Here is a 56,969-nt window from a genome sequence, read left to right as displayed (position 1 = left end):
ATTAGGTATAATTGCATTGGGTAAAATGGCAGGTTGTGTAAAATGGAATTATTTATTAGCCGATGCTTGGATGATTTTCTCCGCCATTCATTGATCTGCCAAATTAATTATTACAAAGTTAACTAGGAAAGAATCTGTTTCTTTGACCAGTAAGCTATAAAGTTGCGTCTTTCAACATTTCAGCTGGTTACTCCTATTTTAATCTCCTGACCCTTAGTTTTACTACACAGCCATTCATTCCAAGTGCTCATAATGCTGTTGGTGTTTTAAAATATTGTGATTTGTGAACCTCGAAGCATAGTTTCTTTAATCTGACTTTTATTTGATCTCAATTTGTACCAAATTGTTAAAATTTATCAACTGATGAATAAATTATTCCAAGAAATATTATTTTTGATTCGTAGAATACTTTAAATATGAAAAGTTAATCACGCCAGCTGTCAAAATTTTTGACCGTGTCCAAAAATCTACAGCAACTCATCGAAAGAGATTGAATGAAAATGTCTCTAAACTGTTTTTTCCAATAGGTATTGAAATGGATTGTCCCAATTTTGTGGGGTATTTGTATTAAAAAGTTAACTGACAGTTGAAATGAAAGGCTGAACATTTAAGGTTTAGCATGTATGTCATCACAACATGAAATTGTCAGCCATGTCATCACAACCCTTTGAGTGAACTTTCCGGCCACCAGCATTACAAACTGGATAGTCATTGTTTCACCTCTGGTCATGGGAAGGTGCTCTCACATTTGGAGGAACTCGGGTCTGGGTAAATACTTGTTGGGAAAGTGGTATTGCTTGCCGCCTCTTTCCCTGCTGCTGCTCTCCTATTTCAGTATCATCAACTACATCTTTAACAACTGCCACAACTTGCCAGTCACAGAGAATCACAACGAATTCTATAGGCACTGATGAAAAATTTAATATGATAGGAGTATAGATAAAACTTAGAGGGACAGCATTTTCCATGTCATTGTAGCTCATAAATGCATTGACTGAATTTTTTCACCCACTTACATGTACCACTCCATGTCTGTCTCTCGCGCTCTCGCTCTAATTACTTATACTTCTTACTGCTGAAACTCTTTGCGCGCATTAACCTTTTAATTCTGGGCTTTATTCATTGCTCTGAATCGATTTTTGTAACGATTATTCGTGTCGGGTCACGTTGATTGTTTAGCCAATCGTTTTTTGTGTACCAATTGGACTTTTTAAGCGGATTTTCTTGCTTTCAGGGTGATCTAATTTTCTATTAATCAGAACATGAAGCAGCTGAACAGCCAAAGTGGTTTTTGTTTTTCTTTTAAGATCTGAAAATGGTTTAATATATGCTCTTTCAAGTACCTGAATGAAGGTATTTCTCATGTTACAGTCGGTGTCCTACCTGCCGTTTGAGAGCTATTCGTCTGACGTTAGTGCGTACTTTTTGCGAACCATGTTTGCTTAACTTTTTCTGTCGGCTGTTTTTTTGTTCTAAGGTTCCTTTGTTCTTGTGGTTTCCACTAAGGAGTTATCTGGCCATTTCCAGTCCTTAAGGAGGAGATATGCAATTGCCGTTGAATTGATGAATATATAATTGTTTCAAATTTTCATAAAAGTAGAGTAATTTGAGATCCACTTTTGTTTTGGATCAGATCACCTTCGATTTTTTGGGGATGTCAATTTCCGAGATGTGTGTCATTTTCAGAAAGTTCTCTGCGTTCAATTCAAACGCGCTAGATTCAATTTTTCTAAGTGAAGCCGTTTTGCTAATGCTGATTCAATTTCAGGAAAAAATAATTGTGAAAATTGTTATTTTGATTTGATATTTCAAATGAAACCAATTTTTTGTAATTTTTCCAACTCAAGATGGTGCTTGCTGGAGGTCGGTCGACGAAATATTTCACATTAATAGATAGTTTCTCTCTCTGATCATTGTCTTGCGGCTTTTGATTGCAAAATGGTAGATAAGAGATATGAAAATGGTAGAACAGCCAGAGTGGTTTGTTTTTCTTTTAAGATCTGAAAATGGTTTAATATATGCTCTTTCAAGTACCTGAATGAAGGTATTTCTCTTGTTACAGTCGGTGTCCTACCTGCCGTTTGAGAGCTATTCGTCTGACGTTAGTGCGTACTTTTTGCGAACCATGTTTGCTTAACTTTTTCTGTCGGCTGTTTTTTTTTTGTTCTAAGGTTCCTTTGTTCTTGTGGTTTCCACTAAGGAGTTATCTGACCATTTCCAGTCCTTAAAGAGAAGATACGCAATTGCCGTTGAATTGATCAATATATAATTGTTTCAAATTTTCATAAAAGTAGAGTAATTTGAGATCCACTTTTGTTTTGGATCAGATCACCTTCGATTTTTTGGGGATGTCAATTTCCGAGATGTGTGTCATTTTAAGAAAGTTCTCTGCGTGCAATTCAAACGCGCTAGATTCAATTTTTCTAAGTGAAGCCGTTTTGCTAATGCTGATTCAGTTTCAGGAAAAAATAATTGTGAAAATTGTTATTTTGAATTGATATTTCAATTGAAACCAATTTTTTGTAATTTTTCCAATTCAAGATGGTGCTTGCTGGAGGTCGGTCGACGAAATATTTCACATTAATAGATAATTTCTCTCTCTGATCATTGTCTTGCGGCTTGTGATAGCAAAATGGTAGATAAGAGATATGAAAATGGTAGAACAGCGAAAGTGGTTTTTGTTTTTCTTTTAAGATCTGAAAATGGTTTAATATATGCTCTTTCAAGTACCTGAATGAAGGTATTTCTCATGTTACAGTCGGTATCCTACCTGCCGTTTGAGAGCTATTCGTCTGACGTTAGTGCGTACTTTTTGCGAACCATGTTTGCTTAACTTTTTCTGTCGGCTGTTTTTGTTCTAAGGTTCCTTTGTTCTTGTGGTTTCCACTAAGGAGTTATCTGATCATTTCCAGTCCTTCAAGAGGAGATACGCAATTGCCGTTGAATTGGTGAATATATAATTGTTTCAAATTTTTATAAAAGTGGAGTAATTTGAGATCCACTTTTGTTTTGGATCAGATCACCTTCGATTTTTTGGGGATGTCAATTTCCGAGATGTGTGTCATTTTCAGAAAGTTCTCTGCGTGCAATTCAAACGCGCTAGATTCAATTTTTCTAAGTGAAGCCGTTTTGCTAATGCTGATTCAATTTCAGGAAAAAATAATTGTGAAAATTGTTATTTTGAATTGATATTTCAAATGAAACCAATTTTTTGTATTTTTTCCAACTCAAGATGGTGCTTGCTGGAGGTCGCTCGACGAAATATTTCACATTAATAGATAGTTTCTCTCTCTCTCTCTCTGATCATTGTCTTGCGGCTTTTGATAGCAAAATGGTAGATAAGAGGCTGTAGAGAAGGATTTATAGCAAACCTTCTACGCGAATGTCGCTATCTTAAATGTTTGCGAAAGTAATAAAAACTGGGAAATCTGATTACTTTCGGCAGAATTCGACCTTGTATTGAACTTTTTTGGGGCGATCCAGTTTTATGAGCTTCATATTTTTGTAATGTACTAAGTTTAGATATTAGGAGATTCAGAGGGATTGGATTGAAGATTGGGCATAATGCAGCTGCGATAGAACATCAGTGCCTAGAATAGATTTTTTAACCACAACCACTCAGAAGCTGCGGCCTTCTCTCGTAGATACATATTTATTACTGGATTCAGAGGAAGTGGAGTGCAGTTGATGCGAACTCTTTTGAATACTCACTCACAATTGAATTGCCCCGATACGGAATATGCCTTACAAATTGTCAGGTTGGTTCGGTTTGAATGATTTTCACAATGATGCATGCTCAGTTGACATCATTGAAATGTTAACGTTGACATCATCGGAAAAAGTTCGTTTGAGTGCAGGCTCATGGTGAACGCCATTCTATTTGACTAAAAGTAATCATAGTGGCGCATTTCTTTGGAATGAGTGAAGGAACTCATTCAATGCTACCCTCAATTATTTGTTTGGTCAATTTAAACCGCTCTTATTCTTCATGAGAGAAACACATGAGTTGTAAACCCTTGCGTATAAATATTTATCCAAATGTATTTTTGTTCCGACCCACTTGGGCGGGGGGGGAAGCTATATACTAAAATTGGTTTTTCTGTTGTTCAGTCAATTTTGGCCGATCGGGATATTCATTGTAGAGAATTGAGACTGGTATCATTAGAAAGCCCGTCCAGCGTAGAATATGGAATTAAAAAGATTTTTTTATTTTCGTTTTTACAGGGAGTTATCCAGGCTTAAATTTTTGTGAATAGGAGACGGAATTCACATTATCCGTATTTCTTCACCAAATTTTTGTCAATTTTACTTAAAGTTTTCTTAAATTGTTAACCACAATGTTATTTTTTTTTACTTTTAGGAATAGAGGAGGCTTAACGACTAGTTTTGTCCTTTGGTGCTATTTTTTGCTAAATTTGTCGAAGTTCAGTCTCTTTTAAACAAAAATGGTTCCAAATAGGCTTTTTATACCATTTTGTTTAGAAGTACCGGAAGTACAGACTAAACATCTGCTATCTTTGAAAACTCTTCAGTAAAGCTAGTTGCACTTTCACTACTTATAGGAGTCTGCTGGTGATAAGGTTTCGCAGTTTTTTTTTCGAAAAAAGTAACCCAATAATTCTACGAAATGCATCAATTATTTTTTGTTTATTGAAATCTTTACTTCGCTATTTGATCTAAATTGCAAACATTTGGAATATTAAATTGCTTTTTTGGACGCATTGCAAATCAGGGCTAGGTTTGGACGCAGCCTGAATTTTAATAGTTTTTCGGATTTTATTGGGGCGCTGTCTTCAAATAAATGAATGACAGATCCTATTTACAAATAAACATTGTCTTCAGAGAAAAGCTGGTAGTTCTTATGGCTCTTAAATTGTTTTCGAAAACTGTAATTGATTTCTTTTGTTTTGTTTTTATTTGTTATTTTTTTGCAGCCGCATGACTTTTCATAGTAATCAAAGTCCAAGTGGGTGAACATATACAATGTTTTTAGTTGTTATCTAACGCCTCCTATGACTTGTAATATATTTGTTTTTAAAAAATTTTTAGTTAATTATTGAAGTTCGTCATTTTTTTCCGCAATTTTCGTCCACATGTAGCTTAGTCTAAATACATGCAGAGCAAAATTTGTTCCAACTGAAGTAATAATATTAGTTTTATATTTAACTAATGGTTTCCTGGCTTTCTTACTACTAATTTTCAGAACAGTTTTTTGAATTTTAGATTTACCTATGTTACAGCTCGTCTTTTGTTCCCTTTTCAATCTATCACATTAAGGTAAGCTCCAATTGGCATTGAAAAAAATGTTGGCGCCAAAGAATTTTTTTAAGATTGGAGCCAAAGAACTTTTTGCTCCAATTGGCGCCAAAGAACTTTTCGTAAGTTTTCATTGAAAAGCTGATAATTTTAACGGCTCCGAAACCGTCCTCTTTCAAAAATTGGAGTTCGTTGTTTTTGCTTCTAATTGTCGTACTTTTGGTTATCATATGCATATTCTTGACAATCAAAGGCCTTAATAATTGATTATATGAGTATTTAATTGAATCTAATTACTGATTTCAGTCTATAGCTAAAGTTCTTAATGACTTTCAATTAAATTTTTTTTGTGAAATTGTTTTTAATTTCCCAATTTTTGATCTATTGTCGTCAGCAAGTATTTTGGCCTCATTATTGTCAGGGCTCATCAACTTCCTGTTGCTCAACCCAATTTTTCTGGTGTTATTTTTCTTTTTCAGTCGATGTCTTTGGAGCTTAAAAATGTGTTTTCATAAGAGTTTTCGATACTTTTAAAGAGTTTGTTCTTTTTGTTGTCCTCTTTACAAAGATCCTTTACAAAGAAGAACCATTTGAAATACAGGAGAGCTATGGAAATATTCAAATCCTTTTTTGTCAAAAAAAAGTTTTTAATTGTTTTCAATGTCTTATTGTTTTAATGCCTTCAACAATGGTATCGATAAGTTTCTTTTAAAATTCTGAGTTCTGTCTCTATTTAATGTTTTCTTTTGTCGTCTTATGATTCAGTCTCAATAATAACAGGCACAACTGGTTTCCTGATCCTTTGCAAATTTATCTGGCTCTTTTTCAAAGCTGAAAGATTATTTTTCGTTTGAGTTTTTGAAAATATTTGTTTTGAGAAATCAGTGGATTTTTCAAGTTTGTCACTTTTATCTTTTTTTTTCTGTGATATTTGTAGTTTGGTCTCTGTATTGACTGGTCGCATCCTCTTTCTAGTGAATCATGATTGCGTCCTCTTTTTCTTCATCTACGCTTTTTAATGGTTTTAAAATATATGGTTTCTTGCCTTTGGTACTACCCAGCTTCATAAGAAAGGTTGGATTTTTGGGTGTCTTTTTTTTTCGAAAAAATTAACTCAATAATTATGTTATCTCCATGTTCAAATTTTGCTTTTTCAAGGGGTTTCCTAAAAATCTCGGGTTTTATAATTGATTCTTTACTTTCAAGCGATTAAGATTTTGATTTGGAGCATAATTTGAACTTTAAGAAAAGTTTCCTGAATTTGGTTCTTGCAGAGATATAGGATGTTTTGAAAATGTATGCCTTTTTAACAATTCAGGGATAAGTTAAACAAAACCATGTGAGTACTTAATTTTTCACATTATTGGAGCAATTCATTCATTTTGAAAGAAAATAATATCTCATTTGTTTACAAAGACATTCAAAATCTCTTGTTGGAATAAACATTGGAAAAAAATTTATTTCTGTTCCAAAAACTAATCTATAGCTTTAAAACCTATCTACACCTGTATCTGTCCACCTTCAGCACATCCCACACACAAATTTATTGCATGAAAGTATTCATTGAGTGATCTATAAGCGAGACGTAGCTTGTCCTAATTTAATTTTTTTTTAACAGACGTGAGCACGAAAACAAAATGGCCTTTTTGGTTGAAGTTTGAGGATGCAAATTTTTTTAGGTGCTCAAAGCTCAAAACTAAAATTGCTTTGAATAGATTAATTGAACTGGTTTCGAATAAGAAATCAACGTTGGACTCATATTGCTTCAGAAGAAAAAATTTTTATCATATAATTTTTGATTTTAGGCCATTTTAATCAGCTCTAGTTATGCGAATAAATAGGCTAAGTAACGAAAATTCTTTCAATCCATGCTTTCATTAGATACTCTGCTAATGCATAGAAATGTCAATTGAAGGTCAGGACGGGAAAGTTTCTGACTGATCTAAAGTTAAAAAGTTTATGCCCATGTTTTGTGTCGTAAACTATTCCTCATCGGAGAATAGGCAATGTAATTATATGATGGAACGTTTTAATTGCTCTTGAACGAAGTTCATAGCAATTATTGTAAACGTCGGTGTCTTTTTTATGCAAAATTTTTGCTTGACGGTTTTGACGTTTCGAGTGACTTTTTCGCCCTTGACTTCTTGCGTTTCGCGTGATCTAAAATTCTCTCTCAATCACAAATGCAGAGATCATCACAAATGGATAGAAGTTTTTTTTGTTCTATCTGGTTTTGTCGCATTTTGTCGTATCCAAATGGCTGTTAAAACAGAATTGAATATTCTAACGAGTTTGACAAAAACAACTTTTTATGTTAACCATTCCTGAACTTTGTCCATTTTTCATCCGTGGACGCAAGGACAATTTTTTAGTTTGTTTGATGGTCAGCTATTTCCGATTTTCACGCCGGGTGTTTTTAATGAAATCAATTAGTGGTCATGAACGGAGGCTGCATTATGTATTTATTACAACTCGTAGTTAAAAAATAAACAAAATTGGACCAAATTTTGTTTGAACTGCTTTTGTCGAATCTGCGTTTTGCAGTTTATTTTCATTATTTAACCTTGACTGCTAAACTCGCCCTCAAAACATGAATCGTGCTCAATTTTGTCGCGCTTAAAGTGCTAGATGTGTAGAAAATCACTGACAGATCAATAGAGCAAAGTCTTTTTAAAGCTCAACTTCGAGAAAAAAATATCTGATTATTCGTTATTTGTGGGAATAATATTACGATATGGGGTCCGGTTTCCTGTGATGAGGCAACGAGTTTAAGATGGAAATAGGCTAGGGTTTCCGAAACACAGTTGGTTTCAGGAAATTCGAGCGCACAGCCTATCGTCCTGTGGAACTGAAACGATTAGAAATGGGTGGCTACACTGGTGACGTCATTGGTGCTGCGTTTGGTGCGTTACGTCGGAATCTGATAATGGGATCGGCAGATGACTTGAAGCCCAATTTTTTCAACTGCTGGACTGACCCCGAATTTATGTCATCGTACGAACATACCATAGCTGGTCTTAGTAATATTAGAGTTGTGTTGGTTGTACGTGACGGGAGGGCTTTAGCGTTCAGTAGTGCAGTACGAGGGTCTCTGAATGGTGATTGGCAAAATGAGAGGTCAAAAGACAACTTCACTGGCACACTCGCGGAATGGAACTTAGAAGTGGAGGAACAGGCAAGTGTAGCGTATGCTTAATCAGCCAGGGTTGGCTATAGATGCTAGTCCTGCAGACTGTCTAACGTAGGTTTTCTTGCCTCCAATTCATTGGTCCGTTTATTCTCGATCATAGTTCTACGACGAACAAAACTCATGAAAAAATATTAACATAGTGAGTTAGCCTAAAGAATTGGTATTTTGAAGTTGTTGACGCCATCTCAGCTATTTATGCGACTAGGTTTTGAAACTAAAAATTTATTAAAATTTTGAATGAATTTCTATTGAAAAAAATGAAATTGCGTAACAAACAAACATGTTTTTCAATTTTTACATTAACTTAATAATACATTGTCAGTCGAAGGAAAATCCATTTTAGGCATATTAGGCTTCAGAATCAGTGCAATAAATGTTGTTTCTAAAATTTGGTGAGATGTTTTTTCAGGTGAACGCTTGTGATACTTTGGGCGAGAAAAGATGTCTTATCATTCATTACGAACACTTGGTATCTCAGCCGGGAAGGACTTTGAGAGAGTTGTCAAAATTTTTGCAAGTTGATTGGGAGGACAGTTGGTTAAAGCATCACCAAAGCATCGCCTCTGCTTCCGCCTCCTCTGCAAGGAGTCATATACTTAATCTTTATTCGTAAGTTCCAAGTCCCTTGTCTTTAATTAGGACTGGATGAGTTGTTATTTGAAGGGACAGCTTGCAAAGGAAGCTGATTGGAAACCTGTGTTTTGACTGGATTTCATTTCAAATAAGTAAAGGAATAATAGATTTCTAAGAAACTGGGCTCTCAAAATGAAAATAAATTTATAAAAAGAACCTTGTGACATTTTAATTTCTGTCTTTTTAATTGCACTCGATTAGAAGCAATTATTGTAAACGTGTCTAACGTGTCTTTTTTATGCAAAATTTTCGCCTGACCGTTTGTGACTTTTCGACTGACTTTTGCGCCCTTGACTTTGCATTTTGCGTGATCTATAATTCTCTCTCAGTCACAATTTCAAGCAGCTGAACTCAATGTGCGGCAATTTAATACTAAAAGTCAAATGAAAAGTGCGCCGAAGCTGGTGCCATTTTTCACTTTGAATATTAAAAGTGGTATATATTGACCTCTAATGTGGTTATTTGAAGCCCTCTTCTAAGTCCTCTTTAAGCCCCCCCCCCCCCCCTGAAGCAGGCTGCAATTGATTAGAGCTCCCACTAGTCGTTCGAGAGCAATTCTTCTGACGTTTAGTCGGTTGTTTCCTATATGTCATAGAGAATTTAGGCTACCGTCTCCTCTATCTTTATACTTTTTAGTGCTGGAAATTCTAATATCAGGAAGCCACTCAATATGGACTCGTACAGAATGTGGAATCAGTTCATCCGGAACGATTCCTATGCTGTTTCTGAGATGGTACACTCTTTACAATACGGACTGATGCTGAAACAACTTAATTACATGGACAATGCCTTTCTTAGTTTAGAACCAGACGAGACTATCAGGGCTAACGAAAAAGAACTCTTGAAAAGGAAGTCAAGCTATTTTAGTTTATTTACGGGCTAATCGAAAATCCTGTTTAATCACGCTTATATTGGTGCTCCTATAGAATAGAAAAAGTCATCTTTTTGTAACAATCAATCTAGGTTTAGTCTCCTAGTAGATAAGGTTCGAATAGTGGCTTAGGGTAAGGTGAGTGCTGCATAGCAATTACGACAACTATCCGTCTCCACTTATAAAGTCAAGTAGTAAGAAAACGTCAATGAGCAAGACTATCTAGCTGGTTTCTTCGAAACCGAAAGAAAGGCGAAAGTGGCACTAAGCGCTACAAAATTGAATGTTTTACGTAAAATTCGCTACCACGATACTCTAGACAGTTTTTAGTTTTCCGGCTGAAAAGAACGGAACAAAAAGTTTTGCTGACAGTGATACAAATTTGGATATAAGGAACTCTTCATTTGAGAGCATACGAAAGTTGGTATCGTTGTTCTATTTAATTTTCAAAGGCTGGGGAAAGAAATAGTTTAATTGAGAGCAGTAAGTTCTTACTTTGAAAATGTAACCTTCCAGTCTTTGTTCCTCTGAGTGTGCTGTTGTGGCTGGTGAATATGGGTTTTGCGGTTACACAGTTTTACAATTACAAGCACAAAAGATCTTTGTCAACCGTGATTTTGAAATGCACGAAAAGCTCATAAACTACTAAATGCTCACAGTGTCACTCTTTTGTAGATGCTAGCAATGCTCCTAGCAGCACTATCAATGGTCGAGCTAAAACAGGTTCCCACAGCAACCTAAGAAATTTCGGCGATAATTTCCCACAGCTGCACTTGGATGTAGGTAACTCTCAATCAGTAGCAACTATTAACACCATTGCTCCAAGCAGTGAGTCACTGGAATTGCACACTCTTTAAGTACTCCCACACTAACATGAAAAATGTGAGCGTCGTTTCCCAAAGCATGATTATTAATGTAAACAATCTTGCCACTCAATGCCTTATCCTTGATGTTTCAGGCGTCTTCTCAGAAATTGTTCATAGCAGTACTTTAATTCTCTTAGATTTTTTAACTTAGCTCAGCGCAGTTCTGCATAATCAAAAGTGCCTGAAAATAAATTCTAAAATTCAAAAGTTTGACCTCTGAGTTCTGAAATAAGGGTCGCTCTACTAAGGTCATTGAGCTCTTAACGCTGCCGGTCGCATAGTCTTGCGTGGACTACACGTGGCCTAAAATTTTGTGCAATTCGGAAAAGTGATTGGGCGTAGCAAATTGTCAATATACACTATGGTACCAAAAAGTTACTTTGTTATCTTTTCTTTAGTCTGATCCGCTTTCAGAGACAACGACTGATTTTCAAGAGTTTATTTTGCCGCGTGTTCTTGTATAAGCTTGTATGATTGTTTAATGATAGCTTACAAAGGTGTGGTTTATACCCCCATTTATGATCAAAGCTAAGTGTGGCACGATGAAACTCATGTATGATAATGAATGAAAAGTTTTGGCATTAAAAGTCATGAAAAATCAAAGTTAGTGATATGACTTTTACAGCGATTATGAATATGAACTCAGTAAATTTGAACTAAATAACAAGAGGAAGGATTGGGGGGGGGCTAAACGGTTACGGACCGTTTTCACTCCGGCAAGCATCAAGAAAACTTAGCAATTAAATTTATCAGAAAAGAACAAAATAATCGACATCAGAAATTCAAATTTACTGCTTCAAAAGTTTCCGCTTGTGTGAGTTTTATGCATCAGTTTGACATGATTCAAGGAGTATTCATTCACCCTCCTTGGCCAACGAAGATGAAGAATCATTGTCAGTTTCAAACACTTTCGCACTGCGGGACGTTGCACCATGCCAGTACTGGTCTTGATGTCGAAGCTTCTTGCCACTCCATCTCTACTCAGATGTGCTTTTACGATCCGACCAGAGGGCCAAATTCCTGAGGGTGTAAAATCTTTAGTGCCAAACAACATCATTTTTCTTGAGCTCAGCGTTGGCTTGCTGCCATTTTGTCCGCCTTTTAAGTTCCGGTTCAAACTCTGTGAGAAGACGAGACCAAGAATGGTGCAATAGGGTCTGTAACTCCTTGAATTCTTTCATTGAAAATTGAGTTCTGCTGTTTGCCAGAGGTTTTAGGCAGAAGTGGCGTCTTCTCATCAGGAAATGATTCGGTGTTAATGGTTCCTCGTCGATCAAAGTGCTCCCAGCATGCGTCAGTGGGCGTGAATTAAGAATTCCTTCTACCTCCGCTACAACTGTATGGCAGACTGAAAATCATGCTTTAGAAGCTGAAATTATGCTGTTTGTACCATATTTTAAAACGTTGTCGGATGGAATCCAATACACAAGATCGCAAAAAGGTAGCTATTTTGAAAAACCGCTGAGCAATTAAAAACAAATAGTAAGTATCCAAGCCAACTGATATAGTGTTTACTTCATAGACGAGTATTTTTCGTTGTTGACGGCCCATTTTATTGGGGAGGAACTAGATGCTCAATTAGTTTTTGTTCAGTCATTTTTTGCGGATCGATGTTTATCGTAGATATTTATCATTAGAAAACTTGTGAAGTGTAGAATATTCAATTAAGAAGATTTTTAATTTTGAGGAGTTACTGGCGTTCAAAATACAATGGCTCACCTCCGTTGTTTTGTTCATTTTTTTGCTAATTAGTGCTGGAATTTTGATCACTTTTGCCAAAAATGGTTAACAATAATATGTTATCAGTTTAAAGATAATAGAGTGTTGCTGTGTTGTTTGAATTGACTCTTTTTGTAAAATGTTGGCTAAATTGTTGACGATTTGGCGTTTTTCAGTTTTCATTGAATAATGACACCAAATATGCTTCTTTAGCCAAGTTTATCGAACTTGACCGGTAGCGCAAATATGAAAACTGCTGACACACTCATCGTTTACTCAAAAGAGGGCTTTTACGTCTTGTTCCAAAGAAAGTGTTCGGGGACTCAATTTTGCGGCCGTTCGCTAATTTATATCAATATTTATCCAGAATGAACCATTTTAAATGTAAATTTTTGTTTGCCAAAATATCTATTACGCAACTTCTTGCAACAATCAAGTTTTTATCAGCGGCACAGCGCTAGCAAGGCCAGTTTCGGTTTCATTGTTCATTTTAGCAACGAAAAAAAAATTTATTCTGGCTCCGTCCTTTTTAAAATCTTTGTTTAAATGAGGCGCAAAAGATAAATATTTTGTAAAGCTCATGGTTTTTGTGGCTCCGACAAAATGTTTTTGTATCGAATGAGTTCTCGAGTTTTCCCAGCATTTGTTATGTTTGCAGTCTTGTGACTGCGTTTAATTAACCAAAGGTCTGATTCGTTATCTATAGAGCTATTAGTAAAATAATTAGTGCTTTCAGTTGATATCTAAGGGGAACAATTAGAACAGTTATTTGTTTTAATGGACAAGAAGAACTAGTATTGGTCTAGTCGTGGAATTCTTCAATCTACTTTTTTTTGGATTGTAATGGGGCGCTGTCCTTTTTTTTAAAATTGTATTGACTTTTTGTTTTACTTTAATTTGAGACCAAAATGATCTCAAATCAAATCTAAATGTTTGAGTGATCAAATTTAAGTGAAAATGAAGGTCAATGAACCCCAGTTTTTTAGTGAAAAGCTTAATTTTTTTGGTTTCTACACTGTTTGCGTAAGTACTTCGAAATTTTGAGTTCTCCTTTTATCCATTATTTTGCTGTCTTGTGACTTAGTCTCAATAAGGAGGTGTGCAATTGGCTTCCTAAGTAGTTCCAATATATTTAGTATTTTTTGATGCGTTCAGAAGGGTTAATTTTTATGTCTCTACTCTTCATCATGTAAATCAACAACCTTAAAAATTTAAAATGTTCTGGCCTCAGACCAATTTAAGAGACATCACAGAACAGATGATCACGATAATCTTGATTTATACATGAAAACGTAAATTAAGAGAATAGAAAGATGGCTGACTGCTAACAGACGACTATGTTTAAATACTGGTGAAACGCAAGCAATGTCTTACGTTCGAGAACAACGAAAAAATCAGAACAATTAATCAAATACTTTAGAACAGGTTTTTCTTAAAGGCCTACTTTTAAGGGTGTCATATCTAACTTATAAATTATCAAAGGTTTTAATTATGGTATCGAATCTTAAAATTGTATTTCAAGAAATGTGATTGACTTTATCTATCTATAGAAACTATTATTAAGGGACATCAGCAAGACGCCAAAACAAACAGAACTCACCCCAAATTTGCTGCATTTTGAAATCAACCATTTACTTCAAAAGTTAACACAAGAGCGCCTGAGATGATGACTTTTAAATCGTGATTTCGTTTAACTTTGACTTGGATGTTACTTATTGCAATTGATATTTTGTGTTGTTAAGATATAAATTTGCTTATAATCTACTTTACTTAAGTTACTTGAAATATTTAATATCTTAATTTGAAACAAAGCGAGAATTGTAGCGGTGAAAAATTCTCGCTCAGCGAGCGAAACTTTTTTTGTTCACATACGACAAGCAGTTTTATCTAGTGTTTTTTTGTTGTCTAAAGGTTATCGTTAACTAATGGAAAATTATTCGGGCTGTTTTAATTTGAAGCTTTCTGGATGTTTAAGGGAGCTCCTGGTAATTTGGAGTCTCAACTATTTTGCCAATTTGTAGGCTATTTCAGCGTATATAACTCGATCTAATTAAATGTTAATTAAGGGTAGGTATCAAAAACAAACAAAAAACAACACATTGAATTCCCATTTTGTTATTAACAGCAAACAACTAAATGGGCAGTGTAGGTCAAAGTATAAATGAAATAAACTAAATATATTACGGTTTAAATTGAGACAGTGGTACTATGAAAACTTAAAACTTTTCCATGATGCTTCGCCGTACGACGCATTATTCGAGTTTTTCTTATATAATTGAAAGAAAAACATTTTCAGATGCTTCTTTAGAGCTATTGGTCTTGCATCCATTTCAATTAATTTTTTAAAAAAAGTCACGTTAAGAAATTTATTATGAAGGGTTGAGCCGATATTCGGGATAGAGTTTTCTAGTGCAGTTTATTTTGTGATTGAAGCAGTATTTTTTGGTTCGCTGGCTGTAGCGTAGATTTGATGTTGGTAAGTGTAGTTTTTTTGAAAATCGGAAGCTAGTTAATGGTAAATTTCATAAAATAATTTAGTACTTTGTATTCCAAGAAAAATTTTGTTGGCAGAACGTGATGTTTTAGTTTCAGATCAGAAGAACTGTCGTGATTTTTGCGATTGAAGCACGTCTTTACAGCCCAGCTTAATTGTTTCTCCAAAGTAATAAAGCTATTTTTTTATTTGGCCAGTAAAAGGCCTCAGTAGTGTGAGTGACTTATCACTAAGGCGTTCAGAATTAGTAGTCTTGTCTGCTCAGGGAACGGGCGTGATATACGTTTTAATGTTTGCATCCCTGTAGCCATTTTGCGTAATACGTGTTTTAGTTCATCAAGATATATTCCGAGGTATTTTACGCAATTGACGTTTGGTATTTTGTAATTAGCAATTAACAGATTGTTCCTTTTCGTTTTTCTAGTTTTGATTTTTTGGAGAATGTAATAAATTTAGTTTTTGAGTGATTGAGCATTAGACGGTGTTGTTCGTAATATTCAGATATATTTCTTAAGGATTGTGCAAGATTATATGTTGCTAATTTTAGGTCCGTATTGTATGTAAGAACAATAGTATCATCGGCGTATTGAATTGTTTCTGTATTAGCAGATATTTGTTTGTTCAAGTCATTAATGTACAGGTTAAAAATAAGGGGACCTAAAATTGTTCCCTGTGGGACACCTTGATATAACCCAATCCAATCGGATTCCACCTGATTCACTATGGTTTTTTGTAGCCTGTGTGATAGATAACTTTCTATTAGGTTTAAGGCATTTCGGAAAATCCTAGTTCATGCAGTTTATGAAGAAGGATCTTGTGATTTATCGAATCGAACGCTTTAGACAGATATAGTAGAGCTGCAGTGATAAAATTTTTATTTATATGGTGCCTTATAGTTTCAGTACAGTAAACGAGGTCGTCAATCGTTGAGACTTTGTTACGGAAGCCAAATTGAGTATTGGAAAGCAGCCCAAACTTTTCAAGATTTTCTTAAGTTTGCTCACGAAGCAAACGCTCAAAAATATTTGCTAGTTAGCTTGTAATTGATATTGGTCTGTAGTTCTCAGGCAGAGTTTTCTTCTTAAGAAAATTTTTCTTTAGCTAAAATTTGGTGAAAAAGCAATTTAATTGGATCAGCTAAAAAGAGAAAACCATCTTTAAGAGCCCATTATGGGATATCTGAAGGACCTGATGGCTTGTTTGAGTTTAAAATTTTTTAGAGTCAGTAGTACTTCTTTTGTCGTTACGAATCTAAAATCGAAACTGTTTTTAGATGTTCTATGGTTGGTGGGAAAACAGTTGCAAGCGCTTCCAATGTAATCACCCAATTTAGAAAGTTTATAATTGAGCAATTGGGCCATTTTGTACTTATCAGTAATAACATCATCAGAACACTTTTTGAGGTAGAAGATATTTTGGGAGAACTAATCTATTTGCAATGCTAATTCTTCGAGAAAGATGTCAGTTTCAGATTTTTCTAGATTATATGAAACATTCACAAGAGGTGAAGGAAATTTTTTGAAGGGTAGAGTGAGCTCAACTCAAAGTGTTTCAAGTCTTTGCTCTTTTTTGGAAAATCATTACGGTTTTTTAGATTGAAAATTTTAGGGATTAGCAGAATTACGCCACCCCCCTTTGACTTTTCAGATATTCGGTCACATCTGAAGCAAGAATAGTAATTGCTGTTTTATGCACCATAGATTAATATCATCTTCATTAGTCAACCACGTTTCCTTAAAAGCAAATACATTATTGTTTGAGCATTCTTCTAACATCTTTTTCAGTTGTTCTGTTTTATTGACTAAACTCCGGCAATTTAATTGAAAGAAGCATAATGGATTCTTAAGTTTTGTATTTTCGGAGAAAAAATTTTCATAGGTTAGCGGTGGCCCAGGATTACATTTAATATCACGACAATTTAACAGGTAAATGAATAATCCAAATATAAATGAATAATCCAAAACTTAAATCTGTATGAAGTTGAGACATACTGTTTTTTCTTATAAATTGCTCTTGAACTACGTTTTAAGCAATTATTGTAAATTGTGTCTGCTATCCAAAACTTTCGCTTAACTGTTTTTTGCGTTTCTAGAACATTCTTCAAATTTCACTCGATTAACTTTTTCACGCCTTGCTGCTTCATTTTTACGTGATCTAAGTTACGCTTATTCAGAAATTAATTCTGAAACAAGGCAGTTGTAATTTTCGAGGCTTGATAGACGAGTGATTAATGTGTTTGTCTAGCATTAAGCGGATCGTGGGTTCGAAGCTCTCCGTAGTTCGAATTTTTGCACCCAGAAAGATTTATCTAGGCTACACCAGTTTCTCCGCCTGTTGTTCGAGTTGAATCTGTCCGACGTTGCATGTTTTTAGTCGGTTCATATTTTTTTTATATTTTCTGCTCTATGGTGACTTTTTGTCTTTATTTTTTTTACGTCTGTCCAACTGACTTTTCGTCCTCAAAATGGTTAAACAGGTGAATCTTGGAGGGTATTAAGTCGCTGAGCAGTTCTCTTAGAGCTTTTCTGGTCTCTGGAGTGTACAACCGGCGCTGGTGCTGGGAAGACATAAAATATTGTGAGGGGGCAGTTTTTTTACAGATTGAATCCACTCCCCTCCCTATTTTATCCGACCTCTAACCGCAGACGCATGAACCGCTCACTCCGCTAACCCCTCCCTCCCGTCATCTGGCGAGAGGTTGCGTTCGCCTTCTTCTCAGTTAAGCGTAAGTTAGGCTCCCGACTTCCCAGCTAGCTACTGATGAAGACAATTCAGTCGTTAGAGGTCAATTCGCCCGAAGTTACTCGTTTGCTTGAGTTTTAGGCGCTGTGTCAGAATAAATTTTGTGTCGATGAATTCGCAGTTTTAGAATGGCGCAAAATATTCAAAAACTGTAACTTCAGCTCAGTTGGATCAGTTAACATGTAATTGCGCTGGGTCTTTGACACCAGATATTGAATTTGCAAAAATGCGGGTTTTGCTAGAAACTATTATTAAGAGACATCAGCAAGACGCCATAACAAACAGAACTTACCCTCAATTTGCTGCATTTTGAAATCAACCATTTACTTTAAAAGTAAATACAAGGGCGCCTGAGATGACTTTTAAATCGACTTGATTGTAACGTTTAATTTGATTTCGTTAACTTTGATTTGGATGTAGTTTATTGCAATTGATATTTTGTGTTGTTAAAAAATAATTTTATTTATAATCTATGTGATTTGAAATGTTAAATGCTGATTTTAAAGGGAATGAATGTTGATAAGTGTGTTCAATGATCAAAGATACTTGAGTTATTGTTTCATCAGAGCTCATTTTGAAGTTTTTTTAGTTGGGTTTTCATTTTTGTCTCTATAACTTGATCCCGGTTAAATGGCACCAGCATCAATTAACACCGGTCTTTTTTAGCACCAACAATGTTGCATCCTGATTTTAAGATTTACCCAATGAGTTATTAAGTCTCCATTTATCACCTAAGACTTAATTTATAGATTGAAAAGGTTGTATTTAAATGGATTTGAAATGGATTTATAGATGGAAAAGGTAACTTGAAGCATTACTTAAAATAGTCACCACCCTTAAATGATTCTCGCTCAGAGTTTGAAAATCGTCAGGGTATAGAAAGTTTTAACACAATGTTGGGGGTTGGCACTTTGGGATAAAAGCATTGGTCAATGTGCCCCACCCCGGAATTTGGAATCCTGAAAATAGTGATGATTAATGCCAGTGTTTATCTCGGATGATCTGTCGCCCTCTAATTAATGAGTGGCGATGAAACTTGTTTACTTTGGAATGCTCGAAAGGATCTATGTGAAAGCACATTTGCATTATAGCCACATACTGTAGCATTTTTAAATCACAGGCCGGGGGTAGTTCGGTGGCAATAAGTGTGACACCAATCGGTTTATTGAGTTTCAGAAAACAGCGATCGGTAAGGTTAGCCAAGATCAGCCGAAAATCGGAAAGCTAAAATTGCACATAGAGAACCGTCTCAAGGGTTAAATCGGGAGTTATACAGAATTGTCCCTTAATTGCTTTAGTGATATAAGGCGCGGAATTCCCGTCGTAATAAGTGAGACGATTAATCTGTTTCATTTTATGGTAATATTTTCATATTGGGATCATAAAGGCAAACAAAGGAGAATCCTTTTTCAAATGCTCTTACAATTTAGTACAATTAGTACAATTGCATTATTCTGTTTCAGATGTGAATGAATTTAACTTAAGAGAGGGCTGCTTCTGCAAGAGAAGTCGTGACCGTGACTGCCTCCATTTACATTCTACTTTTTGTCACAAATATACCTTAACGCATCCTGCATATATGGAATGCATTCATTAGTATCATAGGAAGTGACAGAAGGGTTCCCGGATATAAGTAATGGACTCTCTGACAGCAGTGAAGGATATCAAAGAACTAGCTCAGAACGCAAAACACCGACAATCTGTTGTAAATGTAAGGAAGTTACAACTGAGAACATGAGTTTAATGCAGTGTAAATGATGAGATCTGAGTGAAATGATCAGATAAAACTTATGGCTGATAATTTACGGTGTCACCGGGGTAGAAATTTAGGGATACAATTTACTTAGAATAAAAATGTTTGCTTTTACATGATGTTGATTTTAAAAGGTCGCAATTAATCTTTGCCGTTGTCTTATTTGATAATCTATTCCGCTTCCATAGTCCATTCGGTTTAAAAATGAGCAGCAGATAGTCGTTCATGAACAAGTATTTGAATGAAAGCTCTGACGTTATGCAATGTATTTGATTGAGTTCCTTCAGCTTTGTTCTTAATTAGTGCGTGCATTTAGGACAAGGCAAGTGTGGATAGTCTGCTGTTGTTCCTGGAGCACAGTGATCCGATGGTTGTTCAGGAAACCTTGTTGACCTTTGTGCACCTCACCCAAACACTAGATGACAGAAAAACTCTTCGAGGATACCCGGTTTGGCATTTCTTTATTTTACCAATATCGTTTGCATGTTCTGGCAAAAGTAATTCAGTGAAATTTTATACCTTTTCAAAAAGCGAACCTGAACAGCGTACCACAGATTACTTGATGCCTTAGAAACGTTTGCTCCACATTGTAAGCCCGATGTTTGCATGACGTTGAACTTGCCTCAATGAATGACTTCTGAAAACACCATCCAGATTCGTAGTTGTCGGGATGATATTTTCATTTAATCTAAAATTTTGAAGAAAAATTGGAGAATTTGTATTGCAAAGGCTGGCGTCCCATGAAGTAGCCTTGGCTCTCAAAATGATCCCTGCTCTAGTTTTCAAAAAGCAAGAGTAAATAGAAAAGTGCTTTGAAGTTTTTGCCGAGGAAATAGATATGTGACAGATTAGCAGTTTTTCGATAACTTTGTTAATGATAAAGTACACAAGATTTGTTTAAATCAATTAAATTCTATCAAGTTTGTGCTATTGAAACGTCCTCCTATTATCCCCCAAACATCTGGAATCAAAGATATGCAGCCATAGAGGGAATTGCAAAATCAACTGATACTGTTGAGGGTTGGCATTATGGGATACAGGTTTTTACCAAGGCATCCCATCCCGAAGTTTGGAAACTTTTAGCTAACTTTTGCAAAAAGACGCTGCCGTGCAAAAGTTAAACTTCTTAAATGCTTCAGTGGGACTCTACGATGAAAAACTATGAGAGCATGAAATGATGGGCTCAGAACTTGGAGATTTACTGGGACGAAAATGATGTTTTTTAGGGCTATGGCGAGTTCTTCTTGTTTGTGTATTTGAATTAATTTTGTGTTTATTTTTGTTTTGGTGTTAATTCAAATTTGAATTTGAATTATTAGTTTTGATTTGACGTCCTCTTATTAGTTTTAAGTTGACGTCCTCTTTATATCAGCACGGAGTTAGGTCGAAGCCTCCTATCGTTACTTATTATGAATTTTGATCCCGAGTGTTTACCCTATGATGTCAGCCCTAATAGGAAAAACATTTTTGCAATATTTAGATATGAAACTTGCACGTAAACACTCGGGTGTTGCACGTAAACACTCGGGTCCCGATTGTTGTTTTGCTAGCGAAAACAACAATCGGGATTCCAATTATTTTTCTGTTGAACACACGATTAATTTTTGCTTTGATTCGGTTCTTTATGCCTCCTCTAAAAGCGGGTTTAAAATGTAGCTTAGATCGTTTTTTTTTTTGGAAAGTACCAGCTTTCCGTCTTCTAGACTAAAACAGCTTTCGGACTTCTTCGATTCAAATCAAAGTTCAACATAAAAGAGGTCAGAGTGGTCAAGCGTTTTGGATCAAAGGCATTAGGCTAAAAAGCTGGCTCGTCATTAATTTTCGATTTCAAACAAATAGCTTAACGATTTTGGTGTTAAACCGACTTCACTATGAATATATTGTGGGATTTATTCGTAGGGGGTTAAATCTGGGTGTAAAGAAGCAGAACCATAGGGGGTTGCTGACTACTATGTACCAGGGGAGTATGCACCGAAAAAAATGGGAATCCTTTCTTATCAACAATCCTCCCCCCAAGAAAGGATTATCATTTTTTCGGTAGACTTGAGGTATTTTATATTGAGGATAGCAGTAAACTATCAGTTTGTTGCTTTTAATTAGTACTTCCTTTTTAATATCATCGTTTAATGTTCCGACCCCTCTTGAGGGGGGGAACTATATACTCAGTGTTTTTTTGTTCAGACAATTTTGACCGATCGATATATTCATCGCAGACAGTTGTGAGTGGTATCATTAAAGAGCCCGTTCAGCGTGGAATATAAAATGAAAATGTTTTTTTTGAATTTCGTTTTCTAGAGCGAGTTATCGTGGTTTAAATTTTGTGAATATATGAAAAATTTGCGTTATTTCCAAATTTCCCGGAACTTTTGCTTAAAATTTCATCAATTTTGCTAATAAATGTAAAAATTGTAAACAATCACACTGTTGATTTTATTTTTTGAGACAAAAAGCCTTGTTGAGTATTTTGATTTAATTTTTTTGGCTCAAAATTTTGGCTAAATATTTAAAAATTCAGCCTTTTTCATCAAAAATTGCACGAAATAAGCTTCTTTAGTCCACTTTGATTAAATTTGCCGTAAGTACAAACCCAAAAACAACTAACACAATCTTTGTAAACTAAAAGGGAACTAATCCTAACCTCACTTCCATTGAGAGTTGTCGGGAATTAGAATTCTGCCGTTTTTTTTGCAAACTTTACTATATGATTATCAAAAACACAGCATTTGTTTTTGATCTTTTAACTAAAAAGTTATCTAGATCTAAAACATTCGATACAATCGAGTGTTCCACATGGACGAACAGCAATAGCAAGGTTGGTTTTGGTCCAATCTTGGACTGTTACAATCAAAAACTGATTCAGATTTTTATCAGTCGGTCTTTTTTTTAGAACAAAATTCGATCTTTTTTATGTAGATTAAAGTACAGAACAATTCCAATCAAAGCGCACTGTTGATAGGTCCAATTGGTTTCCTCAGCAGTATCTAGTTTCTTTACTCGAAAGATTATGGTCCTTTTGACTTTTAAAATGTTTGATTTTTAAATAAACATGGCTTATTGGACCTCGCCACTATTTTTCTTTTAATTTGGTCAACTTATAGCTTAGTGTCTGCAAGAAAGAATTCTTCTTCTTCCTGATGATTTAATAATTAATCCTTATTGCGGTCTTACGTGTTAAGTTATGGTTTTCTAGCTTTGATACTACTAGCTCCCACATTTTTTTTAAATTTTTAGGCATTGGCCATTTTTCAAGTTTTTTTCTCGTTTTGTCACATTATCACACTATTGACAGTTCACATAATACGTTATTGCTGTTCAAGATAAGACAAAATTGAAGATATGAAAGTATTTAAAGGCATAGATTTTGGTTTTAACGGCTTCGACACGCCTTTCTGGAAGAATTTAATTGAATTTTTCACATTTGTACTTAACTGTAGTTCTTACTTTGTCTTTTTAGTCGTATGAATTTGCCTGGATAATGACTGGTCGCAATGGCTTTTTTGGAGTAATAATTGAGCCATTATTTTGATTTGAGTAGATAGCTAATGGCTTTTATGGCTTTGAAATAATGTTTTCAAAAATTAAAAAAAATATCTTTTTGACTTCGCTTTTTGTTATTTTTCATCAATGTGTTACGTAGCCTCGTATATTACAGGTCACATATGACATTTTTTTGGGGAAGGTGCAACTGTACAAAATCTAATGTGTCTGAAGAGTTCATAATAAATTTACTGGCTTCGACACAGGTTATTCGCAAAAATGTGAACTAAGTTTTGGTTTTTGTCTAAGTTTGTTGTTTTTTCTAGACGTAAGCCATATTCTGAATAATTACGGTTATGTTCTCAAGCGGTTCTTGTGGACGAGCAAACGAAACTATTTAATTTTTGCTTTTTGAAGCTAATGCCCTTCATGACTTTAAATATAATTGTTCTCGAAAATTACTCAATTTTGCTGTTTTTCTTTGTTTTGTCTACTTGTTGCCTATTCTCTCTAATGAGAGGTTGCATACCACATTTTTGGCGTTACCACATTTTCGAGGAAGGCTAAATTGAACATATTTTGTGCGGCAAAATCTGGCTTTACGGCTTCAACAGCGATTTCTCGCAAGTTTTAATTGAATTTTGTTGTCTGTTTTTTTGTAACAGCATCAAAAAAAATGAATAATAACAGGTCCTAATGTCCTCAGAAGCGTAGGTGATCATAAGCATGTTGGATATTTTCAATTTCTATCTAACGGTTTTCATTACTTTGAATTTTTTTTTAATTTAGGCCAATGTTTTGTTGCTGTTTTTTTTTGTCTAATTGTTACCGAGCCTTATTGTGGTGTGATCCTATATCTTTCTTAGTGAAGTACAATTTATTTTGTTTAGTTTCATGTTCTCAAAGAGAATCTAGCCTGTGAGAGAGAATCCGCCCGACTTCTCTCATTGTCTGTCCGACATGCTGGAGCTTGGTTGTCTGCTCCCCCCATTCCAGCTCTTGGGCTTCATATGGCACCAAATGAGTTTAGAATTAGTGCAAAGTACAGGTTGGGTGTCCCTGTCTACGACGCCGAAAGGAAGTGCCCGTTCTGTAAAGCAGGAGTTCTTGACATCTATGGGGATCATGCCATTGCGTGTCACGGTCGGGGAGACGCAATTGCAAGACATGACCGTATTCGAGATAAATTAGTGTCTGCTTGCTCATCTGCGAATCTCTCACCAGTAGTGGAAAAAAAGAACCTAATTCCAGAAAGCCAGTCACGCCCTGGAGACATCTTTGTCCCTACTTGGAAAGCGGGAAAACCTGCTGCATTTGATGTAACTGTTACTTCGTCGCTGCAATCCAACTCTCTCACTAATGCGGCTACAAAGGCAGGATACGCACTTGATGCAGCAGATGAAAGAAAATATTGTCTCCACGACGATAACTGCGCAAAGATGGGAATCACATTTGTTCCCCTTGCAATTGAAGTTCTTGGCGGGATATCGGCAACCTTCAAGAAAACACTCAAGCGGTTGGCTGTGTTAAGTGACAATCGTTCCTTCCAAGCGCAGGGGTTGTCTGTAGCTTTCTGTAAACTAATGCAATCCTTGTCAATCACCGCTGTTCGGGGATCAGCGGAAATGTTGCTGGCACGGGCTCCATAGTAGACTGTTTTGCTTTTTGGGTGCTCGACTGCTCGGAGGGGAGATGGTTGATCCAGTACTGTTGCAATCATTGTCGACAGATATGATCAAGGGGTCTGCCTCAATGATTTTGACACGCTCTTTATGGCCAGATTTAACAAATTCAGAATCAGAAGAGCCGAGATTGGCCTTTAATGATAAGTCACCAAAACGATTGCAACAAACGGGAGACTTATCAATGTGCAGTTCTAGTATTTTTTATTCTTACCTGACCAAAGTGGGGAGAATAAAAACATACATTTTACATGTGAAAAAATAAAAAAACGCCGACGAAATGAGATTCATAAACTGTTGATCTGTTGTATTGACAATCACCGTTTTGTTAACCAAGTTAATTATTTTTGGTTCTAGTGTTTAATTTAATCTTGCTACAAATTGAAAAAAAAAGTTTTTATTTGTCAAATGGACAAAGATTTGGATGTAATTAATGTTTGTTGTTTGATTTTGTTGTTCTTCTTGACTTGCTTTTTTAATTATGGTTGATCTCATCAATCTAATGCGGTATTTTTACTCCACTGATTTATTTGCCTTGCAGGTGATCTTTTTGTTCATACACATTTCGAAAAATACTGTTCCTCGTTTGGTAGGCATTTATGCCAAAAATGTGGATGAGCGGGGTCGGAACTTTATGTGCGAACGCACATTACCGAGCCTCCTTGTTCCATATATTCTCTAACAGATTCTTACATCGTTTATTTAATGCTATTTATGTAGAGACTGAGTTTTGGATCGTACAAATAATCGAGCAATTACTTTTAGGATAGAAATTTTACGACTCTATGCGTTTGAAAATCAAAAACCTAGTAATCTATCTCTCTAATACAGATGGAAGAATTGAGTGTGAGCAGTTTAGTTTTCTTAGCGTTTCAAATCTCAGTTGAAGCATATAGAATGTCGCACACGATCAACATGGTTTCGTGGCCTTGAAATGATTGCATTTAAAAAAAAGATTAGCAGCTGTTGAGCCATAACTGGCCAATGGCATATTTTTGCGGACCATAGTAGTATGTAAAATGACCAGGTTGACCAAGTTATATTTAATTGCTTTAACAAGTTGGAAGTTGATGATTTCATTTGCGCTGCTTATGAAAACACTTGAATGTGAGTTTGATATTAGGGCATCATATCCACCCTTCGAGCATTAAGCGAGAGTCAGAACGACAATCACGACAGTGAGATCAGAAGACTGGCGGGAGACGTGTATCGCAGACTTGACATGGGCGGAGGCCTAGATCTCAGGGAAACAGGAGTAATACGCAAGTACGAATACTATTCCTCAAAATTGTTCCACGAGTAATTTGTGCTAATATTTTCTGCTAAATATAATAACAAGTAATGTTGAGTTGCGGGAAAAATTGCTTCTGTATTGCCAAAAAAATTTTGTTCCTCAGTTTCGCTGATTCTGTTTTTATGTTACTGAGCTGTTTTAAGGTATTCTTTTAGTTAAATTTAGTTAGAATGCTAAAATAATTTTATGACGTGATTGCACACTAACCAGAGGGAGTTAGTTTCGCACCCCACCTAATTTTAACAAGGAAAATAGGTAAAGTGCGGGCGCCAATTAACTTCAACCCGTTAGATCTAACTTGCCTCGTGAAATCACCGCAGACATCAGCAATATGATCATACCATAAAGCATGTTTCCACATGTCATAGTTGCTTTAAGAACGTTTAAATTTTCTCTTAAACTTTTCTTTTACTTAATGATTTTAATAACAGTTTCATCTAAATCTTACGAAAAGGTGACGTCTGTAGCTGCAAAACCTTGTTTCATTTTACTAATGACAGTTTTCAAGCATGTAGTGCAATCTGTCCGGCATCAACTATCAAAGTTTAAATTTAAATGAGATGACAGATGAAACTAATAAAGACTTGACTATAGCATCATAGAGGAAAAACTCTGCCTTGAAGTGGTCGACCCAAATATAGAATTCAATTTTTCCTTTCAAGAAATACAATTGAAATTAGTGCAAAAAGGATTTTTTGTTCAGCAGTTCGGCTTCTGTTGTACACTTAAACCGTCGAAATATTTGAACTAGATAGAATGAAGTAGTATAATAATTAATTTTTTTAAAATATTTATTGAGAAATAATCTCCGTCACTGAAGATCAATGATACTAAGATAATTACATCGAACAATTTCACTTATCACATATCTTCGCAATATCTTTGTATAACCTCTTCAATTTTTTCTTGATCTCCCAATTCATTGGGTCGGATAAGAAAACGTGTTAGATATCAATTCGTAAAATTTGCTGAATTTGGTTTATTATAAGCCGCCCTTAGCTTCTCAGTCAGCTATTATAGCAGCGCCCCATTTTTTCTACTTAGTCGAACAAAGATTTGTTTCGCGTTACCTTAGTTCTCGGCTTGTACATCATTTTGCGTGAAATCTTTTTGACTTCTCTAGACTAGTTTCATTCTTCGCTCCTTTTGGTCAAAGTGCTTTTAAACAGCAGTTGCTCAGCAAAGCATTCTATAGTGAACAGAATTAGTACCGAAGACGAAATCAAAAAAGCCCAATTTTAGATCCCCGATGCTTGAAATTTGTTCTTATAAGTTTAATATCTCTAATGCGTTTTACTACTTGCATTGATACTTGCCACTGTGAAAGCTGAGAAACAGTAGTATGCATAACTACGAAATCCAATAAAAAATAGTTCGCAATTTAAAAATGTTTTTGTACAAAAATCAGTTTTTATCACTGTTTTTCAGTTTCTTAGATCCCAGTCGTTGTCTTGGGAATCAATGGTGGCCATTTTCCTGCAATCTGCTGGATATAATTCTCTAATTCCATCGCATTGGTGAAGACACAAATGCGCGACGTGTCATCTTGAAAAGAAACAACGGACAACTTTTATAATTATGTTTCTCTTAATATTTATGCTCTGTGACAATTTTTGTTGCTTTTTGGCTAGGTTTTGATTTGAAATTGAATGGCATTAAGTTTTTTTTTGCTTTCAGTTCTCCCGTTTTTCCAATAGCTCAAAATGTAATCTATATACACTATGGTACCAAAAAGCTACGTACACCTAAAGATTTTTTAAAAAGCAATACAAACATCAAGTACATCAGTTCAAATTTTGTTCTCTAATAACGTGTCATTACACCTTTAGCTTTTTTGACGTCTAATGGACGGTTTGTATAGTTTTCGTACAGGTTTCTCACGACTTGTGGGTTAATTTCATTCCAAATTGCATACACATTTTCTAAATTTTCCCAAAAAACTCTGTTTTCGTAATCGTTGCTTCAAAATCGCCAATAATTTTTCAATAGGATTCAGATCTGGACTGTATGATGGCCATTCCAGTACCTTCCACTCGTTTTCTCGGAAAAAATTGCGGATAATCTTCGATTTAAGCACAGGAGCATTATCTTGTTGAAATATAATGTCCAGGAAATGCTTTTCTTCGTAAGTTTTCAAAATTTCCAATTAACCGACAGCGTTTAGCTTGTTTGGACACTTAGCAAGAAATTTCCGTCCATCTGATCGTATTGCACTTTAACAATTCCCGCGTTGGAGATGGCACCCTTGTTTCATCAGAAAAAAACAACCTTCTGCCAGAAATAGAACCGCTTCTTTAGCATATTGATACACCATTTTGAACGAAAACACTTGCTTTTCTTCTTCCAACTGACTTTTTTTGCAGCATTTCTTGAAAAAACGCCATAGTTTTTGAGAATTCGTCTAACTGTACCTCTGGAAATTGTGTCGTAGCAAGAGAAAGCGTTATAAGCGTTGCAGTGAGGTTTTGGGATCTTTCAAAACATCAGTAACTAACTTTTTTTCTGATTTTTTTTGACAATTTTGGGGGTCTTCCGCTCGATTTATGGGCCTCGGAATTGTTATTTTTCAAGTAACGTTTGTATGCATACTGTGCACTAGATCTTGATTTCAAGTTGAGTTGCTTTTGTTTTTTAGACCATAAAAATCCGATATCTCGTAGCGTAACAACTTGGCAAACTGTGACAGAACAAAGCGGTTTAACCATCTTTTCTGTTTAAGCGGAGAAAGTGAGAATGATATTTCTCTTAAAACTTCTAAATTTCACACCTTTTTTCACGCCTTAGCGCAAATCATGCTTATGAAGCACGAATCATGCTTCAAAAGCAGAAATCATGCTGTACGTAGCTTTTTGGTATCATAGTGTAATGCTCCTGAAAACGCGGATTTTTTTCCACGTTTAAATCCAATTTCAGGAGGTCTTATGTGGAAGTTTAGACATCAAATTATAAATAAGGCTGTGAGTTTAATAATTTCAACGCTGTTTTTGGTTGAACATTCTGTAGAACCGCAGCTATATTTACAGCAAGAATATCAGTCCGTTTTCTCGTGTGGCACTGTGAGTGCTGTTTTTCAGCGAGTGCTGTTAAGGCAGATATATATAATCTAATGATGAACACATACCATTGCGCGAATCGATCAGCGAACGATTTCAATGGCTCAATATTTTGTAAAATATTCGTGTGTTTTTAATTGTTTTTTTTTTTTGTAATTTTTCTCTTCACTAAGTTTCCTTAACAAAAGGTCCCATTGACGGTTTAAGTAAACCTTCATAATGTTTTGTTTCAACTGCTTATTTGTTTTTTGACAGTCCTCAATGGCACTGCCATCAGGCTGTCTATCCTAGAAAAAAAATATTTATATATTATAAATGTTTTCTGTCCGTATCTCATGCTTTTTGTGGCTTCGACTTTGTTTGTTTTCGTTTAACGTGTTTCTATTTTTTGGTGGCTTTATTGCTACTTTTCATTGATAACAGGACCCGTCGTCTTCCTGAGGAGTCATCAGTGCAGTTTCAACTTTGTTCGAGATCAACTGTTTTTTCTTTTTATGACTTTGAAATCGTTTATCTTCGAGAATATTAACTGTTTTTTCAATTTTGCCTCTTTTCTTTTTTGACGTTTATATCGGTCTCATCTACGAGGGCTGCTTGCGAGTGAAACAAAGCAAGTCTGATTTGTGTTCATAGTTTTGAGCTAACGATTTTGATTTTTATACTGGTTTCTTTTTTAAGAAAGGCAACGAAACTTTGGGTTTTGTCCGTCCTTTTTGTTGTGTTGTCTCTTATTCGCAACTGTTTTTGTTTTAAATTACTGTATATTATGGTCGGTTTTTGATCTGCAACTGTGGCTGCGTTTCATTACGAGGTTACGTGTTTTTCCAACCTTGGCGCCACGTATTTGAGAATGCGAAATTAGAGAATAGATTTAGGGGATAATCAAAGGCTGGGGACGGATAATCATAAAGCTTTGTTTTTTGAAGGACTTTTTACTCGAAGTTTGCTTGGAAAAATGGATAGAAGTTAAATTCAGAATCTCATTTTAAAAGAAAATTTTGTTTTGACGAAATCGTTTTCTTTTTCTCGAGATATCGATTGTATTAATGCTGATTTCTTTTGTCAGTTATATGTGAATGTTGCTCGGGTCAATTTTGTTGATTTTAGTCAAAGAACAAGTAACAAGACTGGTATTTACTTCACTGGAATATGTTTGTCAAATTTGAGAATTTAAGATATTTAGGCCAAGAATGTGGATGAATGGGGTTGGAGCAATATAGACAAACGCACATTACCGAGCCTCCTTGTTGCAGCTAATTGGGCGATCAATTTTTTCCTGGCCTTTTTTTCTGATCATTTGTCGAAAGAGGCGTGATAAACTTAATGCCCAGAGGCATCGAGTCTTGGAGCTTTGTTGATCTTTAGGATTCGCTGTGATCGAAAATCGCTGGGAATGCGGATATTCAGGTTGCAGGAGAATTTTTTTGAAATTGTGGGTCCCTCGTTTATCGTGTTCCCCACACGCGCCGAGTCGTGTTAGCCTCACTGAGCCAATCTTTCAACTATCAACTCGAGATCGTAATTTCAGAGCAATTCTTTGGTCCTTTGTCGGTTATCTTAACTCATCATTGATTTGTTTTTGTAATCGCCGTAGATATTTGTATCCTTCAAATTTAGGAGCTGCTGGTTTTGTGGTCTAATTTTTAAATTGCTGTCAAACAAAATTTCTTGATTTGGTCCTGTTCATTTGTTTCAATTTTTTGCTTGATTGATTTTTGTCCTAACGCTTTGCTTTTCGAGAGTGACTTTTTCACGTTTTAGATTTTGGTTTTTGTGTGATCTACTTTGCTCTCATTCAGAACTTACGCCGCCTACTCTAGTCAGTCTACCACTAAAGGGCAAACGAAAAGTGGGCCTAACATTTGTTTCTTTTTAATAGCCGCCCTCATCTTCTCAACCGGCTATTATAGCGCTCCTATTTTTTTACAATTCAAAGAATTTGAATTGTATTGGGGCGCTGTCTTTTTTTCACACAAGATCTGTTCACACATTTTCATGATTTTTGAAGTCAATTTAGAGTAGTGATTTTGGTCACGCCGAAACAGCAAATGGAGCGAAAAAGCGAGTGGTTTTGCGGCGTGAATTTTTTTCGCTCTAATTTTAAAGTAGAGTGAGAAAACGGTGTTTGAACAAAAATTCGGATTCTCGGTGGTGGTTTTTGTTCACATGCGGCAATTTCACTCTGATTTTTACTGTTTTTTCGATTTTTTGGATCGGATTTTTTTCTAAATGGTTTTCCCAATCCATTCACAGCTCATTCTAGGCCTAGTTTTTTGTTTGAATTAAATTTTCATTTCTCGCTAATGGTTTTTCTGTCCACATGCTGCATTTTGATATTGATTTTCTGTTTTTTTTTCTTATTTTTTTGTTCTAATTTTTGTAAAGATGCTTTTCTCAATTCACTCGTAGTCCATTATAGTTCTAGTTTTTCTGTATAGTCAATGAAAATTCTTTGAATTATACGTCAGGACTTGTCCTGCTATGTTTTTTTACTTCGTCGAATAAAAAAATGTTTCGCTTTACCTCATTTTGCCGCTTTTTCAACATTTTGCGTGATATCTTTTTGACTTCTCTAGGTTAGTTTCTCTCTTCTCTCATTCTGCTTAAAGTGATTTTGAACATCAGTTGCTCAGCAATTCAAAATGAACAGAGTCAGTATAAAAAACGGGATAAACCCATAAAGCCCAATTTTAGATGCCCGCTATTTGAACGTCGTTCCTATAAGTCTTAGTTACCATCTCTAATGCTTATTGGTATTGATAGTAGCCCCTGTAGCCTCTCTCTAAGAAACAGAAATACGTTATGTTCAACTACGAAATGCCATCAAAATATATCGGACTTAAAAAATGTTTTTGTACAAAAATCTTTTTTTTTTTCAATATCTTCTATTCTTTCAATCCCAATCATGCTTATTGGAATCAACGGCGGCTATTTTCCGGCAATCTGCCGGGTATGTTTTATTTAGTCTTAGTAATGGTAATAATAAGCTCTGGTACTATCATTTGAATCCGCAGAGTGACATGCTGGCTCCTCGGTTAAAATAGGTCAGAATTGACACCTGCTGTCGGTTGAAAATAGTTCATATTGATTATTGTCCTCCAAATTATTAGCAGTTGTGTAAAAATTCCATGTCACCCGGCGCATATATTCTCTTAAATACCCATCTATGGTTTGAAATTACGCTAGCCAGAGATTTCTTCGGCATATCCGCGAAACCCAACTTCATTTTTGGTTTCATGGATGTAACTTAATCAAATGCACAAACTTTTCGCCATTGAGTAGCTTCATAAAGTGCCAATTTTTAGAAGTCCCTGCAGTACCCCAGAGTAAGTGAAGCATGCTCGTATTGACTGTAATAGCATCACAATTAGAGCTAACAGTATTTAAAGGCATTAATGTTTGATTAGCGGCATGATTTTTAATAGGTTAATGTGAATTTCACGCTGCACATGAGGTGCTCTCTTCATTTTCAAATAAAAGTAGAGCCTTATAGCTGAAAAATAATGTCGAAGTTTGACGGAGAGAAAGACTTCGAGTTTTGAAATTCGCTGGATTAATGAAGCTCATCCAGTTATATAAGCACATTGGTTCTAATAAGGTCGCGAGACAACAGAATTAGAAGATCTAAAATTATGCAAGGACTGTTAATTGTGTAGTAACGTCTTCTTTTGAGAAAAACATCAATTTGAAAGCATCCAAGTTTGGCACCAATTTTGAACAATGTGATTCTCTCACTGTTCATGTATAGTTCTCGAAACTGAGTTTTGATATGAATGAAACTAACTGTTTGTGTCCAACTCAAAGTTCCCTTGGCTAAAAAACGATAGAAATTGAAAGCAGTTCTATTAAGTAATTTAACCAAATTCGGCAATTGCTCAAGTCTTTTTGATCCTTCTATGGAAAATGTGTATATCTGATAATTTGTCGTCTGCTGGTTTTCACTTTGCGTTCTATGCTACCCAAATCCTCTACAACCTTTAGTCGCATTATTGACGGATCTTAATTGCTTTTAGTAACGCATATTGGAAGCTATTTATTTTATCATTTTTATATTATATAACCATTAGTTAGTGATTTGATACAATTAAGTTCTGTCAGCGTGTCTTGGTCTTCTTGTTCTTGTTACTTTTTCGCAGCTCCGTCAGGTTTAGTCGGTTCCACAATGTGCATATCAGCTGAAGTTTTAAAATGTAGTTGTTACGATTTGAATTACCTCGACATTTTTTTTAATGTACTACGTTAGTTTTTCCAGCTTTTTCTGTTCTCTTTCAACTTTGTTGCTTTGTGATATTTATAATAATAGCTTTATCTGCTAACTGCTTTGAAAATTTTGTTGACAATTTTGCTGACTTTGACGCTTTCAAAATTGTTTCAAAGTTTCGATTTTGGGATTCTTTTCTTGTCCGTTTTACTTTTATTTATCTTTACCTTTCGTCCACCTTTTTTGTTTTGTATGTGACTGTTTACTTCTGACTCTTTGACTGTTGAACTGTGTTACGCACTAACTTCTAGAGTTTATATCTTGGTGCTTTGGAGGTTAGTATTCGGATTAATTAACTAGAATTATCGTTATTTTACAAGTACTTATTATGGTTGTTTCACAGTGCGATTTTAGCAGATATAATTTAAATACAATTAACTAGTAATAGCCTTTTATTGAGCGGTTCGAATGCGTGACATATCCACTGGTTGCCTTGTATTTTAATAGCTTTTCACTGCTATATTCAAGTTCTGTCAAGTCTGTTATAATTTAGCGAATTTGATAAAGATTTTCCTGTTCAGTCTTTAATTATTATTTCCGATATTATGGAGAATATTTCAAGAGGAACAATAAGAGGTTTTGCAATTTTAACTTGTATTTCTAAACTATGTTATCAACTGACCATCAGGCTGGTTCTCCGGTGTTCTGGTGATCGTAATTTTGAAGAGTTTTACCTCGTGTTGTATTGGTCCTTCGCAAATATTTACTGATCTTCAAGATGGACATTTTCCTGGTTTTGTACGTCTCTTGATGTTAGTTTAATACATATATAATTTCCGTATTAGCACCTACCTTATCATCATAATTACTTCACCAGTACATAACTTCTCATGACTTTATTTACCAATTATATTAATTCATCTTCACCGAAGGTAAATATTGAGGCTCTTGGATAGGGTAATGTTTTTCAGTGACCGGTCAATTTGCTGTTGTTTTTAGTAAACATAGACAAGTTAGAGGTTACAGGCGTAGATGGAAATACGGGCTGCACATGGCCTTGAGAACTATCTGAATATGAAATAATTTATAGCACTTTGTATGGATATTTAAAGGAAATCATCACGTAACTAGAGGCATGAAATATGGGCGTGAAAAACTGTATAAATCGAATCAATCATTTTGTTAAAAATTTTGAATAAAGAAACGGATAACTCTTTGAAGCATGGCTAGTCAAGATCCACTAGGTGTCGCTAATTGATTAGAGGGAACGGTGACTGGTCCAAGTCTTAAGCTATATAAACTACAGTTTAGAAGCTGAATTAAGTATATCTGTGTAATCAAACTAAAACTGTGCACCAGATTTGAGAAACTTGATGTTGAGTGGCGTCAATTCGAATTTTCGTTTTCTTATGAAATCCCAATGGACGTCAATGAGTTCAATTGCTGCTATCCAATTTCATGGCCCTATTTTTTTAAGCGTTTTTACAGGTATAATAAATGGGAACTCGTTTGTAAGGGGGAAGAGTCAAATTAATGCTCATTGTACTTGCCTCGAAAATTGTTAAATTTTTCGGCAATATTTTCTTCGAAGATATGTTGTTGCCCGTCTCATATGAGCTAGAGCGATTCGGGATAAACGAGAGTAGGCGTTCAAGCACGAGCTCTTTTGTTTTGTCATCCGTCTTCGTTCTAGGTATGAAATAGGTTATCTTTTGCGTCGCCTCGTCAAGCATTCAGGGTTTTGGTAAATTGAGAGTAGTTTTTCGCTTTCAAGTTTAAAATTCTGCTCAATTGAATGCCTATGTTTAAAGTTTTTCGCTTAGTTTTTGAATTAGTTTTGTGGCTTCTCTCATTTTTGCTGATTGTGTGTATGTGTGTGAAGGATCATGAAATCTCGTTGGAGTTATTTAGCCCAAGTTGTAGGCTTTCTCAAGTAGATATCTTTGACTTTTTTCCTATACAAGGAATATCTTTGCATTGCTAGATCATGCGAAAACTTTATTGTGTATTTTGTAAATGTTCGAAGCTGCAAGTTTAGTGCGCTGCTTTGTTTGTTATGTATTAAGTGACTATTAGGAGTATGAAAGCATTTTGAGTTTAGGGACAAGGCTCTTATTTTTGTTGCTTTCTTTTTCTGGTTTTGTTTGCAAAAGCGTACTAATATATTTTTTTGAAATCTGACAATTTTATTGGTTAGTTGCTATCGTCTTGAAACAATTTTAAACAAAATGGCACAATCGCTTGGTACACTATCAATGTAAAATCATAGAATATACAAGCGTTACGTACCGTTTAGTTTGCTGTTGATTGAATTTGCAATGTTTGCAAATGTTGTTGAAAACGCTTCGAAAAAATACGATCAAATGTAAGATTTGTTATTCGTTAACTGCTCCATTTTGTTTTTTTTTCTAATAGCCACAAAGGGATAGCTGTGTCTATTATTGGCCTTCTCTTGGTTTTTTAATTTCGTCAACAGGATTTTTGTTACGACCTTATGACGTCACAACCACCACTTCAAATCTGCTTTTTGTTCATTCGTCCATGAAACTTCAACTGATTTCTTGCGTGACGTCATTTTTCACTCTTAGTGAAAAATGTTATTTTGTTCATTCGCGTGATCAAATTTTTGATCGCACGTGACTTACCTCACTCTCAAAAATGACTTCTCTTTACTTCTCAAAGAGATGAAGCCAAATGAGTGTGTGTCACTCTAACTGAAGGCTATTTAAGGGGAGCTATTAGAATCCGCAATTAGTCATCTTGAGATGCAACAGCTCTGCATTTTAAAAAACTTTCTGTGTTGATCTGTTACCATCTTATTGAGACTGCAGGTCTACAACGCTATTGCGGCTATTTTCTGGCAATCTGCCAGCTATGTTTTGTTATTGTTTCTGTCTTGATGAGCTGGAAAGAAAGACGGCTTCCAGAAACATTTTTTGTTTTGCAAGTTTGGTTCAATTATTAGTTCGAATTGAAGAGAAAAGTATGAAAGAGTTCATTGGTAATAATTTTTGAATGGAACATTAATAAATAATTGTAAAACTGGTTAAAATGTGCCATGATTAAAATTTGAATTAAATTGAAAAATAATTCGGACAATTTAAGTTCTCCAATCTTTACTAAGTATGTGTAATTTTCGAACAGCTGAACTGTTAGCAGGCATTATTGATCATATAGGCTGCTTTGAAACTGGGTGAAAATGCAAATGGCCCGCCATCTGGACAAGAAAAGTAGTTAGAAAGCAATATTTAAATTCTCCGTACAGTAGTTTAAAAACCCGTGAATGTTTTCATTTTTCTGGTTATTTTTGGAGGTAGCAACATTATGGAGCATCGAGTAATGATCCATAGGCTTTTGCAAAAATTTTAAGAATCAAAAGTTTGTGTTTGAATCTTAGACGAAGAGCTTTTAAATCATACTTTTTGGTCTGTGATGCTTTCACAAGAAATGAAAATTGTCTCAAAAATGTAGTTATTGCATCTTAGATCTTAACTAATTGGTTGATAGTTAACACCTATTTAGTCCTAATGCGAGCCGATCAGCACGATTATAGTGTTAGCAATGTTTTGATCAATTATATATTCCTCCATTGCTTTAATCTGAAGCTGCGCTTTGTACACACATTTTTATGATAGCTTGTTTTTATAATTAACTTATTTGAAGCTAACTGATTGTTGTTTTTTGTTGTTGTTGCTTCAGAGGCAGGGGTCTGAGTAAAGTATCGTCTCTGGCTGTCTCAATACCTGATTCCAGTAGTGGGACAGCCTCACCCTTCATTAGAAAGAGCAAAAATTCTCGCAGTGTCACATTCTACATTGAGGGTCTTCACGATCAAGAGAGTAAAGCCATGGTCGAAGAAACTCTATGCAGTAAGTACTTAAGGAGAAGTGATTTGGATTGTCTATTAAAAATTATCCAAAAGACTATGTGTTGTTTAGGCATCATAGGTGTGATAAGCTTCACTTTCAACCTTACCAAACAGCGCACAGTGATCAGGGTGAGGCCCGAAGTAGGTGCGGCCACTATAGCTCAGGCTCTTTCCCGTGCAGGTTTCCCCTCTCCTCAACAAGTAGTGAAGAACCCTAAAGGACAGGAGGAGTACATCTCTTTTGAATGCTCAAGGTCTGTGAATTCTTTTAGCTTCTAACCCATAGTTTCAAACTACAAGCATAACTGACTAACGTCGGGGCGAATTTTCGCAAACGACTGGCGAGCGGTTAGCAGCATTAGTAGCTGGTTGCGGCTTACGAATGCAGCTTTAGCTTTACTAAGGGGGGAGGTTAAACGCGCGGGGTACAGAGCGGAATGAGGTGCAGGGGGATGAAGTGGGGCGCGGCGTAGTGAGGGGAGTCAAACTCTAAGAACAGCCCTTCACACAATGAATTCATGTCTCCTAAACAGTTTTGAATCGCATGCTTAGAGACGAGTAAACCGCAGGGCACTTAGAGAAACTTAATGACCTCCGGACTTTACATGTTGTTGCTGTTTTTGAGGACAGAAGGTCAATTAGTCAAACGGAAAAAAACGATCAGACGAAAAGTTGGTAGAACGAAAAAGACCCTTTGTTTGAGAGCATTTAATTATGGAAATCATAAAGGGATGTTTGTGCTAAGGTGGGGGGGGGGGGGAGCAATTGACTCATTCGATGCTTCTTATATTCGAGTGCATGAAAAACTTAACCAAAAGTCGTGGAGTAATTTCTCGACCCGGTTGTTTTATTGCAGCAATAAGTTATGGCACCATTTGCAGAATGTTCTCCAGAAACTGGGCAAGTTTGTGCCTTGAGACACTATGTATCCTATATTCCCGTTTTTCAGAATATTATATTTTGAATTTTTGTGATGTAGACCCAACAGCCCCCTGCCCGATTACCTGCCTGAAGAGGATCCTGAAGTTGAAGACCCAACAACTGCTGTCCGGTTGCAGGGACAGCCGACTGAGATGGAGCCCACTTGGCTGTCAGCCACCGTCAATTACCTCGCCAGATCCATGTACTGGTGATGCTGTGACAAGTCGGCATCACAACAGCAAACACGTAAAGGGCAGTGAAATGATTGGATTGTACGGGGACAATGATACCCGGATAATCTCCTACCTCAAATGAATAAAGACCATTGACACAATACCGCTATGTACAATTGCACCTGAGACAAATCTAGTGGCCCTTTCATCAACTGACGCCAAGCAGATATAAAGAATAGTCCGTAAGTTTTGATGAATTTTTGATGAACTGGTTTTCAAAGTATTCCTAGTAATTTTTAGGTCTAGATTTTATAGACTTTATTCCATAAGCATTATTCATTGCTCTCGTAGAGAAGCAATCATTGTAAACGTGTGTGTTTTTATGCAAAATTTTCGCTTCACTGTTTTGACTTTTCGAGTGACTTTTATGCCCTTGATTTTTTGTGTTTCGTGTGATCTAAAATTCTCTCTCAATTACAATTTCAAGCAGCTGAACTCAATTGACGGCAATTTAATACTAAAAGTCAAATGAAAAGTGCGCCGAAACTAGTGCCATTTTTGACTTTAAATCTTAGTAGTGGTATATGTTAACCTCTAATGTGGTTATTTGAAGCCCACTATTGAACTTCTTAGTCCCATTTAGGCTCACACCCCCCGCCCGACTGAAGCAGGCTGCAATTGATACGATCATACGTGATGTGCTCATTTAACATAGCGACTTCCGCAGTGTTTTGAGGTCAAATGAAACTTATTTTTGTAATGAATACAGGCAGTGATAAGGCTTCTGTGGATGAGTTTCAGCAGACACTATTTCTATTTTGTCGTTTTATAGTTTTGTAACTGATAATAACTTTATCAACTCATTTCTGTATGTCTCTTGGCAGTCTGCCAAGTGTTTAAGAAAATCAAAGGAATTGGTAGTGAATAAATGTTGGTTAACTATTGCTAACTTGATCGATGATATTTTTTAAACAAATCACTGATAGTCTAATTGTTCTGTTTAGGTTGTCCTCAAAAGCTGCCCTTATTTTATACAGAGTCCTCAGTCTACATTCAGTCTAAAGTGAAAATCAGATGCGGCCTATCTGGCCAAGGACTCACAAATACATCTGCAATGTTTTTATTTATATTTCATCTTGTTCATACTAATTTTATATACATATAGATTGGTATGCGATTTACATTGTCCAACTTTCTTCAATTCAAATTATTAGCTCCAGTTTTATTGAAGAATATAGCAGAGAATATTGTATAAGAAGGAGTGACTTGAATTTTTGCTTATTTGTTCAGAACAAAACGGTAGAAATCTTGATCATCTCAGAAAATGTTTCCAGCATCCTCTTATGGCCGTTAGTTTCTGTGAAGGCGATAGCTAAATTCAGCTGATATTGAGGGACTGTCTATTTTTTGATTCATTTAGGTCCTTATCAAGACCTGAAAATTATTTTTTGATGTTATTTTGGCCTTTTTAAACTGAAGAGTCACGCTTGACATCAGTATACATTAGCTATCTCTGCTTGAAGTTGCGAAGTTCTGAGGTTTATTAATTGTTCTCAAACAGTTTGCACAATTGTATTAAACCTGAGGTCTTTTTTAATAGCCGCGAAGCGATAGCTGAGGCTATTATTGGCCTTCTCTTGGTTTTTACAACCCAAGAGTTGGATTGTATTGGTACTCTGTTTACACCTGTTTTCATGACTTTTCAAAACGGGATAAACAGGTAAAGCTCTTTTCATGACTTTTCAAAACGGGATAAACAGGTAAAGCTCAGCGGGCATCAAATTTCATTAGAGGAAAGCGTTTAGTAGTCCCTCAAGTACTCAGAGTGGTGAAGCTACTGGGAAGGCCGTAATTCAAGGTTAAAAGGTCATTTAAAGGTCGTTTTTGAGCCTAAAATAATGAAATTTTTAGCACTTTTTCATTTTTTGGATTTTTTAGACCAGTCTGAAATTGAGGTTTATTAAAGTTGATAAAGGTCCTTTTTCAAGACGTAATTGCTTTTTACGGCCACTTTAAGCGCTATATCTGTTGCTACTCGAAACAAACACGGTAATTTAAACTAATTTTTTCAAATTGTTTGAAAATTTTTGTCATTTTTTGAGTTGTTTCAGACTTTGATGTCAAAAAAGCTCCTCTGGGGTTTAATAATAGGTTATTGCATAGTTTCGAGTGGTAATGAAGTGGTTTTAAACATTTTAACTTCATGAATTTTACCATTTTTTTTAAAATCAAACTTGGTTTCTTTTTCAAATTTTCTGACATTTATTGTCATTATTAAAGTTTTCCAGCCCCAGGGGGCAAGAAGCCTCATCTAGGGTTTGCTAACAGTTTACTGAAAATATTTTTTGGCCATGGAATGGTATTCAACTTTTTAATAACTTTTACCAATTTTTGGTAAAGTTACAATTTTTTTCTTTAAATTTTTGACATTTTTATTCAGTGGCCAGGGAACCTCCTATAGGGTTTGCTAGTATGTTACTACATAGTTTCTAGGGGCAATAAAATAGTTTCCAATTTTTAATTTTGCAATTGTAGGGAATTTTTGAAAAAGCTTGCAATTTAAAATTTTCGATGGTTTTCAAATTTTTCAATTTTTTCAGTTTAACTATCTTTTTTGGCCAACGAAACTTTTTAAATGTAGACGGTTTACAAAACGGAACTCCAGAGTCAAAAAATGTTTTGACTTTTTTATAGCCCTATTTTTGCAAATTTTCTTTAAATTTTCTGTTCTCAGTTTCTTGATACATTTGTCATATTTGTTCAGTTTATCTACTTTTAGTGGCAGATTCATCTCTTTCAAGGTTTTTGCGTGACTCAATGAGTACTTTGAAATGAGGCATATATGGCCTTCAAGTTAAAAGCTTCAATGGTTTTAGCAATGATCGTTTTTTGGTTAGTTTGATTCCTTTAGTTTCTCAACTTTTGAGATTTTGTCTTGTTGGCTGGGATTGTTCAATTGAGCTGCTGGTGAGGTTCATTAGGTCTGTCTTTCATTCAATTACTTGGATTGTATTTCAGGACTTGTCCTGCTATGTTTTTTATTTCGTCGTCAAGATTTTTGTTACGATCATATGACGTCACAACCACTGCAAATCTGCTTTTTATTCATTCATTCATGCAATTTCAACTAAAGTGCGTGTGCGATGTCATTTTTCGCTCTTAGTTGAGCTAGTTTTTAGTTCATTCGCGTGATTGAATTTTTGGTCACACGTTACTTACCTCACTCTGAAATTGACTTTTCTGTGCTTTAATTCAAAGAGATAGGGTCAAATGAGTGCTTGTCACTCTAATTGAAGGTTATTTAAGAGCATCAAATAGAAACCGCAATAAGTTATACAGATTCTTAATACAAATTTAACATCTCAGACCTTTAATGAAAAAAATAAGTTTCTTTTTTAGTCTGTCTTTTTTACCTTCTTTTTGAGACTACAGATCTATGAAGCTATTGCGGCTATTTTTTGGCAATTTGCCAGCTATGTGATATTTTGCGTCTCGCGCTTTTAACTTCCGTCCTCAAAAACCGAATAAACAGGTAAAGCCCGGAGGGCATTAAGCTGGCAGCTCTCTTCGAGCCTTACTAATCTAAGCATGCGATTCGCCAAAACTGTTGAGAAGACATCAATTTATGGTGTGAAGGGCGGTTATTAATGATAACAGTTTGACACCCTCACCTCTCAATCAGCACTCACCCATTCACCACCCTGCTCACCATGGTGATTTGGATCCCCTTTCTAGCCCAAACTGGGTACCCCCACTCCTCCCTCACCCTGACAACCTTACTCAGCTCACCCCTCCCCTGCCCACACACACGCACAATGCTAGATCCATATGCTCCTGCAGGCTACTACCTGTTGTGAAACAATCAAGTCAAGCGCATGAAAACTTGACTCAAGTCCTTGAACAAGTTGAAAACGATTACCCGCAAATATGTAAACATCAAAAAAAACTGTAACAAAAACCTTTACTCAATAAAATCTTTTGACTAGAGAACTTGTTCCCATATATATATATATATATATATATATATATATATATATATATATATATATATAGAACAAGTAATTGGTGAACCTCTCCGGACAGAAGCTTCCTTTACGGCCCTAAACGTCGGACTTGAGTCTCCCCACAGTTCTACATTCTGTGCTGGACACAACACAAAAGCATCACGTCACAACTGTCACAGCAAGGACGTGAGGCCCCGAGACTGTGCGACGCACGAAATACAGAACAGAAAAGACCAAAAGACTAAAGACAAAGGCCCTAAAGAAAAAGACACTTTTGGAGCCAAATTTTTTGGGTTACAGACGCTACCCAGAAGGACGATTTTTTTGGGGGGTGTCAGACGTTACCCCTTGAGGATTTTTTTTCTACTACGGTTTAAGACGTCACCGTCGCTGATCGCCCGAGGTTTCAGACGTCACCTCCAGAAGTCCTGTTCCCCGGTGAAATCAATCCAAAAATCAGTGTTTTTTACAGGTCAAAAAAAAATAAAAAAAAGACAAAACCTGAAATTTTTCCATTTTTATCAAAATTTCACTGCTTTTTTTAGGCAAATTTCTTTGATGCATACTTGCCGAAATTGATTTAACGCAATGACAACTTCTTAGTGCAAGAAATTGTTCCTAAAAACGAAAATTGTCGAGAAAAACATTTTTGAAAACAGAAATTCAAAAAACTTTCATCAAATTTTTAGCCTGATATTGTCATAGAGTCTACTTTTAATAGTTCAACCTCACTTTTGAACTTGTTGTTAATGAGCCAGAAAGGTCATTAATTGTAAAAATTCAATTAGCTATTCAGAAACGAAAATTGTCGAGAAAAACGTTTTTGAAAACAGAAATTCAAAAAACGTTCATCAAATTTTTAGCCTGATATTGTCATAGAGTCTACTTTTAATAGTTCAACCTCACTTTTGAAGTTGTTGTTAATGAGCCAGAAAGGTCATTAATTGGATAAATTCAATTAGCTATTCAGAAACGAAAGTTGACGAAAAATTCGTTTGTGACAACAGAAATCCAAAAAACTTTCTTTAATTTCTTGGCCTGATATTCTTATATAATCTTTATTCCATAGTTCAAAGTCACTTTTGAGCTAGATGTGACAGAACCAAGAAGGTCATTACTTGGATAACATCCTTCAGTTTTTACAAAAAACGAAAATTGACGAAAAAAATGTTTTTGGCCAGATAAAATCAAAAAGCGTTCTTTTTAAACTGCCTGCTTCATTCTATTATGGAAAATTATCAAAATCCAAAAAACGTCCCTTAAATTCTCCTGTGAGTTTTTTGTTCTCAACAGAAATTAGCGAAAAAAACTTCATTTGTCAAAAATAACTGAAAAAATCTTGCCATACCCAGCAAAAAACAAAAAAGAGCAAAAATTGTTTTTTGAAAGAAACCTATTTTGCAGAAGTCCACGGTCTCAGACGTTGCCGTCTGCGAAGTCCCTTAGCCCTATGGTTTCAGACGTTACCATACTGAGAAGAAGAAAATAACGGTTTCAGAAGTTACCAATCTTTGATTTTTTTTTCAACATCAAAACGGATTCCTTTTCACAAAGAGATCTCAGACGTCATCTCAATCAATTCTTTGAAAATCTAGCCATATGCGAAAACCTGGTCTAGTGTCATGGTTTTGGAGGGCACTAAAAGCACTACGAGATCACTCAAATTAACACAGAGTTGGAGAAAAGAAAAGTTTTCAGAAAAGAAGAAAATTACAATTTCTACAAAGTTTTCAAGCTTCTTGTGGTTTATTACAGTTCTTCAACCTTTTGTGTTCTTCTCGTAGCCCTTGTTGCCTACACCCATCGCATTTAAAACAAGTTCTCAGGTTTTAGCCCTCAAAAAAAGAACTCCTTGAAAAGAAACAAAAAAAAATTTGCTTCCTATAAATTTACGGAAAGGTCTGTCAGTTTTTAATCGCTAAGGTTTTACGGTTAGGGTTAGGGAAATAAGTGAATTTTTCCGGTAGTTCTCAGGTCTGGTGGTGGATCATTAGCTATTTGTTGAGAACTTTTATCAGGTTTAAAACTTTACGAGAAAAAATTAATTTAATGTAACAATTATATATATATATATATATATATAGAACAAGTAATTGGTGAACCTCTCCGGACAGAAGCTTCCTTTACGGCCCTAAACGTCGGACTTGAGTCTCCCCACAGTTCTACATTCTGTGCTGGACACAACACAAAAGCATCACGTCACAACTGTCACAGCAAGGACGTGAGGCCCCGAGACTGTGCGACGCACGAAATACAGAACAGAAAAGACCAAAAGACTAAAGACAAAGGCCCTAAAGAAAAAGACACTTTTGGAGCCAAATTTTTTGGGTAACAGACGCTACCCAGAAGGACGATTTTTTTTGGGGGGTGTCAGACGTTACCCCTTGAGGATTTTTTTCTACTACGGTTTAAGACGTCACCGTCGCTGATCGCCCGAGGTTTCAGACGTCACCGGTCTCTATGGTTTCAGACGTTACCATACTGAGAAGAAGAAAATAACGGTTTCAGAAGTTACCAATCTTTGATTTTTTTTTCAACATCAAAACGGATTCCTTTTCACAAAGAGATCTCAGACGTCATCTCAATCAATTCTTTGAAAATCTAGCCATATGCGAAAACCTGGTCTAGTGTCATGGTTTTGGAGGGCACTAAAAGCACTACGAGATCACTCAAATTAACACAGAGTTGGAGAAAAGAAAAGTTTTCAGAAAAGAAGAAAATTACAATTTCTACAAAGTTTTCAAGCTTCTTGTGGTTTATTACAGTTCTTCAACCTTTTGTGTTCTTCTCGTAGCCCTTGTTGCCTACACCCATCGCATTTAAAACAAGTTCTCAGGTTTTAGCCCTCAAAAAAAGAACTCCTTGAAAAGAAACAAAAAAAATTTGCTTCCTATAAAATTACGGAAAGGTCTGTCAGTTTTTAATCGCTAAGGTTTTACGGTTAGGGTTAGGGAAATAAGTGAATTTTTCCGGTAGTTCTCAGGTCTGGTGGTGGATCATTAGCTATTTGTTGAGAACTTTTATCAGGTTTAAAATTTTACGAGAAAAAATTAATTTAATGTAACAATTATACGGGTTCTGGTCTAATATCGTTTCAACTGCATAATTGTAGCAAAGCACAAGTTTCCTGTCAATCAGAGTAGCCAAACACATTAATTGAAACAGTCAAAGCCAGCTATTTAAGCAAAACTTGTGTTTTTTTAATAAAAAACAAGCAATTATTTGGGTCTGTTGAACAAAAGTCGACTAAAGCGCGCGAACGTTCGGAAAAAATTTCAAATTTGTTTTTAGTGCTAAAAAGCTAGATTTAGCAAGCAAAACACACACCCTAGGACATCTGTTGTTGAGAAAAGTTGCGTCGCTGAATTTTTGAACAAGAAAAAACTAGGATCATTAGCATTCAAACCTTTTACATCATTAGCATTCAAAACTTTTACATCAAAATTTGCGTCGCTCCGGTTCTTTAAGCCGTTTTTTACCTTCAATAAAGAATTTCAACGTCACGTCTACAACAGCAACAAACGCGGTCAACAGAACACAACAAGCAGCAAGATGTCTAAGCAGATCACTTCTGAATGCCAATTTGCCATCAACATGTTTAAAGCGACAGAAATGGCCATGAAAAACCAGCTCGACCTTTTGGAAAAAACCATTCAGCAAAGAAAGAGTTTTCGATCCTTGTCTCTGCTGATTGAACGAACCAGAGCAAACGAAAAGGAACTCAAGGAGATGTCGCAGAACGTGATGAAGCAGCAGCCTCATCAGAATACAGCAACATCAATTCTGAGCAGACAAACCAAACTAATCAACCGTCTTAACGAACTACGGTTGCAAGTTGATCTTTTGGACGATGATGGTCAACTGAGCCAGTCCTCCCAACGGATCAGAGATGATATCAGCATGATCTCAAGCAGAGAAAACCGATCTCACCAATCTACGCCCGTCTCAATAGACATCAATGAAGACAAACAGCTCCCATGTAACCTGGAACAACAGAAAAGCAGCCCAGCCAACCCAATTCAGCCTCCCGCTATCCCACCTCGACCAGGAAGACCAACACTTTTTCTTCAACCGTCAAGTGTTCCACAAATAAACTTCGAACGTGTTCTTGGCGCTCACCAAAGACCAACAGAAATGCAAAACTTGGAAATCAGTCAGCAAGAACATAATTTTACAGGAACTGATAACCACGTTCACAATCCTTTCACACAAGCCCATGATACACTTGTCTTTAATAGTGCAACTGATGACATTCAATATGCCACTATCAACCCTAATAACCAAACAAGCTTGCCACCCGACACTCTCCACACAGCCCCGATCACTATCGACAACAGTGAAGCAAATGAAAACCATTTGATAAACCTTTTGCCGCCTATAACTAACCTGAGCATTTCAAGCGACAGTATTACAGCTAAATCGGAATATTGTGCGTCAAATATCCCTAAGCTCAGCATTACTGAGCATTTTTTCTCAAAACCAGTGACTGAAAATAGATTCATATTTCAAACACCAAATCAAGCTTGTCATGATACCCAAAAGGAACAAATTGCTAGATATAACAAAGGCAAATCAAATCCTGTTATTCAACAGCATTCATTGCAAGCTTTTGCTCAAGAAACTGATTGCAGCCCAAGCAAGAACTTTAACTCAGGAAGGCAGTACCCCACTCAATTTCCAACAAATGCGAATAGTTGCCCGCAGCCAACAAAAAATCAATCAAGTGTTGTTGCGGGAAACATTCAATTACAAAATCCGCAGTACACATATGCCACGCATGCTGAGAAAGTAGCCCAACAAAAAAATGTTGTTCTCCCTTCTGAACAACAGAATCCTCAACTGTTTCAGCAGCTTAATAACAGTTTGTTTCCACAAAACCACAATCAGTTTCCTAATAAAACTGCTATGCAATTTTCATCACTTCCTACTCAAAGTTACACTCAGAAACAAACGAACGAAAAACCTGTGGCTCAACTTCGCTCACAACCAACAGTTTTGCCTAACAATTTGCAAAATTATCAAAATCAAACTGCCCCTGACTTTCCAGCATCTTCAATGCCCTTTGGTGCAAATGTACCAAATTTCGTTGACTCACAGACACAGAGCAACGCAAAACAAGACCAAATTTTTCACTCAAACAAAGAGCCCAGCAATTTAATTGTGAACAACTCACACGCCAGTGCATCAAATGCTAATTTCAACCCCGTTACACAATTGACTAATCTTGATTATAAACAATCTATTAAATTACCTCCACTAAAGTTACAAAATTTTAATGGAGATCCTCTGCACTTCCATGAATGGATTAACAATTTCTACAGTATGATCCACCATAACACATCAATCACAGATACACACCGAATAACGTATCTACAGAATTCTGTGTCCGGAAAAGCCAAAGACTTGATACACGCGTATTCTTGCGACCCGTCGTATTACCAGACAGCCTTAAACGAGCTGATAAATCACTTCGGTGACCGAACCATCGTGGTTAATGCCTTTATCAACCAACTAGAAAATTGGCAAGTCAATCATCAGAACAAGCAAAGTTTTATTGCCTTTTCGTCCTTTTTGAAAAGACTTGTTCAGGCATTCCAGTACGTTGGTTTTATAGCAGACCTTCAATCAACAACGCTACTGAAAAAAGCCAAAGAAAAGGTTCCACACAACCTCATCCTCAAGTGGACCGAGCACTGTCTCACTCAGTTCCGCTCAGACCCATCACTTGCAGAATTCCAACAGTGGTTAGAGCGTCAAGCTCAAGTTTATGATAAAGTTAACCGGGAACACCCCATAAGAAACACATTCCCCAATTCGAAAAAGTTTGGAAGCTCAAACTTCAACGCTGGTACAGCTAACAGAAACTTTACATCACAACCTTTAAACTCTCTAGTTGATAATCAGGACAGGAACCAAAAGCATCGATTGCAACAGAGTCTGCAGCCGCAGTCAACCAATTCTTCTCCGAAGAGTTTCAACGCAAACAGATCTTGCGAAAAATGCAAAAGTAATCACAGCCTTGCAGTTTGCCCTGAGTATCAGCTTTGTCCTCCTAGTGAGAGATACAGCATTGTTAGCAAAAACAATTTGTGTACAAATTGTCTTAGCAATAAACACCACAAACAGACATGTCCGTCAACTAAACGATGCCAAGTATGCAGTGGTTTTCATCATACAACATTGCATAACCCAGCAAAACAAATCAAACGACCAACAGCAGCTTTTTCAACAGAAAACGCACAAAAACCTCAGCCTACTGTTTCGTCAAACAACAAGACAGCGGTTGAAAATACGATCAATAATTCTCAGACAAAAGGCCTGCAGAATAAGAATTCAAACAGCCGCTACGGGCAATCCTTCAACGTTCAAAACCAAACCAACCCTCAAAGACGAAACCTTAATGGAAGCAGTACCAATCAGTCTTTTAGCATCAACCAGAGTCCCGATGCACCAAAAAACTGGTATGAGCAGCTTCAACTCATCCCCGTTTCCTTTCTGAAAGGAAATAAAGCCTTCGATACATATGCCTTAATTGATCCTGGTAGTCAATTTAGTTTTGTTCTCGATGCCATTTCAGAATATCTTGAGCTTCCTTGCGAATCTCAACAATCAGTTCCTCTTCAGTTCCTTAACACTAAAAATAACATGACTCTCTCTAAAATAAATGAGCCAGTCACCATTACTCCTTACAAATCATCAGAAATTTCTTTTGAACTCTCTCGAGCATACAGCACACCATCTTTAAATGTCAGTGCCGCAAATGTTTTCCAATTGAATCAAATTTGCGAAGCATTTAACAACCTACGCCATATTCACTTTCCTTATATTGCCGATGGCAAAATCGGCGCCCTCCTTGGTGTTAACGCCTTTGCATTCACCTATCCCACTCATGTCATTCAAGGAAATCAACATCAACCGTTTGGTGTCAAAACTAAATTAGGTTGGACGCTAGCCGGTGAATACGAAAATTGTTGCACAAACAACCATCCTAAATCCTCCAATCTGCCAAACAAAGCCTTCGTCTTTCAAGTTTCAAGAAATCGAATGGACGAACCCGAGCTAGACGAACTAGTTCAACAGTTCTGGAGAATTGAATCCGAAGGAATTCAACCAGACAGCAAGCCTTCGTCTCCTCTTGATCAAAAATTTTTCCAGATAATGAAAGACTCAATTAATTTCAATGGACAAAGATTTGAAATTAAATTGCCTTGGAAAGAAAACTCAAATTTGGAAAATAATTATTTTTCCGCCCTCAGTCAAATCAAAAGCTTGAATAGGCGACTCGAGCGTAATCCTCAACTTCGTGATAATTATATGAAAACTCTGCAAACTGACTTGGAGAAAAACTACGTTAAACCAGTTGAGATGCAAGATCCACCACCGGATCGAATCTGGTATCTCCCACATCACCCAGTTGAGAATCCTAACAAGCCCGGCAAGGTTCGGCGCGTCGCAAACGCTGCCTCTAAGTTCCGCGGACAATCACTAAACAGCAACTTGTTAACAGGTCCTGACCTACTTAATAGCCTACTAGGAGTCCTTATGCGCTTTCGTGAAAATCAAATTGCAGTCCTCGCGGACATCGAAGGCATGTTCATGCAAATTGCTATCAACCAAACTGACCAGTCAGCCCTTCGTTTCCTGTGGATAAACGACGATGAAATCCAACAGTATCAGTTTACAAGACTAATTTTTGGCGCTACCTGCTCCCCATCCTGCGCAATTTATGTTTTGAATCATTGCGTTGATAAAAACGGAGATAAATATCCCGAAGCAGTCAGAGCCGTCAAAAGTCACTTTTATATGGATGATTACATCCAGTCCCATGATACGGTAACGAATGCCACTAAAACAGTTCAGCAAACGATTCAGAGTCTCCAGGAAGGTGGCTTCCGACTCACAAAATTTGTTTCTAATGAACCCGATGTTCTGAAAAACATACCAACACATGACATTGAAGAAAAAAGTGAAATTGTCAGAGTCCTTCGGCAGAAGTGGAATCTGAAAAGTGACACCCTCATTATGAAACCGCTAACAGATTTTTCAACGGACGCAATTGAGTATACTCAGAGGAAAATCTTTAGCCTTGTATGCTCGATATTTGACCCCCTCGGCATACTGTCACCTTTGACACTCCGTTTCAAAATACTTCTCCAAGAAATTTGGAAACTTGGGAAAAAGTGGGATGAACCACTACCCATACAAATACGCAGAAGACTTCAGAAAATACTAGATTCATACTTCGAAATGCCTGAAGTACATCTTACCAGAACACTAACAAGTCTTCGTTACTCTGAGAGTAGTGCTGAATTACACATATTTGTTGATGCCTCAACAGCTGCAATGGCAACCGTAGCGTACCTGCGAATAACACGCAACCATTCAGAGATAACAGAAACTTGTTTCCTGATTGGAAAGTGTAAAGTTGCTCCATTAAAGCAAACAAGCGTACCCAAACTTGAACTCGAAGCTGCAGTAATTGGAGTTAGGCTACATTCTACAATCGTGAAAGAATCCTCTTTCGCAATTAACAAAACTCAATTCTGGACTGATAGTCAGGTAGTCCTTGATTGGATGGCATCTTCCAAAAAACAACCTGTATATATTGCGAACCGACTTAGAGAAATTGCAGCATCAACCAAAACAAAACAATGGAGACATATTTCCACATTGAACAATCCAGCCGACCATGGCACTCGTGGCCTAGATCCACGTGAAATATCTCTCAAATGGTTGCAACCTCCAGAGTTTCTGTCATCATCAGAGCAAATCAGTAACCAGGCAGTACCTTCGAAACCAGCTGTCGTAGCAACCACAGCACATACAGCTTCAAATGTTCCAGAGCCAATCAGAGACCCAGCACGTTTTTCGTCTTGGACGAAAATGCTACTCACCTTAGCCACTGTCTTTAACTTACTGTTCAGAGCAAAGAAACTTCGTGACAGCAAACAACAGTACACAACCGATGACATTGATCTATCTCGGAAGCACTTGATCAGAAATTCTCAAGAGAACTCATTTCACACGGCAGTTTCATCATTAAAAAGGGGCCTCAAGCCCCACAGTAAATGCAAACTACGGTCTTTGAACCCAATCCTCGATCAAAACGGTATACTCCGTTCATGTGGAAGACTTCAATTTGCTCCTGATTCACTTGAAATAGAAAAGTGTCCAATTATTCTGCATGCGAAAGACACAATCACACGTTTGTACCTAGAACACGCTCATCGCATATGCATTCATCAGGGAACAGAACCCGTCAAAGCGTTTGTTCAGCAACGATACCACGTATTTGGCTTGCGAAAGTGTCTACTTAGCATAAAGTTTCGCTGTTTTTTATGCAGAAGATTTAATGCAGAGAACATACAACCGATCATGGCTCCTCTTCCCGCTTTCCGCTTCCCATCAGCCGCAACACAATTCCCGTTTTCCAATAGTGGTGTCGACTTCTTTGGATCATTTTATATAGAGGACACAAAAGGAAATCTTGAAAATCATTATGGTTTGCTTTTCACGAGCTTGATCACGAGAGCAGTCCACCTTGAAAGCTGCCCAGATCTCAACACCGGTACTTTCCTAAATGCATTTCGACGTTTCACCAGTAGACGATGTCAACCAGAACTGCTGTACAGTGATAATGGAAAGACATTCATCGGAGCGTCAGAAGAGCTGAAGAAAAGTGTAAAGAGCCTTGACAACGACAAAATTTACAAGGCTCTTGCTGCTACAAACACGACTTGGAAATTCAACCCGCCCTATGGCCCCCACTTTGGCGGTGTTTGGGAGCGCTTGATACAGACAGCGAAAAAAACGCTGCTGATCATTCTAGGCTCAAAGCGACTCTCACTTGACGTATTCCAAACAATACTGGCAGAGAGCGAAGCCATCTTGAATTCAAGACCTCTCACAAATGTCGCTGATCTTCCGGATAACGGGATGCCTCTCACACCTAACCACTTCTTGATTAGTCGTCCATTCAACTCTCTGCCACCAGGCAAATTTGACAGCCAGACTTCAGCCAGCTTCAGGACATGGCGAAATCTGCAACAGATGATGAACCACTTCTGGAAGCGACTTGTCAAAGAATACCTACCGACACTACTCAAGAGATCAAAATGGAATGAGAACAACCAGTCGCCACTTAAAGTTAATGATGTTGTCCGGATCCTGAAAGACATGACTCCTCGTGGAATTTGGCCTCTTGGGCGTGTGTTGGAGGTGTACCCTGGACGAGATGGACAACACCGTGTGGTGAAGGTAAAAACGGCTTACGGTACGTTGGTTCGCCCCGTTTCCGCACTTGCACGCGTTTTGGCTGATTAGCCACGTTTTTATAGTTTTTTTCACGTAACGGTTTCTAGGCAACTTGGGTTACCCGCTCTTCGACGACATGTCCAAACGTGTTGCTGGCCCCTTGTTCTGCTTGGAGCTTGTTGTGAAACAATCAAGTCAAGCGCATGAAAACTTGACTCAAGTCCTTGAACAAGTTGAAAACGGTTACCCGCAAATATGTAATCATCAAAAAAAACTGTAACAAAAACCTTTACTCAATAAAATCTTTTGACTAGAGAACTTGTTCCCATATATAAATATATATATAGAACACTACCAAAGCCAACCGCTCGATGGTCCTCATTTTCGTTTTACATTTGTTCACAGGGTACTCCACTGCACATTTTAGTCATTGGCTTTTTTACATTTGCACGCGTGGCTTCATTCCTCAGTCTCCCTAAAAGAACTTCCGGGTAATTTACGCGATAAACTTTTTTAATCATGTAAATCGCGTCACTCTACAAAATGAATTTTGCACTTTGAAACTTAAGCTAAGGTTCAAAGTCCAAAGAAATTTTCTAGAAAACAAATTTCCAGACAGATAGTTTTCTGAGCTACAGCGCTAACTTTTAATAGCGAAAACATTTAAAAATAAAAACTTCAATGATAAAAAATTTTATTGTTTTTGAACGCTGCAGGACACTAAACTTGTGCAAAAATTTTCGACAGTCTACGGGCTGTAATCGTGGAAAACTAGATTTTCAGACTTCTCACATTATTTTACTAGTAAGAAAAGTTAAAATAGGTGGTGAACATTTAGTTCAAATTTTGTTTTCCGGGGCCCTCCCAGCACTACGTCTTCATAAAGCATTTCGTATTGTTTGTTTAGATCTATCAAAAAAATGAAAATATATACAAACATCGGCCGAGGAAGTAAAACAAAAGACAGATAGTAATAGAAAACACTAAGGACAACTTATTTTTATAGTTTTTCCAGTAGCTGCGGAAGCGTTGGCAGAGCTAGCTTATACTAACTTAAGGTTTTTACCATTCAAAACTTTAAATTTTTATTGCCGCACTGCACTCCGTAGGATATTTTCACACCATAAAATGATTTTTGAAGTCAATTAGATGCAAAATTAGCGTAGTGATTTTCGTCATGCTGATATAGAAAAAGGACTGAAAAGGGAGAAAATTACATTGTATATTTAATTACAAGTATATTTAATTTGAGAGAATTTCTAAAAAATGCTTTAAATTGCTTTCTTTTTTCTCGAAGGCATGTTGGGACAAATTTGCTACGTTGTGATGATTATTTGAATTCAAATGATGATCTGTGAGAATCGTGTTCTTGTGATTGCACCTTAAAGATAATAATATTTTAAAAGGCAATTATTTTAGATTTTGTTTGCGAATGCACAAAAGTTAAATTTAAAATAAAACAGCAGCGGGGGGATGGAGAAAGTACTAATCTATCCTGAGAGAAAAATACGTATTGTTAAGCGCGGTTGAAAACTCAATGAACTATATAAAACCTAACGAAACAAGTTTTTTATCTGTGTTTAAGATCATAGCTACTCGAGCGGCTATTTTTTAGGTGTTTTCTTTTGCAATTCAAAAAATTTAAATTGTATGGAGGAGCTATTTATTTTTGACTTTCGGGGAGCTATGTATTTACTACTCGAAGAGCTGTTGTCATTTGTTTTCTTAAATTGTTCGAATCGTTTGGAAAACAGAATGTGAAATTGCGCTCAGCTTTTCTAACGGTTCTAGTGACCTTTTGAATCGTTTGGCATTAATTTTGTTGTTTTACTCAAAGACAATGGACTAAATTCAGTCCCATTGTTGCCTATTTTGTTGATTTTCTTATAATTGACCTGCCTATTTTGTGCAAATCAAAATAGTTATCTTGCTGGCTTATTTTTTCAATAAAAGTGCTGCTACTAAAATGAGATCATTCAATGCTTTTATGCCTAAATTTTTGAACCAAACTTTGCCCTGTTTTCTGGTTTCTTTGTATTCGATAGGTGCGTTTTTTCCCTGAAAGGACTCACTGATTGATTACAACTTTTCTCAAAATACGTGCTCAGAACAATGAATAAGTTTTCGCATATTGAAAAAAGTTAATAGGTCTTTAATTTTTTGGCTCCAAATGTCTTTCTCTGTAATCAGTTTTTCTCGAAAAGCATATTTTAGTTGCTTCAGAACGAATTTTGTAGCAATTATTGTGAACATGTTGGTCTTTTTATGGAAAATTGACGCATGACTGTTTTAACTTTTCGATTGACTTTTGTGCCCTCATTTTTTTCCATTTTTCGTGATCTAATCTTTCCCATTCACAAGTGTCCGCATCCATTTTTCGTAATCTAATCTTTCTCATTCACAAGTGTCCGCAGCTGAACTCAAGTTGCGACAATTCACAACTAAAAATCAATTGAAAATTGAGCCGAATTCGGTTTAATATTTTTCACATAGATTTCATCAGTGGTTATTATAGTACATAATAAAGAATAATGACGTCGTTTCAAGAACCTCTATGAGAATTTAATTACCACCTCCCGCGCGATTGAAGCCGGCTGTAATAGATTTAACCTCTAAACAGTCGTTCAGGAGCAATTCGTCCGAAATTAGATGGTTATGTTCTGATTTTCGATCATGTGGTAGTCATTCATTGAACTGAAGCCATCTGTATTAAATGGTCTTTTAAAAAAAAATATTTCGATTTTGCAAGTTGTAAAAGTTTTCCAAAACATTTTTTTGTTTTCTCATTTCCCATCAAATGAGATGTAAGAGAATTTTTTCCCCTGTTTTCTTTTTTTGTCGAATAGTACTATTGTCGTTGACACAATTTGTTCTCAAAAATTTTTAAAGAATTTTATCTCTTTTGTTGTTGTTCTTTATATTATTTACGCTTGAGAAAGTAAAGGTCTCTTGCAACAGTACCATTTGGTAGTTTTTGACTCTATTGCTTTTAAAATTATTTATTTGGCAAAGTTTTCGAGTTTGCTAACCTTGGCTGTAATTGTCTTTTTTTAAATCTTTCCACTGTTTTCTGTAGTCCCACTGGAACCAGAGCACAGCAGAGGGCTCTTCCTTAGATGAAGTGATCACTATTTCAATGGATTGGGAAGACCCGTCAATTTCACCCGCCAGATCTCGTACATTGCTTACAAACTTAATAAGCCTGAACCCACATGGATGGGGAGGCTGCACCATTTCCTTCAACCTATTGGGATCTCTCTCGGGACTCCACTGAGTCTAAGTACTCGTCCACGTAGAAATTCTCAAGAACGGTTTTTGATTGTTTCCTGCTACCCTCTAGCGCCATCACGCGCCGTGCATTGTAGTGCGTAGTGGGTGGGTTTTAGCCCCAAATATATGCCGCGTATATTGATGCGCCACAATATTGATGCATTTGATGTGGGGTCTGGCGGCCATAGAGAATAAACATGCTCTCTAATGGTGTAGTATAATGCGACGTGGTAAAGATTCATAGCCTCACGTGTTTGAGAACTCGAGATATATTAACCTAGTAGTTATGATTTATTGGTATCGATTTGTTTTTAAAAATGGGCAAAAATGAGGTTTCTGTAGTTTTTATTTTCTTGATTTCCTAGTGTTTGTACAATCATATACTTTGTCGGCTGCCCCATTCTTCTTCTTTCAACTAGGACGATTGACAGATCGGAAGTATAATCATTTCTTTGGATTCTGATTCAGGATTTGTCTTGCTATTCGCTTGCGTTTTGATCATCGCATTTCTTCTAATGGTTTTCAGGCCTCACTTTTTACCTACTTCACTGACTGACTTCAACACAGAAAATGATGCTAAAAATAAAAGGAGTTAAGAATGGATTTTAAAAATGAATGCATTCAAACAAAACCGCAATGAAAACAATTGCAATGTAGCGAATGCAGTCGAGACCAAAAGATCAAAATTAGTGGAAATGGGACAAATCGATAAAGCTCAATAAGTCACTGTGCCTTAGGTTATCAAATTTCATTACAGTGAACGCTTTTTGCTGTTAAAATGGAACTTATTGGGCTTCATTTAGGTGCTGACACTTCTATAATTGTGTAACGTTACACGACTAAAACCACAAAAATTTAGAACACTTATCGGCACGTTAATTAAGCTGGCAATTTGTATTTTTTTTCAGTCTAAGGGACGTCGAATGGGTACATGGCAGCTATTTTAGCAAGCTGTCTTTTATGTTTAAAAAATACACCTTTCAGCGTCAAATAGGAGAGCTATGCTTCTGAAGCAATGGGTTTAGAGTTTTGAATGGGATTGTGGGAACTACTAATTTTTGCATCTTGTACTTTGACTTTATATCTGTGAAACAAAAATTGTAGCTATATTAGCCCTAATGGCCTTTTTACAACTCGAAGATTAGTATTGATATTACATAGGTGAAGCAAATAGTCTATGGTTCTTTTTTAGGTGAAGCAGGTATGTCAACCCGGGTCGAGGTTTTTGGGTAAATTTTCGTAAGAAAT

At 36.3% G+C, this 56,969-nt stretch overlaps 2 protein-coding genes across 4 annotated transcripts; both read left to right on the top strand.

Annotated features, from left to right (window-relative positions):
- The first annotated feature begins 824 nt into the window (after positions 1 to 824).
- LOC142349555 (protein-tyrosine sulfotransferase A-like) lies at positions 825 to 11,259 on the top strand. Its single transcript, XM_075401190.1, has 5 exons — positions 825 to 904; positions 3,623 to 3,758; positions 8,071 to 8,431; positions 8,856 to 9,055; positions 9,716 to 11,259. Exons 2-5 carry the CDS (start codon positions 3,688 to 3,690, stop codon positions 9,960 to 9,962), a joined length of 879 nt encoding a protein of 292 aa, XP_075257305.1. The 5' UTR covers positions 825 to 904; positions 3,623 to 3,687; the 3' UTR covers positions 9,963 to 11,259.
- A 7,979-nt stretch (positions 11,260 to 19,238) lies between these two features.
- On the top strand, positions 19,239 to 39,412 carry LOC142339648 (armadillo repeat-containing protein 1-like). 3 transcript variants are annotated; one of them, XM_075389851.1, is made up of 8 exons: positions 19,239 to 19,482; positions 19,841 to 19,972; positions 25,807 to 25,949; positions 32,336 to 32,356; positions 36,931 to 37,100; positions 37,170 to 37,353; positions 38,079 to 38,431; positions 39,198 to 39,412. In XM_075389851.1, the coding sequence occupies exons 1-7, from the start codon at positions 19,408 to 19,410 to the stop codon at positions 38,230 to 38,232; spliced, it is 879 nt and encodes a 292-aa protein (XP_075245966.1). In that variant the 5' UTR covers positions 19,239 to 19,407; the 3' UTR covers positions 38,233 to 38,431; positions 39,198 to 39,412. The 3 variants fall into 3 exon arrangements, with proteins under 3 accessions (XP_075245966.1, XP_075245958.1, XP_075245974.1); XM_075389843.1 differs by having other exon boundaries at positions 38,079 to 38,435; XM_075389859.1 differs by lacking the exon at positions 32,336 to 32,356 and having other exon boundaries at positions 38,079 to 38,435.
- The last annotated feature ends 17,557 nt before the right edge of the window (positions 39,413 to 56,969 follow it).

The sequence above is a fragment of the Convolutriloba macropyga genome, chromosome 1 (genome assembly GCF_964194025.1).
Source record: "Convolutriloba macropyga chromosome 1, txConMacr16.3, whole genome shotgun sequence".
In the NCBI taxonomy this organism is placed as follows: domain Eukaryota; kingdom Metazoa; phylum Xenacoelomorpha; order Acoela; family Convolutidae; genus Convolutriloba; species Convolutriloba macropyga.
Note: the sequence above shows the minus strand (reverse complement) of the source record. Positions and strands in the feature narration are given on the sequence as shown.

Bases quoted from the DNA above. Each gene is read 5' to 3' on its own strand.
- LOC142349555 (XM_075401190.1), top strand. From the start codon at position 3,688: ATGCGAACTCTTTTGAATACTCACTCACAATTGAATTGCCCCGATACG. The intron at 3,759-8,070 runs GTTGGTTCGGTT...AGTTGGTTTCAG, and splicing joins TATGCCTTACAAATTGTCAG to GAAATTCGAGCGCACAGCCT. The intron at 8,432-8,855 runs GCAAGTGTAGCG...ATGTTTTTTCAG, and splicing joins ACTTAGAAGTGGAGGAACAG to GTGAACGCTTGTGATACTTT.
- LOC142339648 (XM_075389851.1), top strand. From the start codon at position 19,408: ATGGACTCTCTGACAGCAGTGAAGGATATCAAAGAACTAGCTCAGAAC. The intron at 19,973-25,806 runs GTTTGGCATTTC...GTTTGATATTAG, and splicing joins AAACTCTTCGAGGATACCCG to GGCATCATATCCACCCTTCG. The intron at 37,101-37,169 runs GTAAGTACTTAA...TGTGTTGTTTAG, and splicing joins GGTCGAAGAAACTCTATGCA to GCATCATAGGTGTGATAAGC.